We start from the raw sequence: 72,089 nt of genomic DNA, 5'->3' as shown, positions 1-72,089 counted from the left end.
CCTCAAGCATGTCCAGGGTCTGTGGCTTCCTCCTAGTTGGACGTGCCTGGAAGACCTCCCTACAGAGATGACTGGGGGCATCTTCACCAGATGTTCAAACCACCTCTGCTGGTTTCTTCATTGCAAAGAAGCAGTGGCTCTACTCTGAGTCCCTCGTGGATATTCCAACCTTCTCACCCTGGTCCTGATATAAACCCAGTGTTAGAACATCATGTTGATTCTCCTCTGTCCTTTTTGTTACCAGACTTACAGGAAAAGTATAATCAATTTAAGTAAGGTAATTATTTGATACCAAAACATATAACAAAATAGAATTTAAACCCACGGTTATATCTAACAATCATTCAATCAACCAAACAATCAATCATCCAAGCTCTTGTTGTTCAGTCTCTACCCAAAGCTCATGCCCAAAGATGAGGATAGGAGCATAAATGAACTGGTAAATTGAAAGCCTCCCCTTTTGGCTCAGCTGTGTCTTCACCATAACACAGTCCCAATCCATCCTCCAATCTCACACCTCGATCTTACACCCTCTCATGAACATCACCAGAACAAGCAAAGGTTATGGCAATCAGGAACATCGAGGAGCTGGACAAATATGAACAACAGGTATAAGACTCAAACACATCACAGCACCATGATGCAGACTGGAGCAACCCACTCATCCAATCATCTACACCCGGAGACAAGGAGAGACATAATGACTACGGATAATGATCCGTTTATTTCTGCCCAGGAGCTCTGTCTAGATACATTTAATTATAATAACTCTGCTAACCCACCCCTTCGAATCTGAAAATGATCCTGATACCTTTTTCAGTGAGAATATTATGAGACAGTGCAAATATTTTACAGAAAGAACAATTCAAAAATTATAAAATCAATGATGAAGATTTTTCAATTATACATTTCAACAGCAGAAGTCTTTCTCGTAATCTGTCCACTATTAATGATTGTTTGAAAACATCCAAAAAAACGTTTTTCAGTTATTGCAATTTCAGAAACATGGGTTAAATGAGGATAATAAAGATTCTGGTATATCTTGATGGTTATGAATTGTTCCTGGTTAATAGGCAGACGAGAAGGGGCGGAGGCGTTGCATTGTTTGTAAGGTCAGATTATAACTGTAAACTCATTAAAAACATGTCATTTACAGTGGACAACATCATGGAATGTGTTACCATAGAAATTACATCTATAAACTCCAAAACATAGTTGTTAGTTGCATTTACAGAGCTCCTGGGACAAATATTGACACCTTTGAAGACATTATCTTAGGAATGTACAACAAAATCAACAGAAATAAGCATTTATTTGTCTGTGGAGATTTCAATACAGATTTTTTAAACCCTCACAATCATCCACAAATTACCTCATTTATAAACACCTTGTACTGTTTAGGACTGTTTCCACCATCATCATCCTAGCAAAATAACTATGGATACAACACTCTCATTGACAATATTTTAACTACCGTTATATCCAGTAATCTTAGTGGGGGACTACTGTCAGTGATATCAGTGATCACTTGCCAGTTTTCTCAGTCTTTGCATTGGAGGGTTGTTGTATGTATCGAAGGCAATATCAAATTCCTGAGTAGAAAAGTAACACCTGAAACAATTGATAATTTAAGGGAGGATTTATCAAGTCAGAATTGGTCAGATGTTTTTGTGATGATGTTGACAGGTCATATGATGCTTCATTTCCATTTTTCCAGTTTGTATAATAAACACTGTCCATTGTTGACAAAATATATAGAAATCAATATAGCACAAACCATGGATAACTAAGGGGCTTCAGAGGGCATGTAAAAAGAAAAACGTACTATATAAACATTTCATAAAACTACGAACTAAGGAAGCTGAAAGTAAGTATAAAACATATAAGAATACGTTAATCAATATCATGAGACTCAGTAAAAAATATATTATAATGAGTTACTGTCAAAAATAGAAATAACATCAAAAACACATGGAACATATTAAATGAAATAGTAAAAAGAATAGAGTAACTAGAGATTATCCTTCATTTTTTCAGAGTAAAACTACATCATGATTGATAACGACGAGTCTATTGCTGAAACACTTTAATGAATATTCGTTAATGTGGGGTAAAAATCTTGCCAGTAAAATGACTCATCACTAATAACTTCTGGGTAAATAATTCAACGTTTAACAAATCTGTTTCAATGTTCATTGGTGGTACTCATGAAAGGGAAATACTTGATCTGGTTCATGGTTCAAAAAGTACGAAATCGACTGATTTTAATAATTGGATATGGCTTTATTAAAAAAAGTTATTGACTGTATAGTAAAACCGTTCAATTATATTTGCAATATGTCACTAAGTACGGGTAAATTTCCTTCTCAAATGAAAATAGCCAAAGTAATTTCCTCTGTTTAAAACTGGTGACAAACACACATTTCTAATTATAGCCTTATATCACTCCTGCCACAATTTTCCAAATTTTGGAAAAAATATTTGCTAAAAGATTAAATATTATTTACTGAAGCATAACATCATTTGTGAAGAACAATATGGATTCAGAAGGTCTCGAACTACATCACATGCTTTGATGGACTTTGTGGAAAGTATAGCAACTGCAATTGACAATAAACAATACGCAATAGGTGTTTTTTTTATTTACAGAAAGCGTTTGACACAATTAACCATGGAATACTATTAATTATACTGCAGAAATATGGAATCAGAGGTCTGGCATATGAATGGATAGCTAGTTATTTACAAGGCAGATTTCAGTATGTTCAATTCATAATACAAATTCTGAACTCAGGGATGTCACATGTGGGTGCCGCTAGGGCTCAGTGCTGGGTCCTTTGTTGTTTATAATCTATATAAATGATTTAATTTGGGTGTCGAGTTCACTGAGATGTGTCCTTTTTGCGGATGATACAACTGTGTTCTGTAGCGTTGAAAATCTTGAACAGCTTCTGGACATAGTGGAGAAAGAACTGGAAAAATTTAAGGTTTGGTTTGACGCTAATTAGTTGTCACTCCACCTTGGGAAAACTAAATGTATTATATTTGGAAATAAACAGGCACCCAAATGTAAAAATTTAACTATAAACAATAAGGAAATTGAGTTAGTAACAGAGAATAAATTTTTAGGTGTTATAATTGATAATAAACTTAGCTGGAAACCACATATAAATTATGTGAAATCAAAATTGTCAAAAAACTATAGCCATTTGTATAAAAGCCAAAGACCTACTGCCGCAAGAAGGGTTACTTACTTTATATCATTCTCTGATGGTACCATATATGACATATTGTGTGAGTCATGGGAAACACTTACAAATCAAATACCAATCCAATATTCCTTTTGCAAAAACGAGCCATACGAATCATCTGCAATAAACAATATCGTGAACCAACTCATTCTCTATTTGTGTCTTTAAATTTATTAATATTCATAGATTTGGTAGATTACATTACAATTCAAACTTTATTTCGAGCGAAAAACCAAGCCTTACCGAGACATGTCCAGAGTCTGTTCCGATTGAGGGAATCCAGATATAGTTTAAGAGGTTGTGCAATTTTTATGAAACCACCAGTAAGACAAATGTAAAGGGTTTTTGTGTGTCTGTGGTTGGGGTGAGGAAATGGAACAAATGTTCAACAGAGGTTAGAATGAGTAGTACCTTAGTGAGATTTAAGAAACTACTCAAAAAGAACATCATGTCTAAGTATCATAAAGAAGCAAATATAATTTGATTTATATGGAATGTTCATTTATAAGTGGGACTATTGTATATTTGAATGTGTGGGTATGTATATGCGATGTAGATATATAGATATGGGTAGGTGTATTGTATATGTATATAAGTGACTGTGTATATGTATGTATATATTTATGTTTGTAAAGTATATATGTATGTATATAGGTATATGGGCACAGCCCAAGCAGAGGGTCACCCCAAGAGCCTGGTCTGCTTGAGGTTTTCTTCCTATAGGGAGTTTTTTCCTCACCACAGTTGCCTAGTGCTCGCTCTGGGGGTTGGTAGGTTAGTCCTTACTGGCGTAAAGTGCCTTGATTCGACTTTCTTGTGATCTGGTACTATATAATTATAAGTGAATAGTATATTGATGTGTATGTCTGTGTGTCGACATGTAGCAGTGAATTTGTATTTATGTAAATATGACTGATTAGAATTGTTGGACTTGTACTAGCAGGGGTGGGCGCTAATAAGCTTTGCTTCAGCCCACACCCTTTCGGACTCACTAGTTTTTGTCTGTGTTTGTCTGTGGAATTGTTCATTTTTTTCTATTTGAATATTTTGTGTGCCGAATAAAAACTTTGTCACTTGTCACACCCTGAAATATGTGAGCTTCTCCACTTGAGGTAACAACTTCCTTGACCCAAAGAAGACAAACCACCCTTTCTGATGGGTGACAGAGGACCGTGGTATTGGATTTGGAGGTGTTGATTCTGTTTATTACTGTTGATTCACACAATTCATTAGTCAACTGTTAATCCACAAACACTTTAATACGCATTCCTCATACACTTTAATAATCGATTTCCATTACTCAAGTAGATTTCTGAAAAGATTTAGTGCTTTTCTTTGATTATATTTTGGGGTTTGGACTATAGATTCATAGTCTTTAGAAACTGGTGCACCCCCACCCCCGTACAACAACTTAAAATGTGTGTAACTTAAAAATGTGTGTGTTTGTGTAGGATTCAGCTGTTGTCAGACTCACATCTCCAGTTTGTGTGACACGGGTTCTCCTGTTGTATCTGGAAATCATTCTCACACGTCTCCGTTTTATATGTCCAAGCTGTCGCCTGTCATTGTTGCCTCAGCTTCGTAGTTTGTACCACACGGAATCGGGTTCGACATTTCACTCACTCCTGTGCACATCTTTGGCCAGAAGATACTGCCGCAGTCTGTTGTTAGCTGCAAGCTATGTCCAACAGCTAGCTGGATGGACAGATGACACAACAAACAACTTTATAAATAAATCTTCGAAAGACAGTATCTGTTATTTTAACTATGCTACATTAAACTGCCATCTTGTCTCAGGCCCTTGCTGTTTACATCGTGTAGCCGTAGTGTAGCTACCGCTATTTTTTTTTTTCTCTCTAGCCAGTAGCTACATCAGTAACGCGGCTGTCATGGATACGCAGTATTGCTTCATGGGAAATTGATGTGCTTTTCTTGTCTTCTTGTTTTCTGTCTTCTGTTGTCAAAATCACAGGTTTAAAAGGGGGAATGGGCTTGCTGTGTGTAACTTTAAAAATTGTGCTTTCCAGAGAAAAAAAATAAATGATTGCAGCAATTTTAACAGCATTCAAATGTTCGTTTTACAGTAATTCCCTCTGCTGTGGTAGCTGTAGGGTTATATGTGATGGCTATTAACTAATGTGCATCCATAACAAAGTGTGAATTTTTTATTAAATGGCGACAGACCATTCACAAAATTCACAATGTAAGTGAGAAAGCTGCAGATTCGGCATTAGTGTTGCATGTGTTTATTATTTATTTATTACAAAAGCACTCTGAGTCGATTTCGGGAAATCTCGGTATTTGCTTTATAACTCCAATTCCCAGCATCCATTGCGAAAGCGTGTTCCGTTTTGGAATCTGTCCGCTCATCCGTGAAAACTTAATGTCAGCATTCGCTTATTTATTGAAATATTACATTCCACAGAGATGTGTCACATTTTAAAAACGTGTTTTCTGTACCGTTGTGTTCCATTTTTTGTTAATGAATAAACATCAAATTAATATATGAAATGTAGGAACTATTATTTGTTAGGCTGTGCAGAGGTGGGACACTTTTACTATGGGACCCAACAAGTTTGATGGCGTGACTGCGACGTACTTAAGATTTACACGTTCAAATGATTGTCTCAGAAGTAAAAAAGTCATTCTAGATCTGCCAGGTATATCTCCTTTAAAAATCGCTAAAAGGTAAGTTCATTATTTTGATATTTGCTAATTTGTAGATGTTTCCCCCGGAACAGTCATGTAGGAAATCTTGAAAACCCAAAGTTATTCACTTTCCTTTAATATAAAATAGACACATAACAAATCCTCACATTTAAGAAACTAAAAACAAAAACAATGGGAGCCTGAGTAAATATATTTGCGAAATACTTATAACACTATAATAATTTTGTACAGTATTCATCAACATTTTTTTCAGCTCTACATGCGATACTTCAGTACTTTCCAAAAAGTGGCCTTTTTTCGCTAATTGACTAGCCTATTTGTTGAATCTAGTGTAACTTTTAAAATCCATCTTCTATTAAAACTAAGTACACTGGTGCATCATGTTTATTAAAGTTTGTTGTTTTATTTTGTTTGTTTGCAAGGCCCTCTACAAAAAACACAACATGGATGTGCTGCAAAGACGAGCAGTTGAAGAGGACACGGTTCAATACCAACTCTTCGTAATTCAGGGAGGCGATTCAAATTTTAATCAGGCTGAAGAACATCTATCACATCTGTTAGAGGAGGTTTTGGCCAAAGTGGCCCCCCTCCTGACACACTACATCTGGCAGCATCAGTCATTCAACCTCAAGTATCATTCAGAGAAAGGTAGAGTCTGAGCAACACATCAGTGGTTTTTGGGTTATTTCACTGCTGACAGGTTTTTTGTGTTTTACACGCTTGTCAACATTGCAGTTTGATTATACATGTGAAGTTTCACTCATATTGCATGTAAACTTCTTGATAGGAGGTCTTCCTGCCCACATCGGAGGCAGCACTCAGTTTGGCGACAGTGTGGAGGATGAAGTGGTTTATCGTTTACCTCCCTGCAGCAAATAACTGAGGCCTTTCAGAGCTAAGCTGCCAGGTGAGGTGAAGTGTGATTGAGCTGCATTTACTTATTTATTTATTTCAGACTGAATACATTAAGCTTTTTAACTGACTAGCAACTTTTCAAAGTACTGGCCCTGACCCAAAAGTTACTGACACACAACGGAAAAAAAATGGTACATGAACTTTGAACATATGGGTAGAAAACAATTTTGATGATTTTGCACATTGTCTGCACATTTCATTAGCATATTTCAATATTACCAACACTTTTATAATTTTGTTATGTTTCTGATTTCAGGATGCATGTATTTTGGTGTGCGATTTTTACAACAGGTGTGTGTGTGGTGGTGTGTGTGTGTGTGTGTTGTGTGTGTGTGTGTGTGTGTGTGTGTGTGTGTGTGTGTTTGTGCCCTCCATACCTAAATAGTTAAAGTATACAAATAATAAATGAGTCACAATTTGCTAATGTGATACATATACATAACGGGAGGGGTGAATTCTCAAACCTGAGGAAGAACATTGTGTTGAAGTTTTCTAGATGTAAATATAACCAACTTCCATAACAAATGTGGTTCAAGTCACTGACAGTCATTTTTGGGAAGTCAAGCACAGGAGAAATTAACTGAAAAGTTTGGAGGACAGAGTGGGCTGTAATATGACATACGTGAATCAATTGTCGAAACTGACATACGTGAATAAAAAGAATCAAACCAGTGCATGCTGACCCCATTCAGATTTACTATCAATGTTTTCCAGGGATATTGCGCTTATGAAGAAACTCAAAGATGATGAATGCACTTCAATTGGGATTTCAGAATCATGTATTTAATTTTTAACTGTTAGTTACAACGTACATGAAAAAACATCCATCAAAATCTGATGTAGGTGAACAGAATTCCATCAAATTTGATGATCCTTTGTCTTCACTGATTTCACTAATATGTGAAAGCATGCAGACGAATTTTTCTGATCTCCTAACACAAATGTCTGCCAATTGAAAATGTAGAACGGACACATTTAAAATATTTGTTCTACAGAAATCTTAAACAACTTACCTCTTTTCCTGTGTGAAAATTCGCATTGAAAATATCACGTATGTCAATTTTTGGACAGAACCATGTGTGTGTGATGGTGGCAACTGCAGAGGTTCTTCACAAAAACTGACATCATCATGTTGTGCGCACATTGAGCTGCAATCCTGCTGAGTCATAGCTTTTTGCTGCTTATGCGCTTGATAATAAAGGTTGTGTTCACGTATGTTAAATCTTGACAGAATTTGGAGGGAGTAGTATGGATTGGGCATTAAATATTGGATTGGACTTTACAGCTCGCTGTATTTCTAAGCATTTATCACTGCAATATTGATAATCAAACTACTCTGCTAGATTTGGGACCACTTGAAGTTTGAGATTTTTTTAACAGAAATTAAAGATATGTGAACACCAAAATATAAGACCTTGAAAAAAAAAAAACAAAAACAAAAAAAACAAACCAAAGCCAATATATCATTCATTTGGCTATTAATAGATTTGTATGATCCATATCTGTAAATAGAAACTGTATCCAGTTAACCAGACCAACAAAACAACTCAATTTTAAAGCTTGAAAATTGGGTAATCAGGTATGTCACAAAATAAACATGTCTGAGTACCCATTTTTTTCAGCTGTTTTGTTAAAAAAAATTAGCTATGAAAGATTCTGAGGCAAGACTGTTTCTACAGATATGCAATATAAAACCAAAGAGATAGACTAAAATAAACAATATTTTTCTTGCATCTCATTTATTTGAAGACCATTTATACAAGTATAGCACAAAATAACACATTAGCAAATTGTGACTCAAATACTTATCAATGCAGTGGTAAGAATATTTGTATGAATTGAAAAGTGGAACATACCATTCATAGAGGCACCAGCTGAGCTGAATGGTACATTCCATCTTTCAAAGAATGAGAATATTCTTTTGTTTGGATAAATGGAAAGCATTCATTATTGTTTATATGACACCTAAATAGAGCTGCATCATTTATTTTATTTAAAATTAGCATACCAACTTTATTTATAAAGCATTTTAACACAGCCACTGCTGACACAAAGTGCTGTACACTAAAACATCCATTAAAACACATAAGAAGTACAATTTAAAAACTAAGTCTCGCTGGGGCCGAAAGCCAAGAAGAAAAATAGGTTTTTAAACAAATGTTAAAAATGGACAGTGAAGGGGCCTCTCTCACAGACAAGGGCAAGCTGTTCCACAATTTAGGAGCTGCAATAGAGAAGGGCTGTCCTCCCTGAGCTTACTTCTGGATCTCAGTCCTTCCAGGAGCAGCTTGTCAGCTGACCTAAGAGACCTAAGAGAGAGAGAAATTAAACAGGTGTTCCTACTCGGAGCAGGAATCAAGGAGCAGTGGGACCCAACAGTTCACTGTGTGGAAAAGCACATCTGCTTTTGTCAGTCCATCAAAAAAACAAAAACAAATTACAGTAAGAACTTGTTCAATTCTTCACGTGACAGCTCTTCAACAGCAACTAAAGATGTCTTTGTGTACTCTGCAGCTGCTGGATTTCGTTTCCTTGTATCATGGAAGCATTTCTATGAAATGCTAATGGGGGCCTGCAATAGAGAGAGACGTATGGGATAAAAATGCATGGTTAATAATCAAAAAATGTGCGGTAGTGTCATCACCCTTCCACTGGGACAAATTATGAATGTCACATGATATAGAATCCACCAATCAAATGAAAAGGATCTATTTAGGCATCATATAGGTAATAATAATTATCATTAATAACAGTGATTTTTTTTTTTGGTATATAGATTGTAAGGGAGTATAAGTTGCAGGAGCTTCTGAACAACTAAAAAAAAATACTGTGATCTGTACCCTGGAAAACACTGTAATATCAGATCTACCTACACCTTATGTTTGTGTGTGCAGAGTGGAAGACAATGATGGAGAGTTTCTTCTGATTGAAGTCGCAGATTTTCTTCCCAAATGGTTAAATCCAGACACCAGTGAGAACAGGGTGAGCACATAAGACCATGACTTTATTTGCTCCTTTGTTTATTTGTCTTTGTCATTCGTTTTACTTTATGCTACAACATACTGTCTGTGTGTCACGTTTTAGTCCTTAAAAATAATTCATGTGCACTTTAAGCTGACTACTTTCTAAAATATCTATTTAAAGTTTAACATCTTGTTTTGTCTGTAACCATTTGTTCATCCATTCTGGAGACTATTGCACTTACTTTTGAAGTTAGATGATTAGCTTGTGTTAATGCACAACAACACAAAAATCAACCCATTTTATATTGAATCATTCAAGGTTGTTTTATACCATTAAATGTAGCTGCACTAGTGTTTTAGTTAAAATGTCTGATAATACGGATGTTCAGTTTGAAAGTCACATGTTAACTGTCAAGTTTTGCATGTAGACACATTTTTGGGCACAGCGTTTAAAATTTTCAACACTGTTCCTGCTGACATCACTTTAGTGGCATCATGCACCAGTAATTGTCAGGAATTCAGAATATAAATCTAAAAATAATTTTTGTTATTGTTTTTGAAATAGGTGATCAACATTATTGAACACACAAATGTGTTTTTAGTTGAGGGAAAAAAATATCTGACCTTAAACAGCTTCCCTTCATCAGTGTCTGTAGTAAAAATTCAAATCTATAATCCTCTTTGTCAGGTTTTCCTCCACAGGGGCGAGTTGCACATCCTCCCATGCCTGTCCCATTCCAGCTCAGTGGGATTCCCAAAGGACGTGACACCCACTGTGACACAGGCTCTGACACTGCTCTCCACAAGCCACCAGGCCTTTCGAGCCACCCCCAAGCTCTGTTCAGCTTTGAGAAAAAGATTCAAGGGGTGAGAGGTCTCCTATAAATGTGATCAAATTTTAAAAATGATGGACAAGTTTCGGTCCACTGGAGTTCCACAAATGATGTGTGTGAGGAGGAGATGCATGTTTCTGTTGTTGAAACCTCAATGAGAGAAGCCAAAAGAAAACTGCACACCTTTAAAAAAGATCCAACTTTTGAGGTGTGTACATGAAGCCCCGGAATGGCCATAGAGAGGGCAAACTTTAAAAAAACAACAAAAAAAAACCTATAGTGCCCAAAAATCCTATAGCATGTGCACAGCATACAGGTTATTTAATTCCCATGATATGAATAATTTTTAAGCACTTGATGAATAATTTTGGCAGTGCATGCAAAATAATCCTTTCATACATTTGCAGGCACATTTGTCTCTGAGCGATCAAAGCAGTGCTGTACTCAATAAATGTATTTCCTTGTTTGCTGTTATCCAGAAAAATACACAGCAATAACTTCTCTCACCCAGGGAGTTCTTTTTTACCTCAATTCTCTGCATAGGCATTTATCATGTGTGCAATCAAACATGGGAACTAATTATGTCTTGTGCACACTCAGTAGCATTTTGAATGTTAAATAATGCTTGGCCTGGTTATTCTTGTATTCCTGTCGTACTCAAGCCCTGCGTGGACCACAGATTGCGGAGCCTGTGCAGCACTGTGCAGGTCCAGCAGATTAGATAGAAGCACACAGGGTGCACATTACACTGCGTTTGTTCTGCAGTAGGTCCAGCATTACGTTGATGAGGCACCGCTTTGAGTAGCTACAGCACCATCACGTTGTATCATTGTGTAGTGTGTGGCTGGCTTTAGTGCGTAATAGCACTGTAACCAGACAGAAATATTAAAGGCATTTGTGATTGCTTCACCTCTGACAGTCCAGTTTGTAGATATAGGATCCTGAACCTGACGTTATAATGGTTTGAGAATTGTTTCATAAAAACATTGAATTCATTATGATGGTCTGTACTTTAGTATGACCTGAATGCCCACTAGTAGTGATTGCATGATTTAATGTAGATAATCACAATGTCCATCATCTTCTGGATGGTGAAGTCTTTTTTTTTTTCTTTCTTTTTTTGAAGGGTTTTGAAGTGTTGTATTGAGTCCTTCCAGCTAGGACATGATATAAGGACCTACTTGACACACAACAGTACACTTAATGAATGAAACACAAAGATTCTAAAAAAGCACCATAAAACTACATAATATGTAATCACATGTACAGTGAATCTATGGGTAGACTGATGTACATTCTGTATCTTTGAAATGCCCCCTGGTGGCAACTGCATGAACCAATATCCATACATCAGTTCACACAGACCCCATCAACTTCATATGCATTTGAGCTCAGCATTTTCATAAAATTTTTATCAGCTAATTACATAATCAAGGTATTGTGGATGATAAAATAAATATTATGGTTTTTCTGGCCCGCTATGAATGATGTGAAAGTTTTTCCATGGGAATACATACTAAGATATCTAGGTAGATGCATACAGCTGCTGTTTATACCTGAGTGGGGTCATACTGGCAGATACTCAGTGTGTTTGGCTGTTTCTGTTTGTAGGTACCCAGAGAAGATTAAAATAGCCTCCACCGTGCCCACTGCTTCATACCTGCAGGCATTGCTGTGGTTTTGGCACAGCGTCCAGACTTGGTGGCCCCGGCGGTGTCTGCTTTCTATCTGCGTGATCCACTGGATCTCCAGGCGTGTCGAAGCTTCAAGACTTTTCCTCCTGATACACGCGTCCTCACCTCGGTATACAGACAAAGTGGTTGCACACATTACTGTGTTCTACATGTTTGAACTTGATCTCATTGCTGTGTGGCCTTCCAGGTGACTTTCACTCGCTGCCTATACGCTCAACTTCAGCAGCAACATTTCACCCCAGACCGACGGAGCGGCTTCATGCTGCCTCGCTGCTCCCACCCGCACTACAAAGCCCACGAGCTGGGCATGAAACTGGTGAGTCAGCATCTGGATGTCGCTTTAGTCATAATCGGTCATTAAGAAATGACATGCATAAGGCACAGTATCACAGGCTGTCCTCAAAATGACCTTGCAAGAAGGAGATTAGTGAGGGAAACCACCAACCAAAACCCATGAGGATTATGAAAGTGGTACAAGCTGCATAGTAGAAAAGAATAGTGACAAGTCACAGTAAAGAAGAAAATAAATGAAATCTAGACTTGAATTTGGCAGAAGGCATTTGGGAGATGAACCTAGAGTCCATGTTTTCTATTTAACAGTAGCTTTTATCTGTCCCATGAATCTGTGACTGATGAGCCCACAAGAAAAAGTTGTTGTACGTACAGTTTCTCCAGTCACAGCCACCGAAGCTTGTAACTCCTTCAGAATGATTCTGGGTATCTTGGTGGCTTCCCTCACTAGTCTCCATGCAAGATTTACCAAAAGGCATTTTTGTGACCAGCCAAGATTTTGACACTTTGATTTTAATGGAGGCTTTTATAATGCGTTTCATTTGGAGTCTTAAAAATGAGGACCACTTACAAAATTTTGTATTTCCTCATTTGTCTCATTCAAATGACAATTTTGTGTGTGTGCGCATCAGGCTCATGGCTTTGAGATCCTGTGCTCTAAGTCCAAGCTGCCGTCTTCAGAAGTGGATTCTGCAGTGAGTTGTAACCCTCAGTGGAAAGGCTTCATGAACAGTCTGAAAAGGAACGGCTACTTTCAGGTGAGTCGAACGCTTTGACTAATGAGGTGATGTGATGATTAGGCCACAAATAATAATTTTTATATATCAAATGTTTGAGGTGCTTCATTCATTTCTAAAGTGAAATGCGTTTTAATTATTATTTTTTTGTTTATTTATTTGTTTGGTTCAGGGAGAAATGGAAGGTTCTGCTCGCTATAGAGAACTGACAAAATCAGCAGAACATTCTTCAGACAGTCTGTTGCTTCCACATGGAGGTGAGGCTTGTTGCATGTGCAACTATAGACAATCAATACACCGTGTCATTCATACGAGTATGCATGTGTCTGGGCACATGTTGTGTCAGTGCTTCCTCTCCAGGTGAGGAGATTCTCCAGCTGCTGCACAGCTGTGTTCCTTTCAACATGGAGGAACTGAAAAAACAGGAGTCGCAGCTCCCTCAAGAGGACAGTGAGTAAAATGGATACACTGCAAGGACCTAAACCTGTATAAAGAATTCACAATTTTAATGTGATAATGATTCTAATTAAATAGTCTTAATATTACTAACATTTATACAATAAATAATACAAAGGACCTCTTTTATTATTCTAACAGTTTTCAAAATATTTCTAATGAAATTTTTCCATCCTGGTCAGCAACATTTTGAATTAAAGACATATTTTAAAGTATGTTCAGAAATAAATGCAAACGAATGGCTTCACTGTTTTCCATGAATTGTGTTTTATTTGCGCTGATCTGCAGGTGACAGCTGGTTGGACATTACAGAGCATGAATTGGAAGAGATGTTACAGGAGAGAAGTGGAGGGCAAGTTGATGCCTGCAGCCAAAGCCACCGTGCCACCAACAGCGCGGGACGCGTTGGTGGTGTACAGGAGAGGAAGAGGAGTGACAGAACGGACAAAGACAAAAAGGAACAGCGGGAGGCCAGTTACAGCCTTGTAGCTGTCAGTCAGGGAATGAAGAACTTCCTCAGGGCCATGTCATCTCACGAGGGTGTCGAAGTGCCCTGGTGAGAGACGGAACTAGTAGAGCTAGGGATGTAACAAATAACAAAACTCACGGTTTGGATCAGGTTGTGGGCTTTAGTCATGAATTGGGTAATTTTTCAGATGAGCAAAAAAAACAAAACCCAAAAGGAGACAAATATAACCTGAATATAAACAAGGTGTCAAATATTGAAATAATATTTTTAAATAAAATGGAACACCCTCTCGTAGGTACGGTATTGCCAGGCTCCCCCAACACACACACCCATGCAGCTCCAGCTTGGCTGTGCCAAGTCCTCCTCAGCAGGCACACCATTCGGCACACGTTGGGGAAATGTTTCCCCAAATCCGTAGCTCATTGGACATTCAACCACCTTAGCCAACCAGCCTTCTTGGCCTTGCCCATGCTCTGCTCAGGAAGCCACTGCACACACTGTCCTCAACTCTTAACATTTCAGAGTGATTCTTTCTGTGCCTGTATCCTGGAGTGCATTAAACCAGCACCAGCATGGATGGCAGCAGAGGCGTTTTGCTTTTATATACTTTGTTCACTTGAACACACAACCTGCCTTGATTTCACTCCAACTCTGTGTTGAGTTTTACAGAGTTAGAACTTTAAAAATAAGTTACTGTGCCAATATATCTGTATTTCACAGTATTATTTGAACTTTGCAAGTTGCAGCAAATTTGCACTTCATTTACTTTCTGAATTTTGGGGACAGTTTGTACAGATCACGGATCAACTATGATCCACTAAGCAGACCAGATTTCTTTTGTTATTTTATGAAGGAGATGGAGCAAATATTGTAGAGTAACACTTTTAAGTAACAGTAAGTCACACTAATGTGTGGTGTCTTAGTTCAGTGGAGCTTTGCCTGTAGTTTAGAATATATGTGCATGTAGGCAGTGTTCAACTTGTTTTCATTTGTTTTTTGTTTTTTTCTCCATGTTCCAGGACCAACTTCACTCAGCCTTTTAGTTTTGACCCGGACTCCATGGAGAATGCTCTGGACAGACTGCTGAGTATGTAGATGGTGACAAAAATGAAATGGTGATATTCTTACACAGAAAACTAACTCGGACTGTGTTTTAATTGTTTCAGGAAGTCAAGTAGAAGAAGAGCTAGATTCAGATGATCTTGAAGATGACGAGAGGAGAAGAAGAAGAAGGATTCTCTGGTTCTCCAGAGAAAAGTGGGCCGGAGACTTTGGATAGTCTCAGAAGATACATGGACCAAATGGATGAGGAGTTGATGGGCACTAATGTAGGACAAAGCTTTGTACAGTCGGTAAGTTTGTGATTGTGATTAACCTCTCTCGGCAAACAATACATAACTTCAAAAGCACACACAAGTGTCTGCTTGAGCTACATTCATACAAAATCCTTTCTGTGTGGTTGTGTAGAGTTGTGAAGATGTTATTTGAGTTTTAGAACAAAACTGCTGTGAAACAATCACAATGTAACTTTATTTCTGTGTGGAAACAGTCTGTCTCTCTCACTGACAACCACACCTGCTCCTAATCCGTTATCGATTCAGTGTCTATTAATAGAACTATCCAGCAGGTGGCAGACACGTTTGTGGAATATTGATGTTCACCTTGTTCATTTGTTCTGCAGAAGTATAACAAGGACAGCTTTTCTGTGAGCTCCCATCATCCTCCTGCCACAGACAGTCCCCAGAAGGACGGAAGTGAGGAAGAAAAACGGGAAGAGATCCAGCCCCTTGATGTGGACCTCAACCTGGTTACTAATCTGCTGGAGTCCCTCAGCTCCCAGGCAGGTTTAGCAGGACCAGCCTCCAACCTGCTGCAGAGTTTGGGAATACACCTCCCTCCCAACTCTGATCCGTCATAATGAAAAAGACTTTACCTGAAGGCCAGTGAGGAGGAGCTTTCACACTGCGGTGATTTAGATATTTTTGCTGTGGACATATGAAAAGAAGCACAGTGTTAGACATTACGTCCATGATGTTCTATTGCATCATCTTACAGTCGTCTTTTATGTGCCACGCTAATTTGGAGACAAATTTCTATTACCACCTATTGTACTGGGGCCCTCTGCTGTCCAGATAGATGTATAACATCATAACTGCTTTATTCTTTGTACCTACACAGATGAAATCTAAAACAAATAACATATTTGATGCTCATCAAAATGTGTACATATTGGTGTGCAGAAACATAAAAGCAGAGATGTATTTAAACCACAATGGAAACAAATGTTTGACTGCAATCTAAATATGAATTTTTGTTTTTGTTATAATGTTGCTTGTAAAGGAGTAAAGCAGCTAAAGAGAAAGCATCATATTTAAAGGCTGAAGCAGGTTGATTGTCAGTATTTCAGCTTTATATTATACTTATTTGCTGTTTTTAGTCTTAATGCTACAGTGTGTTGCTTTAAGACTTTGTAGTAATGATGTAACCAGTAATGATTTTGTTTCCTTTCACGGTTTCACTTCATTCAGACTCACTTTTATTGTCAGTTGACCCTTACAGGCAGAACGAAATGCAGTTTCTCCAGGTCTTGGTGTAGTTAACTGGGACAATTTTTTTTTTAACCTAACCTATTGTATAAACTTTTCAATATAAAATTTTGCAATGTGCAATATGCACACACACAAAAGGTTGGTGGCCTGCACTACAAACTAGTCGGCAACGTATAGAGGAGCAACCACGGGTTACTGTTTTTCCTTCTCCAGTTTATGCCCGTGCTGCAAAATGTGCAAGGTGGAGTACTGGACTACTTTTGGACTACTGGATCAATGTCATGGTGCAACATGTCAGCCTCCATGAGGTGAGCCACTCCCATGTAGATACGAAGGACTCATTCTAAACTTATCAAAGCACATAAGTTGTTACAGGTCATTTATATAATGGTGAACATGTAACTATTAATGATATATTCCATTTCTGCAAATAAACACCTCCAAATTGTACCCAGTGAGGCATAGCTGTTATTTTTATTTGTAGTTTTTGTGATCTTTGCGCCACTGGGAAAAAAAGAAGTAGGACTTACATTTTAAATCATGTAAATCTAACAGACTTTTCTTCTGGCAAGATTTTTTTTTTCTACCTCTAATCCTGAAACAGATTGACCTTTAAAGGTCATTCTTGAACGAGAGTTAAAGATTCACCAAGTACAAACAGGTTTAAACACTGGAAAGTAAATACTTTCAGAGTTGCAATGTGTTTCTCCACTTACTTGGAAAAAAAAAGCACAGGAGGGGAAACGTCTTCTGAACTCTTAAACATTCATTCAAACTGTTGGAGTGCAAATGTCAGTCAAACAACGTGATCAGAAATTTCACTCATACAAACTAAAGAGCTGTACTTACTGTATGGTGAGATGACTGAGCAGTGAGCGCCTTGTCGTGGCCGGTTTATGCTGAAATGATGTTCTTTCCACTTTCAGATTATGGTCCCAACAGTGCTCACTGGAACATTCAGAAGTTTAGTAAACCACCTGTATCCAGTGCCATCAGTATGTTTTGCAACAAGAAGGTTGCAAAAATTTTGAGAGAGCTCTTTGCTTCTATCCATCATGGTTTCTTGTGTGATACCTTGGTAAAGAGACACCTTTTTATAGGCCATCAGTTGGGGCGACACAAATAATAATTTGCACTTACAAGGGGCAGGACTGCTTTCTAATGACTGATAGAGTTCAGCTGGTGTCTTGGCTTTCCATGTCTTTTTGCACCTCCCTTTCTTCAGGTGTTCAATACTTTTTCACTGTGTGACTTCACATTATTACATATAATTTATGGATAACTGTGTGAATTACTTGGGTTGCTATACTGACATCTGGCAAAAAAAATTCATGTCAGTAACACCTTTAGAAATGTATTTACTGAGAAAAATGGTGATGTGTTCAATACTTATTTTACCCACTGAACATTAAATATGCGGGCAAGGGGTAAGCTAGCTATACCATTTTGCTAATGTTTAAGGCGTAGCAACGGGAGCTGCAAGATGTCAGATGACTTCAATATTCCTTTCAAGGGAGCAGCACAGTGAGTCATCTAGTCAGTATTGTTCAAATAACAAACTTTATTCTAGATGGTTAAGTTGTCAATATTTCCTCATCCTTTGGGGTAACTAGAGAAGTTGGGTAAATGTCTGTGTCAGTGCTCCTGCTGAGTGGATGAGTGCAGCAGCTAGCGGCGACAAACACAGAACTGATAAGCAGACCAGACAGTCCAGGACCATTCCTAGCAGAAGGATGGCCAGCAAGTAACCATGGAACAGTAGACTGTGCCAGCTGCTCTGATGTATCACCTTCCAGGGGCTGTCAGGATGCAGCAAAAACAGGAGGCCCAGCACCCAGCTCTGGTTCACCAGCTGGGTGTAGTAGATGTCACAAACAGAGGTCTGAGGATCGGGGGAGCAACGACCTTCAGCCTCCAACACCTTACTCAACCAAATCAGAGACAGACTTTGGACGATTAAAGCCAGCGGTGCATATACATACTCCAGAGGTTCGATACCCGACAGACCGCGGGAGGCTGCAGGGAGAGAGAAGTAGAGCTTTAGTTATGTCCATAATTATTTTGACTTTGACATGGTTATTAGTAATTTATCTGTTAATCACAGCATGTTACAGCTGGAAGAAAGCAGTACAACCATTTTTGTTTGTGAAATGCTGCAGGATTTCGACCAGATGTCGGCCTGTCGAGCACTTTTACCACGTGTGCCAGTGGTAGTGGAGTGGAACTAGCAACTAGTTAACCATAATAAGTTCCTGCAAGTAGTTTGCTAGGGCTAGCTGCATGATGGCGGAGAAAGTACCAACAGCTATTCGTCGCAAAAAAAAAACGTTTTTGGGAATGCTACCACCTGAAAAACAGTAGATCAAAAACCAGAATGACAACTGCTTTTTAACGGTGGTACATTTCCTCCACTAGCTTGGGCTGCTAACGCTACAGTGTCTCAACTGCGCCGCATGAGATACAGCAGTTAATCCACAATTATTACTTGTTTACCGTAATAATGGCACACATCAGAATAAAAGACAACACATATACATTTGACATTGTTTATGTGCACTAAACTTGAAGCAGTCTGTCATCCGAATTGACGTAAAGTGGGTGAAGGCTGCAGCAGGTGGGACCCGTTGCCACCCATCCCTTAAAACACAGAATTTCCTTTATTTGACAATTAATTGTTGCATCCCGAATTGAATCAAGATGGTATGTAAATTGTTCCTTATTTTCAGAAATGTCCCTCACCCACTCCTCAAAACTGAATAATGAACAAAATAAAACACAGGAAATAATAAGGGCAGCCAATGTCATCTCTGTGCCTCACATCTGGTCCTCAGTATGGGACTCAATGCGAGGTACAGCGGATAGACCTCACACTTTCACATAAATGATAAATGGACTGCATTTATATAGTCCTTTTCCATCTGCATCAGACGCTCAAAGTGCTTTACACATCAATGCCTCACATTTACCCCGATGTCAGGCTGCTGCCATGCAAGGTGCCTCACTACACACCGGGAGCAACTCGGGATTAAGGACCTTGCCCAAGGGCCCTTACTGATTTCCCGGTCAGGCTGGGATTTGAACCAAGGATCCTCTAGTCTCAAGCCCCACGCTTAACCACTACCATCACCTCCCCTGACATCTGCATCTCAGTGTGCCCACCTTTCTGGTCCTGTCACATGTTGCCTGGCATGTCTACACCCAAAACTCCACCACATCCAAAGAAGCAAAAACGTTTTCAAAAGTACAAACGTGAGTGGGAAGAGTGGAACCCCTGGCCTGCCAGCATTAGTGGCAATGGGGACAAGGCAAACATTTTTGTTTTTTATTTGCTTTTAAAATAAAAATGTCCTCATTTTGAAGATTAAAAATATTGGATCTATTTACCTTAATATTGATGTTTATTATTACACACTTCAGTGACTACACAGTTTATCATTAACGGGTTCGTGTTAAGCACTTAAAGCTTAAAGCTTTAAGTATGGTTAACTGCTTTTTTTTTTCAAAATTAAATATACCACTCCTTTGGTGGTGGTAGTGGCCTTGAGGAGCCGTGGTGGGCGTCCTTTATTTTTATGTCTGAAAGGTGGCAATCCTAGCCGCGACCATGGACCAGAAGACTCTGCAAAGTGACATAATGTTGGCCATGTTTCTGCTGGACACGTCAGGTAATCATGTTGGTACAGTGTTGGCATGTTACCATTGAATGGGGCAAGTGTATTGTTTTGTATGTAGTTGTAAGAAGAATGCATCCACTTCTCTATACCCGCATGCAGGTATTGCACATTCTTGTGCACTGAAAGCAGGTCTGTAGGAAGACTCTTCAAAATCTTTTTTTTTTCTGGGATCATCTACTACCAGAGCTCTTGGCAAAATTGTGCGGCAAATTCAATATAGTAAGATGCAATTTAAGAGTAAAATGATCAGGTTAACCTGTAATGATGACAGATGCCACACTGAAGATGGAAATCAGAAGTGAGATGTGGCTCGACGGTGGTGACGGCACCCTGAGCACAAAACTCCAGCCCACAGTCAGCAAAGGCTGCAGGGTCGCGGTTAGGGGAAGAGGCCGCTGCACGAGCTGTTGGCTTTGGCCCACATGGTGAGCACAGCGTGAGCGCTGTTACAGACAGCAGGCACAAGCATCCTCTCACCCAGGACCCGAGAGTAACGCTTCAGAGGCACCAGATCCAGGACATGAAGGAGGTTTATGGCCAACAGAGAGACCAGAACCTGGAAAAGATGGATTATTAAATTTATAGGAGTGTATATGCAAATAAAATGGCAGAAATTCATCGAGGGATGAAACATTTTTTCATACTGGAGACTACAATAGTAATGACTGATAAAGATTGACCTTTGTAGTTAACTACCAGAGTGTAGGTAGTGGATGAGTTTGTATTTTAAATCATTTTGTTTGCATGAATCTCACCTAATTTGCATATTAATGAGCATAAAGTAATTCTTTTATGAACAAAATACCTTATTATTAACACTACATGGCAAGCACTTGATACGTATACTATATGTATCTAGTGGGGAGTAGATGAGATAGCTAGATTAGTGGATTATTTGTGTGTACATCTGTATATTAATCAGGGTGTCACTTAAAAGGATAACTCTAGCAATATATGTTTATTCACTTGGTACTTACACCACTGGTACCTTCTGTGTCGGACTTAAAACAAAAGCACAACAGAATTGTCCGAACATGCAGTGTTGCAGCTATGCAACCACATTTAGTCCAGATATGACTGAAGGAATCTGTTCGTGAGTGAGACCGAGGCTGATATCTTCCATCATGTGCAAAGTAGTCCATGATGCTTCATGTGACACTTACTGTATTTTGTCTTCTTTGCACTGGCTTCCTATAAAGTTGAGACTTCAGTTTAAAATTTTGGTGAACACATTCGGAGCTCTGCATGGCCTAATGCCATCTCTGCACCAGTATTTAACAAGCAGGTCTCTGAGGTCCTCTTGACCAAAGCCCGTTGGAGGTTCCTCGCTCTAGCCTAAGAACCAAAGAAGGCTGTGCTTTATACTGTTTGCTTTTTTAAATAGTTTTAGCATCTGTTGTGATTTAATTTCTGTATTAATCTAGTTTTTAAAATTTCTGAAAACACTTGGTAATTTTGATCTTGAAAGGTGCTTATTAATACATTTTCCTTCTTGTTTTCACAATAAAACCACATCAGTTCTGGTTCCTTTATTCTCTCTCTCTCAATCACATAGTGTGGTTAACACTCAAAGTCAAACTCTTATTTGTGTAACTGCCCTTCACAAGGGTGAACAACAAGTCGAACCCTTTGGAACGCGTCGGTATGTTATTTAGTTAACATCACTTACAAATAAGTATTTAAAGACTTGTGCATAATGACTGCCCTGTCCTGCAAACACTACTGACAGTGGTCCTACAGTGAGGAAAGTAAGTATTTGAACACCCTGCGATTTTACAAGGTCTCCCACTTACAAATCATGGAGGGGTCTGAAATTTTCATCTTAGGTGCATGTCCACTGTGAGACATAATCTAAAAAAAAAAAAAAAAAAAAAAAATCCGGAAATCACAATGTATGATTTTTTTTAAATAATTTATTTGTATGTTATTGCTGCAAAAGAGTATTTCAACACCTGTGAAAACAATGTTAATATTGGTGCAGTAGCCTTTGTTTGCAATTACAGAGGTCAAACGTTTCCTGTAGTTTTTCACCAGGTTTGCACACACTGCAGGAGGGATTTTGGTCCATTCCTCCATACAGATCTCTCTAGATCTTTCAGGTTTGGAGTTTCAGCTCCATCCAAAGATTTTCTATTGAGTTCAGGTCTGGAGACTAGCCAGGCCACTCCAGGACCTTGAAATGCTTCTTACGGAGCCCCTCCTTAGTTGCCCTGGCTGTGTGTTTGGGTCATTGTCATGCTGGAAGACCCAACAATGACCCATTTCAATGCTCTTATGAAGGAAGGAGGTTGTTTGCCAAAATCTCGCAATACATGACCCCATCCATCCTCCCTTAAATACGGTGCAGTCGTCCTGTCCCCTTTGCAGAAGAGCACTCCCAGAGTATGATGTTTCCACCCCCATGCTTCACGGTTGGGATGGTTTTCTTGGGTTGTTCTCATCCTCTAAACATGGTAAGTGGAGTTGATTCCAAAAAGCTCTATTCAGGTTTCATCTGACCACATGACCTTCTCCCATACCTCCTCTGGATCATCCAGATGGTCATTGGTGAACTTCAATCAGGCCTGGACATGTGCTGGCTTGAGCAGGGGGACCTTGCTGCCCTGCAGATTTTACACCATGACAGCATCATGTGTTACTTATTGTAAACTTTATGACTGTGGTTCCAGCTCTCTTCAGGTCATTGACCAGGTCCTCCTGTGTAGTTCTGAGCTTTCTCAGAATCATCCTTACCCCACAAAGTGAGATCTTGCATGGAATCCCGGACTGAGGGAGAGGGTGCAATTAATACACCCTGCGATTTTGCAAGTTCTCCCACTTAGAATCATGGAGGGGTCTGAAATTTTCATCTTAGGTGCATGTCCACTGTGAGAAACATAATAATAATAAAAAAAAATCCAGAAATCACAATGTATGATTTTTTTAATAGTTTATATGTATGTTACTGCTGCAAATAAGTATTTCAACACCTACCAACTAGCAAGAATTCTGGCTCACACAGACCTGTTAATTTTTCTTTAAGAAGCCCTCTTATTCTGCACTCTTTACCTGTATTAATTGCACCTGTTTGAACTTGTTACCTGTATAAAAGACACCTGTTCACACACTCAATCAATCACACTCCAACCTGTCCACCATAGCCAAGACCAAAGAGCTGTCTAAGGACACCAGGGACAAAACTGTAGACCTGCACAAGGCTGGGATGGACTACAGGACAACAGGTAAGCAGCTTAGTAGAAGACAACAACTGTTATGATTATTTATTAGAAAGTGGAAGAAACACAAAATGACTGTCAATCTCCCTCGGTCTGGGATTCCATGCAAGATCTCATTTTGTGGGGTAAGGATGATTGTGAGAAAGCTCAGAACTACACAGGAGGACCTGGTCAATGACCTGAAGAGAGCTGGGACCACAGTCACAAAGATTACATTAGTAACACATGATGCTGTCATTGTTTAAAATCGCAGGGTGTTCAAATACTTACTTTCCTCACTGTGTGTGTGTATATATATATATATATGTATATATATATATATATATGTGTGTGTGTGTGAGCGTATTTTAGCATTGTGTTATATTTGAGTAGCGAACACCAACCTGGCCGAAGCAAAGAGCCACTGCGTATGTGAAGTGGTACTGAGGGATGAAGATCCCGGCCACAAAGTTGCGGAGTTTGTCTGTGAGACTGTATATCACCGCAACCACCAAACACAAGGTGAGACCCAGAGGATTCAGAACGTGAGTAAAGCAAAGACTCCTCACTGTCGAGGGGCACCGTCCTCTCCTCCTCCTTCTTCCTGAACTACATCACACAGACGAGCAGAGAGCTGCACCAACAACATCCATGTAGTTCAACATCTCCTCCTGCTTCATTCCATTTTAAAACGTGTAAAATCTTACCTAAGAGACATGCTGATGTCATTCTGAGCAGGGATTACTGCTGCACTGCTTCTTTCCCTCAGCCTGCTTCAGAGTCCAACACACCCTACACTTAACATCAAACAGCAAGGCTGCAACAAAGGTCAAGGGATTTGATTATCAACCTGATTTGGCCCTAATGTGGCACACAGGTGGATTTCAGAATAGCCTTGGCAAGGTCAAGGTCATTGAGGTCAAATGTCAGATTGCTGTAGGCCTTACTGTCTTCATTCCCACTGGTAATCTTATTTAGTATCTTAAATATGACCATCACTCCACAAAATTTTGCCAATACTTTATCAAAACCATTCTGCACTTTCTGGCTCCTCACTGACACAGACAAATCATTATTTGATCACATAATCATTGCCCTGTCAGCTAAAAACCATCCAGCTGTATAAGAAATTCTTGTTTGTTTCTGAAATATGAAACACAAAGAATAAATGAACTGGCACTCACCAGCTAGTCCTCTTCATGCATTTCATCCTTGTTTTCATGTCCAGTCTCCATAAGATTTTCCACAGCAAACCCCCAACATTAAGACATTCAATAATTGCGCATTCCTGTTATCGTGAGTTTATATTTCTCCGGCTTCACACAGTTTGCCTCCCATATGACCTTGTGTAACACTGCTGTGTGTGCTGCAGGAATTTGTCCCCCCCCCCGGCATCTTCAGATGGACTTTGCTCTGGTTTGTTTTCCCTTCTCTAATTAAAGAAACCATCAAGCATGCACCAATTCACACAGCCTTTTGAATTTGTTTTAAGCTGCAAACTCTAATTTACAGTCACATTTTAAGTATGCATGATGAAGTCAAGCTGTTATTTGATTATTCAAGATTCTTGACACTCATTCCACATAGTTAATTTCCCTGTGCACTTGTTCTCCGAGTTTGTTTTGTTTGGTGCCCTGATAGTCACCGTCATGCAGGCTGAGTTCTGGCTGCAACCAGACTGATCTATCTGAGATGATGGGGTTGTTGCACTCTACAGGCCCGAGAGCCTCTCAGAATGATCCAAGCAGTCAGACCACGATGGTGACAAACCTGAAACCTGCAGTGGCTTTTCTTTATTGTCTCTGCATTTATTGTCAAAATTAAAAATAACTAATATGTTGTGTGGGCCGCTGAAGAGGAGGTACTGCTGGCCCACCACCACCAGAGGGCGCCCTGCCTGGAGTGCGGGCTCCAGGCACCAGAGGGCGCTGCCGCCTCACAGGAGCAGCCGGGGTGACAGCTGTCACCCATCACCTGAGACAGCTGACAGCAATCATCAGAGGGGTATATCAGCAGGACGGCATCTCCACCTCATTGCCGAGATATCGTTTCTACCGAGGAGGTAACGTATCCAGCCGACTATATCAACCTTGAATACTTTTTGCCTTTATACAGAGAGAGAGAAGAGCAGCAGGAGACAGTGTTGGATAAGTACTCACACTCCTGCACTTCAGTGTTTACTTGACGAGAGGAGGAGGTGGTGTTACCACCGTCCGTGTTGCTGGGTGCAGCGCACCCACCTCTGACTGTTTTTGTTCCTCGCCAGCAGTACCAGATCCGACAAGCGGAGGCAGTGGTCACCTGGGAGTTCGGGACTTGGCGGCTCCAGTATTCCCGGGGTTCGGTGGCGGTGGAAATCGAGTGGTTCGGTTCGACTTGGACAGACGTCTCCTACCTTCGAGCCTGCCCACACGACACCATTGGAATTCGGCTTGTTCCCGAAATTGTTATGTTGTGTTTGTTGTGCGAGTTTCACAACAGTAAAGCTTTGTTATTTGACTTACTCCATTGTCCGTTCATTTGCGCCCCCTGTTGTGGGTCCGTGTTCCTACACTTTCACAACATAATAGAGGAATTCTCAGAAAAGTGACAAGTGAGTCACCAGTTTGACCTTCATTTGAAGGTTGTTTATTACATTCACAAAATTTAAATTTTGTTGAATTTTATTCAATGACAATAAGGCATCTTATCTTAAAATAAACGGCCACGCAGTGATTTGAATTCTTCATCTCACCAGAGCGCTTTTTTTTTCTATTTAAATTTTTTGTGCAACTACACCAATCTTTTTTTTTTTTTTTTTTTTTTTTTTTTTTTGCCAGTGCATGTATTTTTGCCTCCCTAAAAGCTCAAAGGTATTCTCACACTTTTCTCTCTGAGTGAAGCAGAGTTGTGATGGTTTGAAACAAATTTCAGAGCGCGGATGCAGATGAGAGATTTGCAGAAGCAGAAAACTCTAAAAGCCTAGAATGGCAATAAATTTTTTTTTTTTTCAAAGATTTCCACAGAGTTTGAGAGGTGTCTGTGAAATGTTCAGAAATTAACTGGTTTGTCAGGCTGTGTGTGTTCTGGACGTGTGGCCTTCAGGGGATAGGACGTGGGTGTTCAGTTTTAACAGTAAATTCTAGCTATTTATATTTATCTTCAAGTACATACATTTGGATTACTTGTAATCTGATTACTTTTGGATTACATTTCAAAGTAATCCTACCCAACCTTGTATGTGTGTGTGTGTATGTGTATATATATATATATATATATATATATACGTGGTGTGTCCATAAAGTAATGGTACTTTTTATTTTTTTTAAAAACTATATGGATTTCATTCATATGTTTTTACGTCAGACATGCTTGAACCCTCGTGCGCATGAGTGTGTTTTTCCACGCCTGTCGGTGACGTCATTCGCCTGTGAGCTCGCCTTGTGGAAGGAGTGGTCCCGCCCCCTCGTCGGATTTTCATTGTCAGGAAATGAAGGAATGAAAAGGACTTTTTTTTTCCATCAGAATTTTTTCAGAAGCTGTTAGAGACTGGCACCTGGAAACCATTCGAAAAATTTATCTGGCTTTCGATGAAAATTTTACGGGCTTCACAGAGAATAAGGACTTTAACTACAGCTTTAAGGACCCCTTTAAGGACGGTCGGTGCGCCGCGCTCCGAGCTACGACGTCGCGGCACAAACCACTGGATCATTTCTAAGATGAGGGCTCTGTGGATACAGAGTTGGTGTGCGGTGACCGGACCTGTGGTGGTGGAGGTTACGGGTGAAAATTGTTTTTTGCAATTAACAGTGGCCATACTAAGCCACGATAGTTAACATGGCACCACCCAAGAAAATGGAGAAACTTGAGGAAAATATAGAGGAGATAAAGACCTCAATAAACCAGATATTAAAAGACATGTCTAATTTAGACAAGCTGACGGTGGAGATTAAAGAACTCCAAAAACTGGTTAAAGAGAAGGACAAGATCATCAAGAAACTTGAACATGTAGATGAACTTGAACAATTCACTAGAAAAGATGATGTTATAATATCTGGACTAGAAACAAGGCGTCGGACATATGCAAGGGTGGTGGATTCTGGTGGAACCAGTGGGGAGAATGCACCACCTGAAGAACAACAATCATTGGAACAGCAAGTTACAAACTTTTTATATCAAAATGGTGTTGACATCCATCAAGACACAATATCAGACTGCTATATTGTTCCAACTAAAGATAGAAAAAATAAACTAACATTGTTATACGATTTACAAGCAGAAAATATAAAAATGAAGTATTAAGACAGGCAAAGAATTTGAAAGGAACAAGTGTCTATAAATGAGCATTTAACAAAAAAACATGCAGATATTGCTAGGGAAGCAAGACTATTAAAAAAACAGAAGCACATTGTTGCTACATGGGTCTGGAATTGTAGAGTGTGGATTAGAGTAAAAGAAGGGACAAACGGTATACAAATCAAAAACATGGAGGACCTTACGAAATACAGACCTGAATAGACAATCAAATATGACGTCTGTTGGTAATTGGACCAACAACAAAAAAAATCTGATAAAACATGGAAATAGATGATAAAATATATGACATAGACACTAATATTGATGAAAGTATATTTGACTTAAAAACGATTGGTTGTGAGTATTATACGGTAGAACAGCTAAATAGTGAAAAAATTGCAGAAGATACCCTGTCACTCTTACATATAAACAGTCGAAGCTTGTATTGTAAAATGTCGCAATAAAAGATTATTTAAATCAGTTTAAAAATAGATTTAGTATTGTTGCAATCACTGAATCTTGGCTTAATGATGATCTCATGGCTGATGTTCAAATAGAGGGAGATGAGCTGTATTTTGTGAACAGAAGAGATAAAAGGGGCGGTGGTGTTGCTCTGTACATAAAGGCAGATCTGATATGTACAATTGTAGAAGAAATGACAATTATGAATGATGTCATAGAAATTGTAACAGTGGAACTTGTACATGAAACATCTAAAAATATTTTAATCAGTTGTGTATACAGAGCACCAGACACTTGTGTTGTGAAATTTACAGATAGAATAATAGAGTTATTCCATCAAATTAAAAACAAAACGCTTTTATATGTGGAGACTTTAACATTAACATAGAGAGCTCCAGTTGCCAAAGAATAAGTGATTTTGTGAATTCAATGTATAGTTTGGGGTTATTCCACTTGATAACAAAACCAACCAGAATCACATCGCAAAGTGCAACGGTAATCGACAATATTTACAAATAGAACAGATGAAATTATCAGGAATGGGATCTTGATGACAGATGTTAGTGATCATTTACCAGTCTTTTCAATATTTAAATATAAAAATAGGTACAAGAAAAAAAAAACTGTTATAAACTTTAAAACAGACAAGTCAGTAAAAGCCTTAGAGGCATTAAAATATGATCTTAAAAATCAAAATTGGGAAGAAGTTTGTCAGTGATGTTAATGTAGCATATAACTCATTTATGAAAATATTGATGAAATCATATAATAAAAACTGTAAATTAATAGAAATTAGTAAGAAAAGAGTAAATAAACCATGGCTGACAAAGGGAATAAAAAATGCTTGTGCAAAGAAAACTATTTATACAGGTGCTTTTTAAAAATGCAAACAAAGGAAACAGAACACAGATACAAAAAATATAAAATAAACTATTGACAATAATTAGGAAACAAAAAAAGATTATTATAGTGAACAATTAAATAAGAGTAAAGATAATATGAGGGCAACATGGGGAATTATAAAAAGTGTGATTGAAAGTGATGGAGCGAAAGCAACTTTTCCAAATTACTTTGTCAAAGAAAATAAAGAGATATATGACATAAAAGAAGTGGCAAATGGGTTTAATGATTATTTTTCAAATTTTTCTAATGGTTTCCAGGTGCCAGTCTCTAACAGCTTCTGAAAAAATTCTGATGGAAAAAAACCCCCAAATCATTCCGCCATTTCCAGACAATGAAAATCCGATGACGGGGCGGGACCACTCCTTCCACAAGGCGTGCTCACAGGTGAATGACGTCACCGACAGGCGTGGAAAAACTCACCCATGCGAACAAGGGTTCAAGCATGTCTGACGTAAAAACATATGAATGAAATCCATATAGTTTTTGAAAAAAATAAAAAGGACCGTTACTTTATGGACACCACGTATATACAGACAAACTCATTCACACACACCACTACTGTTGGTTTAAAGTTTCCAGTTCACCTAGCGTGTGTAGCGGCTGTACTACCTGTGTTGTGTTTCTGTTGTGACTCCTCCCACTCGCTCCTCAGAGAAAAGCCATGTGAACACAGGGAGAACAAGCTGAAACTTCACCATGAGACTGTTTTTACAGGCTGCCTGAAAATGTAGCTGTATTTCTTACATTGGAAGAAGTCAGGAATCTGTTATTTTCAGGAGACATGGACTTTCTACAACCCTGGCAAAAATTATGGAATCACCGACCTTGGAGGATGTTCATTCAGTTGTTTAATTTTGTAGAAAAAAAGCAGATCACAGACATGACACAAAACTGAAGTCATTTCAAATGGCAACTTTCTGGCTTTAAGAAACACTATAAGAAATCAAGAAAAAAATTGTGGCAGTCAGTAACGGTTACTTTTTTAGACCAAACACAGGGAAAAAATATGGACTCACTCAATTCTGAGGAAAAATTATGGAATCACCCTGTAAATTTTCATCCCCAAAACTAACACCTGCATCAAATCAGATCTGCTCGTTAGTCTGCATCTAAAAAGGAGTGATCACACCTTGGAGAGCTGTTGCACCAAGTGGACTGACATGAATCATGGCTCCAACATGAGAGATGTCAATTGAAACAAAGGAGAGGATTATCAAACTCTTAAGAGGGTAAATCATCATGCAATGTTGCAAAAGATGTTGGTTGTTCACAGTCAGCTGTGTCTAAACTCTGGACCAAATACAAACAACACGGGAAGGTTGTTAAAGGCAAACATACTGGTAGACCAAGGAAGACATCAAAGCGTCAAGACAGAAAACTTAAAGCAATATGTCTCAAAAATCAAAAATGCACAACAAAACAAATGAGGAACGAATGGGAGGAAACTGGAGTCAACGTCTGTGACCAAACTGTAAGAAACCGCCTAAAGGAAATGGGATTTACATACAGAAAAGCTAAACGAAAGCCATCATTAACACCTAAACAGAAAAAAACAACGTTACAATGGGCTAAGGAAAAGCAATCGTGGACTGTGGATGACTGGATGAAAGTCATATTCAGTGATGAATCTCGAATCTGCATTGGGCAAGGTGATGATGCTGGAACTTTTGTTTGGTGCCGTTCCAATGAGATTTATAAAGATGACTGCCTGAAGAGAACATGTAAATTTCCACAGTCATTGATGATATGGGGCTGCATGTCAGGTAAAGGCACTGGGGAGATGGCTGTCATTACATCATCAATAAATGCACAAGTTTACGTTGATATTTTGGACACTTTTCTTATCCCATCAATTGAAAGGATGTTAGGGGATGATGAAATCATTTTTCAAGATGATAATGCATCTTGCCATAGAGCAAAAGCTGTGAAAACATTCCTTGCAAAAAGATACATAGGGTCAATGTCATGGCCTGTAAATAGTCCGGATCTTAATCCAATTGAAAATCTTTGGTGGAAGTTGAAGAAAATGGTCCATGACAAGGCTCCAACCTGCAAAGCTGATCTGGCAACAGCAATCAGAGAAAGTTGGAGCCAGATTGATGAAGAGTACTGTTTGTCACTCATTAAGTCCATGCCTCAGAGACTGCAAGCTGTTATAAAAGCCAGAGGTGGTGCAACAAAATACTAGTGATGTGTTGGAGCGTTCTTTTGTTTTTCATGATTCCATAATTTATTCCTCAGAATTGAGTGATTCCATATTTTTTCCCTCTGCTTGGTCTAAAAAAAGTAACCGTTACTGACTGCCACAATTTTTTTTCCTGATTTCTTATAGTGTTTCTTAAAGCCAGAAAGTTGCCATTTGAAATGACTTTAGTTTTGTGTCATGTCTGTGATCTGCTTTTTTTCTACAAAATTAAACAACTGAATGAACATCCTCCGAGGCCGGTGATTCCATAATTTTTGCCAGGGGTTGTATTCTGGGCAACCTGTCCTTTAAATTGATCAGGTTTTGCTTTTTAACTGAAGTAAGAATGAAATCAGGGACCTGTTGGTTCTTTGAAAATGCACCAAAACAAAACAAAGCAAACATTTTATGTTAAAAAAAGACAATTTATTAAAATGACATATTTACAGGTAATAAAAAAATAAAGTTGATTAGATGATCTCTGGAGGCTGCTTGAAGGTCAGGGTCGAGACTGCTTGGCCTTTTTAACCTGCACACAGAAACATAAAGAAACATATTATGACTTTCTACACGACATCAGCTGCATGACGTCAAAAATCCAATATGTTTTCCTTCTGTTTACTCACCTTCCTGTTGGGCTTCCACGTTGGGTGGAGCTGGTAATGCAGCCGACTTTCTTTTCTTGACTCTTCGTAGTATTTCTCCTTCTGTGCTGAAGAAAGAGAATGCCACTGCAAACACAAGAGAGCACACGGTCAGATAACACGCTCACTGACACCACCACGAGATCGTGCACATGCACGTGCACACACACTCACCATCTGCCCCAAGAGTTTGTTAAGGATGGCACAGTCACGCACATTATGTTGTGCCACCACAAGAGGGTGCTGCTCCTTCCTAAAGATCATAAATGCATTGGGGGGTTTTTTAACATAAGGTTTGGGGTCAGAGCTGCTGGGAGAGACGTCGGGTCCCGGAGAGGCTGGAGAACTGGGAGCAGCAACGGAGGTAGAAGAAGCAGGAATGGAGGGAGTCCGGTACAGCGTGGGAGGGGCAGCGGGTCGGCAGCCGGGTATAATGTGGGAGGGGCAGCAGTGTAGGGAGCAGGGTACCGTGTGGGAGGGGCAACAGTGTAGGGAGCAGGGTACCGTGTGGGAGGGGCAACAGTGTAGGGAGCAGGGTACCGTGTGGGAGGGCAGCAGTGTAGGAGCAGGGTACGTGTGGGAGGGGCAACAGTGTAGGGAGCAGGGTACCGTGTGGGAGGGGCAGCAGTGTAGGGAGCAGGGTACCGTGTGGGAGGGGCAACAGGCAACAACGTAGACTGTGGCTTAGGAGCGCTGACAGTCTGAGGTCCTCCGAGGTCCATGATCACGGGATCCTGATCCTGGAGATACAAACACAACCAGTGATTACAAGATGTCATCTGTCCACATTTTCACCAGTCCATCTCTCCATCCATTAAAATTCTTAATCACAACGGCTCCTTTTCTCATTTACAAAATAAAGTATCATTAGGAGTACTGAGAAGTATTAGTACTCATCTGTTTGTGATACTGTGTGAGTGGTGGATCTGTTAAATCTACATCCATGTGTTACTGAAAACACACAGCATTTAATGTTTTTGTTTTTATTTGTTCCGTCAGGTGGAACTGAAGACAAACTTCCTGCTTTTATGACACTTTAAATTGTTTTGTAACTTTTCATTTATGATGTAATGACAAAATAAAATATATATATAACTAAAAAAATAAAACTAAATAAAAATACTCCTGCTGACTGTGTTCTGTCCAACTCTACCTGTTCTTCCACAGGAGGTGCAGGAGGAGGCGCTGTGTGTTCGGGGTCTCTGGGATCGCGGAAACAGCGCATCATCACCTCGGCCATGTGGACCAGCCGGTCAGTCTCATGGTCATGATGAAGCAGATCCATGAACAAAGTCTGGGAATAATCCACGACGTCCACTGGAGACAGAACACAACATCAATAATGATGATTATTTTAGTTATAGAAAATTACAGAAAAACATCAAATACAACAGTTTAAAATTTAAATGACCATAAAACAAGATGAGTTCAAATGGAACTAATGTGAAAAACACTTTAAGTAAAGTTAAATGATCTACAAAGACAATTCAAGCTAAAATTTCAATGTAAAAACTAGAAAAGCACTTGGACAGAACATGACTCAGCTGAATAATAACAACCAACCTTCACCTGGTTTTAATGTCCCTGTAGTCTGTTTTGTGGTGGAGGTGATGGTCTAGTGGGTAAGTGCTGGGCTTGAGACCAGAGGATCTTTGGATAAACCCCTAAGAAAAGTAACAACAAATTTAATATTCTGCACAAAATAGCTCACCTTTAATGACAAGAAAATAACAGGACACTCAGTGTGTGTGTGTGTGTGTGTGTGTGTGTGTGTGTGTGTGTGTGTGTGTGTGTGTGTGTGTGTGTGTGTGTGTGTGTGTGTGTGTGTGTGTGTGTGTGTGTGTGTGTGTCACTCTGCCAGTGGATTAAAAAGAATTTTTTAAACCAATGCCAGTTGCACCTTTCCAACTGAGAACAGATGATCAAAGTCTCGTTTGTTACAACACCAGAGACGGGACCTGTCGTGCACTGAGAGAAATGTGCTGAATGTGTTGCTGATGGGCAAGAGCCTTCACTGCTGCAGAAGCACGTAAAAAAAAAAAGTCAATTCTGTCATTCACTGACTTTTTTTTTTTTCCCTCATTTGTGTAGAGGTCAAACCTTACATGAACTGTAGGTGGTGCAGTCTTGCTTGTGATGTGCATTTGGAAAATTTCACACCTTCACTTTTTCCATATATTTTTTTATGTTACAGCCTTACTTGAAAATGGAGCAAATACATTTTTCCCTCAAAATTCTACTCTACACCCCATAACGACAACTTAGTTTTTTTCTTCTGAAATTTTTTCTAATTTATTAAAAAAAAAAACAAAAGAAATCACATGTACATAAGTAAGCACATGTTTTGCTCAACACTCAATGCCTTTGGCAGTAATTACAGCCTTAAGTCTTCTTAAATATCAATCAACTTCAATCAACTTTTTTCTGTATAGCGCCAAATCACAACAAACAGTTGCCCCAAGGCGCTCATGATGCCACAAGCTTGGTGCACCTGTCTTTGGGTAGTTTTGCCCATTCATCTTTGCGGCACCTCTCAAGCTCCATCAGGGTGGATGGGAAGCGTCGGTGCACAGCCACAGAGTAGTCCTGAAGCCACTCCTTTGGTATCTTGGCTGTGTCTTTAGGGTCATTGTCCTGCTGAAAGATGAACAATCCTGTCTCGGAAGTCTACAGACAATTCCTTTGACTTCATGCTTGGTTTATGCTCTGACATGCACTGTCAACTGTGGGACCTTATATGTAGACAGATGTGTGCTTTTCCAAATCATGTCCAATCAACTGAATTTACCCCAGGTGGACTCCAGTTATGCTGTAGAAACATCTCAAGGATGATTAGTGGAAAAAGGATGCACCTGAGCTCAATTCTGAGCTTCACGGAAAAGGCTGTGAATACTTATGTACGTGTGATTTCTTAGTTATATTGTGTGTGTGTATGTACTATATATTTGAAAAATAAATTTCATCTATTTTGGAATAAAGCCATAACTTAAAATGTGGAAAAAGTGTAGTGCTGTGAATACTTTCCGGACGCACCGTACAACAGAATTCCTGAGGGTATTTGTGTTATAAAAGATACACCAAACTTTTTTAAGAATCTTTTTAAAATGTAATTTATCATTTTCTGCACATTCACGTATAGGTACATAAATATCCAAATTCAGTGTAATACAGCAGCATACAAATTCATAATTTCAGCATTCTGTACATGAGGATGGAGAGTTATTGTCAAATGTTTGGCAGCCACATCAGCTGATTGTGAGATTTAAAAAAAAATACATATCCTGTGACAACAAACAAAACCTGTAAACAAACAAAAATCTGAATAAAAAATTGTCAAGTTATGTTTTCTATGCACTTGCTGCAGTAAGTTGCACTCCATCATGCGTGAAGCAGTTTAGGTGAATTACAAGCCAGGTCTGCTGGATCTGGATGAGATGCCTCCCCGGGTGTAAGACCGCAGTGGGATTGACACAGGCACCAATGGAGCTAAGACAAAGAGGAAGGACAAGTCTAAAACTACTGTATACATCTCTCCTCCCCACCAATAAACAAATCTTAAAAATATCTTACAATCACAGATGAGACTTCTTTGCCACACATCTACAACAATAAGTGGAGCCAAGCACCCATAAAAGGCACGCCTCAACAACAGGTGAAAATGATGGCTTTGGTCAAATGGCAGTTGTCTACATTTAAACACCATAACCATTTAGCTCTACAACTTTAACAAGATCACCACAAGAACCAGCATGAATTATTCAGAAATAAAGCAAAAACTCACAATTACAAATATTTATTGTTCTCCCAGACGTCCCTGCAGCTCCTGTGTCAATTATGTCCATTCATGAGGACTGATGGCTATTTTAAGCTCATGCCGTACTTCTGCAATTCTATATCAACAATGGAGCCATGTTATTTTCACTGCTCAAACTCCATCAGGAGAGATTTATAAAAGGCATTTATAAAGGAATAATGTCACATCATGTCACGCCTTTCTTCCATGTCAGATGGGAAAAGACTTGCTGTATTTGTTTCTGATCACTGAAACAGTTAAAGTTTTAAAGTCTCCACAACTACTTTCCTCCTGCCTTCACAGGGAACCTCTGAGGATCTTTTGGGTATTTACACATCTGAAATGTGCTCAGACTGTCACTGATCTTCCATGTATCTTCAATCATTACACCAGTGGTGAGCATATCTTCACAACTGACTGATGACATTAGGACATGACATGATAATCTGATGAACTGAGATGGGGTAGTTTTCACTATTTATTGCATCACTGCTTTGTGTAACCTTGCCTGTTTTTTATTTTGTTTTTTGGTCACAATGTGCTTCTATTAGCATTATTTTCCAGATTTGGTCTTCAGAAAGTTTTTTTCCCCAAAAAACATGTCTTGAAAAATGGGGTTGTCTTATAATCATCTTATATTCAGGCCAATGCAAAAATTATTGTATTTAAATCCAGCAAATAAATTCCAATTCTAGAAGTGTTTCACCTGCCAAATGGACTGACCTGGAATAAGAGTTTGTGGGTCTGGCTCCTCTTCATCTTCAATGGGTGAGTGACCCAGGGGATGATGGGAAAATGAATCCAAGAAAGAAGAACTGCTGACGCCAAGACTGATGCCTGTCACGCCGATTGCAAGAGAATCTGATAGCATCGAGAGATAAAAGAATATAGCACCAAATGCATCTTATAAAATCAGGTATTGGTCAAGCCATTCCTCTTCCATAAGCATGTTAAAATTAAACTGCACAAATGATTAATGAGATTAAATGAGGCATTTCTGACCTGTGCCCACAGATGCTCTGGCAGGCCGACCCTGTCTGATGCTGTCCAGTACTGTGAAGGAACGGCGGTACGGGGTGTCTGACTGAGGGAAGGATTCACAAAAATCCATTACTGCAATTGATTGTATAAATCAAACAAACAACACTAAAGTGATTCCGACTCACACCTGAAAGTCAGACCTTCAGAATCTGATCTAATTCCACACTTAAAGTGACTTTAGAGTGTCTTTACCCTGTACGTGTGTGTGGTGTTTGGTCGAGAAAAGCTGTCCAGTATGTTGTAACGATCCTTTGGTACCGAGCTACCGTCTTCATCATGTGCAGCGCTGTGGGCATGGCTGGACAGGCCTTTGTGACGCTAACAGGGCCAAAAAGGGCATAAAGTTATTGCTCTCAAAACCCTGACATGACATTTTTAAAAAGTACTGTATGATCTGTTCTTTACCGGTAGGTTTTAAAATCCAATCAATCCCCTTTGAAAATCTGAGCATCTTAAACATCAGTAAGTGTAACACTTGCTGTGGTTATTATTCAGGCTGTACGAAAGAAAAGTGCAGTTGAGCGGTTCTGTACCTGTGTGAGTTTGGACTGGTGTGCTGAATGGGAAGGGTCTGGGTCTCTGTAGCCGATGGGGGGAAGGAGTGTGTTCTTGCTTAAATGTGTTAGCGGTGAGGTCGGGGCCAGACGGTCACTGGCTGTAAGTCTGAAAGAAGAAGAAGTATAGTTTTAAAGCATTTTTATGGGCTACACTGTTAAAAAGAAAAATAATATTTTAAAATAATTCATCTATCTGGAACGACACCTAACATTCTATCACAGTTATTTTGTGATATTGTACTTTTTCTTCACTGTTATTCAGTCAGGCTTCGAGAGTAACGGAATACATTTAACAGCGTTACGTAATTCCCATCATTCTCTTCTAAACAGAACCCTGAGGCACAATTTGAAACAGTCGCCTTTTACTGTTATTTCTGTCTGCTTCAGCTTCAGAAATCGTGGAAAACAAAGAAGTTGCAGCAACAAGATAGGAATATGGATAGTGAGGGGTTTTTTTTTGGGGGGGGGGGGGCACTCACAGTCGTGTCCCACGGATGACCTCATCCATGGATCCTGGAACACTGGCCTGACTTGGGCTGGGAACCAGTGGCAGGAGGGTACGGGGAGGAGGGTTTCTGCGTCGAGCTGACTGTGGTGGGCGCAACAGAGAGGAAGAGCTCTGCTCCAGGGTTCGACGAGGGCGGGGTTTGCTGGAGAGGACCATGCTGGAGCCTGGTCTGGGGGGCATCCTGTCTTCTGAATCCCTGTATGGAAACGAGGGATTGGAACACATTCTATAACTGGTGCATTTCCACCCGCTGCCAATTGGCAAAATCCTCTGCCAAACAAGATGTGTAAGCCAGAGACAAAAGCCTGGAATGAGTGAGGAATGCCTCATTTGTTTTCCAAAATGGAATGTGTTTACTGCAAAATAGAAAAAAAAAAAAAAAAAAAAAAAAACGATGACATCTGTGCTACTTATGCAACATAAAGTGACATTCCCAATATTAGACACATTCATGGATTAGGCAGGTATTTTTATCCAATGTGAAACAGAACTGAGGAACTGAACACTCGACATAAGCAGTGTCATTGTGTGTGTGCGCATGTGAAAAGGGGAGGGGTAGTCATGCTTAAAAAGGCTTTCATGAAACATTTTAGTGAGCAATAAAACTGCTGAGGTTTTTGCCGGGCCGTGGGAGCACAGATCTAAACGAGTCTATTATTTAGTCACCTCTTTGCAAGCAAACGAAGACTTGATGGGAGCCAACAAAGAGAAATAAGCAGCATCACATTCTTTTTGGTTGCTTAATGAGGTACAGTGCTGCGTTGATCATCTGAAAAGGTTTGAAGGTGCATGATATTAAACCAAGTACTCGTGTACATTATCAATGGGTTAGTAAGTCCCCTCAGCTGTTCTCTTGTTTTCACTCAGGGTCGGCACAGCAGAGCCGCATGTTGATTTGGCACAAGTTTTACACCTGATGCCCTTCCTGATGCAACTCCACAATACATGGAGAAATGTGGCAGGGGAGGGGCTTGAACTGGTGTCGCCTACAAAACGGTCCGCCCTGCCTTCACTGTGCATGCATCATTAGCCGCAGTTCACTGATTATCACCTCGTTTCTGCTTCAAACTGCACTAGAGTAGTCATCTATCTCAGCGACAGGTATCTGAAGGTTTTGTACAACAATCATTTCCACATAAATTCAGCATTATTTCATCATAAAAGACAGAGGAAGCGATCAGAGCACCGCAGCTACACAAAGTGCTAGCTGCTGCATTCACTGCGCCTACGTCATTTCAAAGCATCACCGATTAATGCCTCGTTTCTGAAAACGGCCTTTAGTATGATTTAAGAGGTTTTACCTTTTCACCTGATGGTTAATAATCCCATTAATTCATTTGATTGCTTTAGGTGAAGAGAGTCAGTCTCAGACGAGCTACTGAGCTCCGAAATGGAGGAAGCGCGGACCACTTTTTAGGGGTGGACCGCTCAGTGTGCGACAGTGGGAGCCTTCCACAGTGAAACCAGCTCCCACATTATCAACAGGTTGTTGCATCAAAAACATCTTGCAAATTGAATTTACAAACACAAATAAATAGAACTGACTGCACAGTCAATATCCAATCCAATCCAATCCACTTTATTTATATAGCACATTTAACAACAAAGACGTTCCAAAGTGCTGCACATAGAATCACGACAGATAAAACCCCAATAGTCAAGAAATAAATTAAAAATAAGAAAATTAACAATAAAAATAAGTAAAATGTGCAAGATAAATAAATAAATACATACATACAGCATACAAAAGTTAAAACCAATAAAATCTACCAAAATAAAAACAAAACCAATAAAACAGAGGACCACACAACTCACGCAGTGTTAAAGACCAGAGAATAAAAGTGAGGCTTCAGACAAGACTTAAAACACTCCACTGTGGGGGCTGTTTGGACATGGAGGGGCAGAGCGTTCCAAAGTCTGTGGCCAAAGTCTGGGGCAATAATGTAATTTGGTAACATTTAGGGGACTAAACAGTACTTACAGTCCAGCTTCAGTATACCATGGCCTAGAAAACAAATGTACGGCGGCCATCACAGGGAGGCAACTACAGCCAGGTCGGGGTCAATGAAGGATTACAGAGGGTCAACATTTAAAAATATACCACATTATTTGCCTGATGATGAAGCTTCCAAAAAGGTATAGTTCGGACTAGCTCTGACTGAATGTTATCGAATTCTGGGGTAAAATAAATAAATAAACAGCAAAAATGATGAAAAAGATCCATTTCAGTTTGTACATGGGTACAAACTAAGTCAAACTAATTCGCAACAATTTTGGCAAAAGTGATGCAAATGAATGGTTGAGCTAAAACGGGTGGGCATGAAGGGCCAAGACAGTGTAGGGCTTTCTTGCTACCAGTGACCACAGATCAGGGTTTGAAGCTTAAAGGGAGAGCTCATCAATAAAACCACCTGCTGAGGAGATTTGTTGCAACGAAAAACCTGCACCATCTTGGCCCTGCATGGCACACTAATGGACAGCCCTGAGCTAGTAGGATCAATAAACGGAATATTTTTGACTGTGCTGAATGTTTGGCCTTCCACGTAACAGTCAAAGAAGGTCAACATCCACTGGAGTCTATGAAGTGACATCATAACAGATGGCACAAACGTTTCCTTTTTTAAACCCAAAATTGTTCCATATGCTGTTGGTTATATTTATATTTTCAATGTTTATGCATTTTTCAATTTGCAAAAATGTTTTTTGATGCAGCTCCCTGTTGTTGAATTGATTAAGATGTATGAAATGTTTTCTGCATTTGCTAGTGTTGTCTTAATTCAGAGGCCCCTATCGCCCACCATACATGTGACATAAAAAGTGTCTGTACAAGGAAGCTGCACAGAATCTTTAAATGGACACTGTGTGATTTTCCTGATGTACAGAACAAATGTCTGATTTGCTGAGTAAAGGTTCACCGGCTGCCAGTTACGACAAAAGCTAAGCAAGGAGGACTCAGTTTGGATGTTGACTTCATGGCCATAACTACAATCTCAGAGATGATTCTTTCACCCTTTTGAAGACACTGAAGAGTCAGAACAAGATGTGCAACAAAACTGAATAATGATGGGCTGAGCTGAATGTCATTAGAAGAGCAATGGTATGAATAAAGCAGATAAATGCACTAAATGAGATGTGCAGTAAAAAAAGGGATGCAAGTACTGACACTTGCGGTACACCAGTGGTCAAACAGTATGTGTTAGACCCCTGCAACTGTTGTTAGATGGGTCAATGGTTTTGCTTTTGTTTTTGTATTTTGCATTAGATAAGTGTCATCCAACACAAAAAATGCTGATTGGTGGAGAGAGTGGCATGCGTCCATACTGTGTTCTCTCCAGGACTGCTAGGTTCCTCTGTTGTAAAGGGATACTGTGGATCACTATGAGGTCATTCAGGTTGTTTTGGGCCACTGATGCTCCTCCTGGTACCCTTACAGCCTAGAGAATGAAGTGACGAGAGGGAGAGGAAAAACGGGGTTGGGAGAGAAATGAAAGAATGAAAGAAACAATAAGAAAGAAAGAAAGAAAGAAATACATAATATTAGAAGGCAGAACGTTTCATGCAGTTAGATACAAATATATCACTTATACAGACCCATATATAAAACGGGTATTTTTTTTGTGATACAACAGACTAAAAATAACACTGAAATTCTGAAAACACTGAAAAAAGCATTTGACATCACTGTGTGAGAAACATCAACAAAGTCAAAGAAGCTGATGTAGTTAAATCATTTAAAGTTACTTAGAAAAAAAATCATGATGCTTCTGTGTTAACCAACAGACACAAGCACGTTTACTGACAAGAACAATGAGCCGCCACGGATGGTGTGCACACCGCACGTCACCATTTTGGCTCTAAGTAAGGGAGTTACATACAGCAGGAGGCCTTTTCTGCTTTTTGGATTTCCGTCTGGACTTGTGCTTTGACCCTCTTGACTTTGTGTTCTTTCAGAGGGGAAAAAAGTGGTCAAAGGAAGATACAGAAAGAAAGAAGGAAAGAACACACAGGAAAGGGAAAAATAGAAAGTAGGGCCAGTGAAAAAACAAGGGAAATAAGATTGACAAGAGAAAGGGTGGTGAAGAAGGAAGGACAGAAAATGTGATACAAGTTAATAAACTGGAAGTATTGAAAGACTGAAAAGGCAATAGGCAGGAAACATGTGGAAGCTCATCACTGCAAGCACGAGGGCCGATCGAGAGATTTTGAGCCTGATCCAGAAAAAGTAATGTGTAAAACAAAACCTCTCAAGAATATGTGAAGTTTTACACCGCATCATACCCAATGACTGATGGGATAGGCTCTAGCCCACCCCCGTGACCCTTATTTGGAGTAAGCAGGTTTAGAAAATGAATGAACGTGAAGTTTTGACTCACTGGGTGCAATGTTGAAAAATGCTGGTTTATCAGAATGATGGAGATTTGTAAAAGATGGAGAACTGCACCCTACTTTGTCTGGGTTCGGCTCAAAACTATGACCCAATTATGACAGAAGAAAATTTGAACTTTCCAAGTAATAATTGTAGCATTTTTTTATCTAATGAGTTTAAGTCATAATTATGGATTTCCTTTTTTCTTTACTTTCTGTTATAACTGAGTTTTAGATACAAAGTCAGTAATTGGAGCTGGTCATGCACTAATACACGGTGATACGATGCAATATTACTGTATCATAAACATCTCAATGTAAGACAAAAAGATATTAGAGAAGAACAGTAGAATAACACATTAGGATGGAGACTGTAGACCATTCAATTTACTGAGCACGTAACACATTTTGTTTTGTATGTATACATTCTATACTCAACAAAAATATAAACACAACACTTTTGGTTTTGCTCCCATTTTGTATGAGATGGACTCAAAGATCTAAAACTTCCCATCTAAAACTTCCCATCCCACCTCTCAGGCACACCTGTGAGGTGGGATGGATTATCTCAGCAAAGGAGAAGTGCTCACTATCACAGATTTAGACTGGTTTGTGAACAATATTTGAGGGAAATGGTGATATTGTGTATGTGGAAAAAGTTTTAGATCTTTGAGTTCATCTCATACAAAATGGGAGCAAAACCAAAAGTGTTGCGTTTATATTTTTTGTTGAGTGTATGTATGCATTTGTATACATGTGAAACACCACACAGACCAGCCTTTCCCAGGAATGAATGTGTTGGTCATTTGCACTGCCAGAATTAATGAATTACTTATCTTGTATGCATCATTTAATTAAACCATGGGATCAAACTGTATGATGCCATGGTTTAACTGTGTACACACAACTTTTTGAACACTGTACGATTTTTCTCTCTCTTTGGCACAAGGGAACACTGGACAGAGCTTTTTAGTAATGAGACTCTCTGCATGTAATATCATGTATTTACTACTATGTACTGTATATACCATAATATACAAGATGATGTAATGTGGAAAAACAACACTGGTCATACTACAGGATTTTTGAAAGTGCCCAAGATGTTGTGATGTGGTCTCATGCATGATCATGAAAAGTTACTCCATACACACTGCAATGAGGTTGTTAGTCAGATCATTATTCCTTTTTATCTTCATAATTTCAACTGTGTATGTTTTTCCCCTCACAACATTCCACAAATGTCATCATCAAATGTTGTCTTCTTTTTTTAATGACAAGAGCAGGCTTCCATACAAATAGGCCCCAATCATGAGAGGAATACAAACAAGTCTTAATCACCACAGTATTAATGTGAAGTACTTTTCTATTTTTATGGTTAAAAGTATTGACAAAGCTTGAGTAAATATCTTCTTCCAGGAACAGCTTCATAAATCAAACAGGATGGATTAAAACCCAGTGGCTTTTGTGATACATTTTACAGGTTGTGCTGGCACTTGATCAGCTTATGGAACAATATCAGTAATAATCAAATCTTCTTTTTATTAATTTTACTACATGTAATGTATTGCATTTGCTATTATTGAAAATGGGCCTACACATGAAAATATTCATCTTCATTTTCATCTTTTTAAAAAATTACATTTTACTATATTCAAAATACTCATTTTTTTTATTGCTGTTTAGACTGGCATCCTGAATTGCTGACAGTCATGACAAAAAAAAGTGAATCAGGTACCAAGATACATGTAAACACATCTCAGCCCAGCCTCAAGCCACTGACCTGGGACTGTGGACCACCTGTAAGCTGGGGCAACCTGCTCTGACCAAGTCTGGGCAGCACAGCGGGCAGCATTAAAGGATTCTGAAAGTCACGCTGCACAGGGGTCAAGCTCCGAGAATGTTGTTCATCTTCTGAAGTGGGATACACAATGTGGTGTGACATTGATAGAACACAGACTGATGTTTCTGAATAAACTTTTTTTTTCCCAAATGTGAAGTCAAGCAATTCAGCCCTACGAGTGTTGTAGCTTTCCCACTGGCGTTGGACCAGCTCTTTCATGCAGCCAACCAGCTGCCTCCACACATCATCGAACAGTAGATCAAGAATTGCTTGATGACGACATTGAAATGGGGATACTGGGGGCAAGCAGCGATGCCTCTCACGCCAGCCTGAACATTCCTGCTCCCACTCATCATCCCTGTGGAATACCACACAATCTCGGCGAGTAAACACCTTGAAGAAGTTCCAGCTTGTGTGAAAAACAAACTGTCATTTCAAAAAAAAAAGAATCACTCACAAATCCCTGCTGTCAAAAGCCAAGTACTCCTCAAATAAACCTTCCACTTCTATCTCTCTTGGCCTGTCTTGGATGCTGGAATCAGTGAGCACATCCAACTCTGGAGAAGGTGACTTCAGCAGTGATGCTTTCTTGCCCTGCACGTTCAACCTGTTCAAACAGATGAGGAGTGGACACACACGGGATCACTAAAATTGCACATAGACTTAAGGGCACATGTGATTTACGTTTTCTGCAAACCTTCAATTACTCGCTTCATTGTGAAGTGGCTGAGAAATCTCACTGTGGATTTACTTGTTTATGATATAGACACAGTTTTATGCAGAACTGGTCAGACAGTGGCACAGCGGCCAGCGTGCTGTTACACAGTGGAGTCCGAGCAACGACAGCTGACATTTGCTAACTAACAGGTTTGTTAGCAAAAGTCAGCTCCTCAACGCCTGGGAGATGTGGTATGTTGCATGCTTGGTACCACTCTCTGTGGAGGACGTCGAAGGCTTATTTATATTTGGTTTTATTGTGGGGGGGCTGGCTTATTGGTTTATGTGCTGACCTGACCTACCGGAGAATTGACAAGACGGCTGCTACCAGAACCTCGTGATCAATGAGTTTGGCAAGGCAATACAGTCTCAGACTGCGTTAACCCTTGAACTCAGACATAAGTTGGATAACATCTCGGAGCAAATGTACACCTTGCAAAGGAAGATGTTACAGACCAGGGAATACTCATAAATTGGATTTGGTCAGTCACGGGAGCTGCAAATGTATTTCTCTGCTCAACTCTAAATATGGCAGGCTTATCAGCCTCCGAAGGTCAAAACGCCCCGCTGTTTTCCTCCAGAAGAATTTCTATGGCCTTGGTGAACCATTCAGCTGCCCCTTTATCTTTCTGCCCTCTCCCATCCTTTTGATGCTTTGAGTAAGGGGGTCTGTTTTAAACAGGCTCTATTTTAGACAAATTGGCTAACGAAGAACCACAAGATTTTCAAGAGGGATTTTTGACATGTTTCTGTGAGACCCAAAGGTGATGGGGACTTTGAATTATTCTGCAATATTTAATCCATTGAACAATTCAACATAATAATAATCACCAGGTTAATCAATAGACATTAGTTGAAGCACTAATAATAGCACAAATTTCATGAACTAACAAACTATTTTATTTTCAGACATTTTGTGTTTTCTCATATTAACAGTAAACAGAAAATAAGTTTAACACTTCATTTAAAATGAAATGACTTGCTTTTAAAAAAGTGACACTAACACAAATATACTGTATTTTCTACATTGTCTCCTTACATGTCAAATTTTAGCATTACTTATTGTTTTATTAAATGTTAACCACCAAATAATGATTTCTGAGCACTAGTTTAGATCAGGCAGGAAAGCATTTTAAATGATTACAGTCTGAAATTAAATCATGTCTTTCACCTCACCCATATTCTTGTATCTCTTATGGAACCAGTGAGTCTGTGCACTTCAAGCTTACTCTATTTTGGCTTCATCCTGCTCCTTGGAGTTTGAAGGTCTGTCTTTGCCTGCTGATGGGTTATTGGCAGCGCTGTGCTTCTCTGAAGCAGCATCATACCACTGAAAGCCTTCGTCATTGGAGCACATCAGCTGAGTCCCTAGAATCCTGAATATCACACCCAGACAGTGGTGAACAAACAGCAACTAACTAAATCCATAAACAAATCAATTTTGGCTGTAGCTGTACCACACACTGTATATCTGAAACAGTCAAGCAGTGAGTAGGTACAGGCACATTGTCACTTTCACGGATATGCGTCCCAGAAGGTCACAGTTAGAAACATTGTCCATGAATGGGAAAACCTTAGAGGGCCTGGGAGGGTGTCCACATCATTGTACTGTGGTCTTGTTTTAACCACAGCAGGATTTTCAAGATGTTAGAAAGATTGTTTACTTGGAGCCTGTAATATTGTCGTACATGCCGTGACTTCACCAGGAGGATTTCTGGAAGTGCTGAAGTTGTGCTAAAGTGTGGTTGTTTTTGTACATGACACATGGTACATTTCTGGTGCATTTCATCACCAAACCATGCTCTAGATCACATTCGTGGGCAAAGTCATTTTTGCACTCTGGTGTCGCCGACCGAACGGTCCCCCCTAAAAAATCGGTCCGTCCTGCCTTCACTGCGCATGCATCATTAGCCGCGGTTCACTGATTATCGCCTTGTTTCTGCTTAAACTGCACTCAGTCATCATCTATCTCAGCAACAGATATCTGAAGCTTTTGTTCAACAACCATTTCCACATAAATTCAGCATTATTTCATCATAAAAGATGGAGGAAGCAATCAGAGCACCACAGCCAAATGAGCTGCTGCTGGTGTGTTCACTGCGCCTCCGTCATTTCAAAGCATCTGTAGCGATTCACCGATTATTGCCTCGTTCCTGACTAAACAGCCTCGTTTTTTCTTAAAACTGACTTTAGAATGATTTAAGAGGTTTTACTTTGTCATCTGATGTTAATAATCACATTAACCCATTTGATCGCTTTGGGTGTAGAGACTCTGTCTCAGATGAGCTGCTGTAGTCCCAAATGACGCATGTGCAGTGAAGGCAGGGCAAACCAATTTTTAGGGGGGACCACTCACACTGCGACATCGGTTTGTCATGGTTATAAACTGTGACATTCTAGGATGCATATCCGTGAAAGTGAGAACGAGACTTTTTGCAGGGTGGGTGACAAACCGAAGATGTGGGAATCGAGTGGCCCACTGCTGACATTCATCCTGCAGCCCCTGAGGTATTCCTCCTCCACTGACTCTCCCCTCATAAAGCTCTTTGTCAAGCTCGTTGAACATTTGCTGCACCTGTTGTGACGCTGCTTTGTCAAATTCCTGTGGGGAAGAAAAACAGGAAAGGGGGCTAATTATTTCTATATTCTTATACAGAGGCTATACATTTGAAAACTGCACATTTTCAGGCCATCCGTCACTTACTGACAACTTTAAAAAATGGAATCTCATTGGAACTGATGGTAAGCTTTAATTAACAAACAAAGCATCTCCACAAATGTACGGTGTTCTGTCTTATCTGCATATTTGTCAAATGAGAATAGAATGTTTTCAAAGACCGTAAAGAGGTTTAAAACAACAGAATAAGCAAAAGATATGAAAACGATGTAAGCCACATGTTTGTGGTGGGATTTTTTTATGTTTTACTGGTGTTTGTCTGAAGATATTCTGGATCCAGGATTCAGAGGAATGTTGGAGATATAGCAGCACTGAACTCAAAAAGTGGTGAATGTGTCTTGATTAAACTGTATGAGTATATAGATAAATGGACTGGCCAGGCCTAGAAGGATATGACGGAGTCTTTGGGATTGGGACAATGGAGATTGTCTGAAAGATCAGAGCTGCTAACACACTGATGATTCCAACTGTGTTCTACTTCATGCGTCCATGATCTTTACTGCTTGATTAGTTGTACAACTGGCTAATATGACCACTGGACTTTATGAGTAATCGGATGTTCAGCTACTTCTTCTCTGTCTTGCATGTTTGACGATCCTTTGTTGTATGTTGTTTATTTGTTGATGTGTTATTGGTAGCCAATGCAGATGGTCACCCCGCTGAGTCTTTTTGTTGTCCTTGTTTGACAATCCAAACATGTATCATCACACTCTATTTAGTCACGAGTACACTCACATCATAGCGCCAGGAGAAAATCGAGCTCCTCTCCGTGGAGATGCCAGTTCCTGCTGAGCTGTGGATACCTGACCAGGACTGGGTGGAGTCTACTGAGATCACTGTGGGACAGCCCGACTGAACAAAAGCAGCAGACGTCTCACAGCTAAAAACAAATTGTAAGGAAAGCGATTTGAAAAATGCAGTTTGTGAAATACCCCCAACACTGTCATCATCAAACTTCAAATAATAATTTCACTTCAAATTATTCTTAAAATACACCCTTTCTTTAACTGATCAAATCTACTGAATGTTTATTTCATTCTCTGTCAAAATGTAGACCAGGTTTCTCTTTGATACCTGACAAACTCACTGTGGAAAAACAGAGGGCAAATGTCAAAGTGATTGAATATTCTAACAGGTTGATTCATTATTTATTCTTTTCCGTGCATATTTGAAGGAGGCAATGTGAGAACAATGAATCCTTCTGGGTGTCTCATTTCCCTTATGAGAGCCCTGAAAAATCAGCTGTCAACTCAAGAAAGTATAAGCTGACAAAAGGATTTGTGTGGTTGGTTGTAAGCCAATGTCTCCGTGGAGGTTACTGCATATACAAAAACCAAGATCATGTATGACAAAAGTGTGCCAAAACAACACTTACCTGTTCTGAGTAGAAACACGTTCCTGGAGGTCATGGAGGTAGTGCTGAGGGATTTGGGTGTCATGTGCTTTCTCTGGAAGAGGGTGTTGGTCCAGACTGTTTCGAGACAGTCCACGACTGAAGGGATGAAGAACTTTTATTAAAAAGTACAAATATACATGACACAGTCACAAGAACAATACCTTATAACTAGAAGGAGACATATCATATCAGGGTAATATAACCTGACTGTTATTACCGCTGCCATTTGACAGAAGAGGTGGTTCTGATTGGCAACCACCCAAGCAGACGACTGGTCCATCCCCACCTCCTGAAAGTATCCATCTATCCACCCCTGCCAGGTGATACATGGGTGTGTCTTCAGACATTTTTAGTTGCTGGGATCCTCACCAATGAGGAACCTGAGCGCTGGATCATGTGCAGATAAATGTGCCACGTGGCCATAACATTGTAGCTAATGTTCTCTCAGGATGCGTGTCATCTGCCTAAATAACCCTTCATTTGACACAAAATCATTTTGATTCAGCTATACAAGATTATCCACAATGTAGACCACCAAAAAACGACCCTACCTCACTGTCCGTGGTCATTCACTAAAGCTCTTCAAACCTTGAGCAAACAGACATAGTAGAGCAACCTTCTTCAAGCATAGAATAATCGCAATGGTGAATGCCTTCGAGAATCGCTTGGATGCCCACTAGTGAGCCTAGACGTATTTACCTGGCCCGAGTGGATGACCAGTTCAAGATTAACAGATCGGGAACGACAGGCATATATCAGTATACCTTATTCCATGAAGAGCCTATACTACTATACAGTGGTACCCAACCATCCTCTGGACAGACTAAAGGAAAATGTGCATATTTTTCTACCTGGGCTATATTTTTAGATATTGTGGGGTTCATCCTTCAGTCTGGACAAAAACTACTGTAATCAGTGTGGATTTAAATCACAAACACTATCACAGGCTAATAGCTAAATAATGGAATTGTACCAGGCAAGCCAAAAAACACTCACAGTAAATGACTTACTGTCGCCACTGAAAAGGTGAAAATGTTAGAAACCAGCGACAGGAATTGGCACATCGACTGCACTGCTCTGACCTTATGTGAATATACTGACTTTTATTGTGGGCAGCATGGAAGCAAGAAGGTCCCAGTTCGCTTGCGACTTGGTCTTTTTGTATGGTGTTTGTATGCTCTCCTTAGTTTGGAATGGGTTCCCTCCAGGTGCTCCAGCTTCCTTCCACTTCCAAAAATATTATCCAGGTAGGTAAACTATACCCTTAACTAAATAAGCAGGTTCAGAAAATGGATTGGATTTATATATGTTTTCTTAAACGGTGGTGTTTGACATAGATTTGGTATTGCAAAGCACACTAAAATTTAGCCATCCTGAAACTGACAGAAATAAAGTTGTTGTTACTATTACTACTACTACAATGCTGTAACAACCTTCAGACACAAGTATAAAACCCTCCTCTTTCAGTTGGAAGAGTTCATAACATTTTTATGAACCTGGAAGTGGTATGCACTCTCTGAGTACACCTACTACATTATAGTTCAGCTGAAATACTTTCTTAATGAATTCATTATTCATTCATTAATTTTCTAACACTTGTCTGGGCAGTGATGGCAGCAGACCAAGCAGCTCAGGCCTCACTTCCCTATCCAATAACTCTTCCTATGGGGATCCTGAGGCATTCCCAAACCATCTGGGAAATATAATCCTTCAAGCATGTCCAGGGTCTGTGGCTTCCTCCTAGTTGGACGTGCCTGGAAGACCTCCCTACAGAGATGACTGGGGGCATCTTCACCAGATGTTCAAACCACCTCTGCTGTTTCTTCATTGCAAAGAAGCAGTGGCTCTACTCTGAGTCCCTCGTGGATATTCAAACTTCTCACCCTGGTCCTGAATATAAACCCAGTGTTAGAACATCATGTTGATTCTCCTCTGTCCTTTTTGTTACCAGACTTACAGGAAAAGTATAATCATTTAAGTAAGGTAATTATTTGATACCAAAACATAATAACAAAATAGAATTTAAACCCACGGTTATATCTAACAATCATTCAATCAACCAAACAATCAATCATCCAAGCTCTTGTTGTTTCAGTCTCTACCCAAAGCTCATGCCCAAAGATGAGGATAGGAGCATAAATGAACTGGTAAATTGAAAGCCTCCCCTTTTGGCTCAGCTGTGTCTTCACCATAACACAGTCCCAATCCATCCTCCAATCTCACACTCGATCTTACACCCTCTCATGAACATCACCAGAACAAGCAAAGGTTATGGCAATAAGGAACATCGAGGAGCTGGACAAATATGAACAACAGGTATGAAGACTCAAACACATCACAGCACCATGATGCAGACTGGAGCAACCCACTCATCCACATCATCTACACCCGGAGACAGAGAGACATAATGACTAAGGATAATGATCCGTTTATTTCTGCCCAGGAGCTCTGTCTAGATACATTTAATTATAATAACTCTGCTAACCACCCCTTCGAATCTGAAAATGATCCTGATACCTTTTTCAGTGAGATATTATGAGACAGTGCAAATATTTTACAGAAGAACAATTCAAAAATTATAAAATCATGATGAAGATTTTTCAATTATACATTTCAACAGCAGAAGTCTTTCTCGTAATCTGTCCACTATTAATGATTGTTTGAAAACATCCAAAAAAACGTTTTTCAGTTATTGCAATTTCAGAAACATGGTTAAATGAGGATAATAAAGATCTGGTATATCTTGATGGTTATGAATTGTTCCTGGTTAATAGGCAGACGAGAAGGGGCGGAGGCGTTGCATTGTTTGTAAGGTCAGATTATAACTGTAAACTCATTAAAACATGTCATTTACAGTGGACAACATCATGGAATGTGTTACCATAGAAATTACATCTATAAACTCCAAAAACATAGTTGTTAGTTGCATTTACAGAGCTCCTGGGACAAATATTGACACCTTTGAAGACATTATCTTAGGAATGTACAACAAAATCAACAGAAATAAGCATTTATTTGTCTGTGGAGATTTCAATACAGATTTTTTAACCCTCACAATCATCCACAAATTACCTCATTTATAAACACCTTGTACTGTTTAGGACTGTTTCCAACCATCATTCATCCTAGCAAAATAACTATGGATACAACAACTCTCATTGACAATATTTTAACTAACGTTATATCCAGTAATCTTAGTGGGGGACTACTGGTCAGTGATATCAGTGATCACTTGCCAGTTTTCTCAGTCTTTGCATTGGAGGGTTGTTGTATGTATCGAAGCAATATCAAATTCATGAGTAGAAAAGTAACACCTGAAACAATTGATAATTTAAGGGAGGATTATCAAGTCAGAATTGGTCAGATGTTTTGTTGATGATGTTGACAGGTCATATGATGCTTTCATTTCCATTTTTTCCAGTTTGTATAATAAACACTGTCCATTTGTTGACAAAATATATAGAAATCAATATAGCAACAAACCATGGATAACTAAGGGGCTTCAGAGGGCATGTAAAAAGAAAAACGTACTATATAAACATTTCATAAAACTACGAACTAAGGAAGCTGAAAGTAAGTATAAAACATATAAGAATACGTTAATCAATATCATGAGACTCAGTAAAAAAATATATTATAATGAGTTACTTGTCAAAAATAGAAATAACATCAAAAACACATGGAACACTATAAATGAATAGTAAAAAAGAATAGAGTAACTAGAGATTATCCTTCATTTTTTCAGAGTAACAACTACATCATGATTGATAACGACGAGTCTATTGCTGAACACTTTAATGAATAATTCGTTAATGTGGGTAAAAATCTTGCCAGTAAAATTGACTCATCAACTAATAACTTCTGGGTAAATAATTCAACGTTTAACAAATCTGTTTCAATGTTCATTGGTGGTACTCATGAAAGGGAAATACTTGATCTGGTTCATGGTTCAAAAAGTACGAAATCGACGTGATTTTAATAATTTGGATATGGCTTTATTAAAAACAGTTATTGACTGTATAGTAAAACCGTTCAATTATATGTGCAATATGTCACTAAGTACGGGTAAATTTCCTTCTCAATGAAAATAGCCAAAGTAATTCCTCTGTTTAAAACTGGTGACAAACACACATTTTCTAATTATAGACTTATATCACTCCTGCCACAATTTTCCAAAATTTTGGAAAAAATATTTGCTAAAAGATTAAATGATTATTTACTGAAGCATAACATCATTTGTGAAGAACAATATGATTCAGAAGGTCTCGAACTACATCACAGCTTTGAGGGACTTTGTGAAAGTATAGCAACTGCAATTGACAATAAACAATACGCAATAGGTGTTTTTTTATTTACAGAAAGCGTTTGACACAATTAACCATGGAATACTATTACTTATACTGCAGAAATATGGAATCAGAGGTCTGGCATATGAATGGATAGCTAGTTATTTACAAGGCAGATTCAGTATGTTCAATTCAATAATACAAATTCTGAACTCAGGGATGTCACATGTGGGGTGCCGCAGGGCTCAGTGCTGGGTCCTTTGTTGTTTATAATCTATATAAATGATTTAATTTGGGTGTCGAGTTCACTGAGATGTGTCCTTTTTGCGGATGATACAACTGTGTTCTTGTAGCGTTGAAAATCTTGAACAGCTTCTGGACATAGTGGAGAAAGAACTGGAAAAATTTAGGTTTGGTTTGACGCTAATTAGTTGTCACTCAACCTTGGGAAAACTAAATGTATTATATTTGGAAATAAACAGGCACCCAATGTAAAAATTTAACTATAACAATAGGAAATTGAGTTAGTAACAGAGAATAAATTTTTAGGTGTATAATTGATAATAAACTTAGCTGGAAACCACATATAAATTATGTGAAATCAAAATTGTCAAAACTATAGCCATTTTGTATAAAAGCCAAAGACCTACTGCCGCAAGAAGGGTTACTTACTTTGATATCATTCTCTGATGGTACCATATTATGACATATTGTGTTGAGTCAATGGGGAAACACTTACAAATCAAATACCAATCCAATATTCCTTTTGCAAAAAACGAGCCATACGAATCATCTGCAATAAACAATATCGTGAACCAACTCATTCTCTATTTGTGTCTTTAAATTTATTAATATTCATAGATTTGGTAGATTACATTACAATTCAAACTTTATTTCGAGCGAAAAACCAAGCCTTACCGAGACATGTCCAGAGTCTGTTCCGATTGAGGGAATCCAGATATAGTTTAAGAGGTTGTGCAATTTTTATGAAACCACCAGTAAGAACAAATGTAAAGGGTTTTTGTGTGTCTGTGGTTGGGGTGAGGAAATGGAACAAATGTTCAACAGAGGTTAGAATGAGTAGTACCTTAGTAAGATTTAAGAAACTACTCAAAAAGAACATCATGTCTAAGTATCATAAAGAAGCAAATATAATTTGATTTATATGGAATGTTCAATTTATAAGTGGGACTTATTGTATATTTGAATGTGTGGGTATGTATATGCGTATGTAGATATATAGATATGGGTAGGTGTATATGTATATGTATATAAGTGACTGTGTATATGTATGTATATATTTATGTTTGTAAAGTATATATGTATGTATATAGGTATATATGGCACAGCCCAAGCAGAGGGTCACCCCCAAGAGCCTGGTCTGCTTGAGGTTTCTTCCTTATAGGGAGTTTTTCCTCACCACAGTTGCCTAGTGCTCGCTCTGGGGGTTGGTAAGGTTAGTCCTTACTGGCGTAAAGTGCCTTGATTCGACTTTCTTGTGATCTGGTACTATATAATTATAAGTGAATAGTATATTGATGTGTATGTCTGTGTGTCGACATGTAGTAGTGAATTTGTATTTATGTAAATATGACTGATTAGAATTGTTGGACTTGTACTAGCAGGGGTGGGCGCTAATAAGCTTTGCTTCAGCCCACACCCTTTCGGACTCACTAGTTTTGTCTGTGTTTGTCTGTGGAATTGTTCATTTTTTTCTATTTGAATATTTTGTGTGCCGAATAAAAACTTTGTCACTTGTCACACCCTGAAATATGTGAGCTTCTCCACTTGAGGTAACAACTTCCTTGACCCAAAGAAGACAAACCACCCTTTTCTGATGGGTGACAGAGGACCGTGGTATTGGATTTGGAGGTGTTGATTCTGTTTATTACTGTTGATTCACACAATTCATTAGTCAACTGTTAATCCACAAACACTTTAATACGCATTCCTCATACACTTTAATAATCGATTTCTCATTACTCAAGTAGATTCTTGAAAGATTTAGTGCTTTTCTTTGATTAATATTTTGGGGTTTGGACTATAGATTCATAGTCTTTAGAAACTGGTGCACCCCCACCCCCGTACAACAACTTAAAAATGTGTGTAACTTAAAAATGTGTGTGTTTGTGTAGGATTCAGCTGTTGTCAGACTCACATCTCCAGTTTGTGTGACACGGGTCTCCTGTTGTATCTGGAAATCATTCTCACACGTCTCCGTTTTATATGTCCAAGCTGTCGCCTGTCATTGTTGCCTCAGCTTCGTAGTTTGTACCACACGGAATCGGGTTCGACATTTCACTCACTCCTGTGCACATCTTTGGCCAGAGATACTGCCGCAGTCTGTTGTTAGCTGCAAGCTATGTCCAACAGCTAGCTGGATGGACAGATGACACAACAAACAACTTTATAAATAAATCTTCGAAAGACAGTATCTGTTATTTTAACTATGCTACATTAAACTGCCATCTTGTCTCAGCCCTTGCTGTTTACATCGTGTAGCCGTAGTGTAGCTACCGCTATTTTTTTTTTCTCTCTAGCCAGTAGCTACATCAGTAACGCGGCTGTCATGGATACGCAGTATTGCTTCATGGGAAATTGAGTGCTTTTCTTGTCTTCTTGTTTTCTTGTCTTCTGTTGTCAAAATCACAGGTTTAAAAAGGGGGAAATGGGCTTGCTGTGTGTAACTTTAAAAATTGTGCTTTCCAGAGAAAAAAATAAATGATTGCAGCAATTTTAAACAGCATTCAAATGTTTCGTTTTACAGTAATTCCCTCTGCTGTGGTAGCTGTAGGGTTATATGTGATGGCTAATTAACTAATGTGCATCCATAACAAAGTGTGAATTTTTTATTAAATGGCGACAGACCATTCACAAAATTCACAAATGTAAGTGAGAAAGCTGCAGATTCGGCATTAGTGTTGCATGTGTTTATTTATTTATTTATTACAAAAGCACTCTGAGTCGATTTCGGGAAATCTCGGTATTTGCTTTTATAACTCCAATTCCCAGCATCCATTGCGAAAGCGTGTTCCGTTTTTGGAATCTGTCCGCTCATCCGTGAAAACTTAATGTCAGCATTCGCTTTATTTATTGAATATTACATTCCACAGAGATGTGTCACATTTTAAAACGTGTTTTCTGTACCGTTGTGTTCCATTTTTTGTTAATGAATAAACATTCAAATTAATTATATGAAATGTAGGAACTATTATTTGTTAGGCTGTGCAGAGGTGGGACACTTTTACTATGGGACCCAAACAAGTTTGATGGCGTGACTGCGACGTACTTAAGATTTACACGTTCAAATGATTGTCTCAGAAGTAAAAAGTCATTCTAGATCTGCCAGGTATATCTCCTTTAAAATCGCTAAAAGGTAAGTTCATTATTTTGATATTTTGCTAATTTGTAGATGTTTCCCCCGGAACAGTCATGTAGGAAATCTTGAAAACCCAAAGTTATTCACTTTTCCTTTAATATAAAATAGACACATAACAAATCCTCACATTTAAGAAACTAAAAACAAAAACATGGGAGCCTGAGTAAATATATTTGCGAAATACTTATAACACTAATAATAATTTTGTACAGTATTCATCAACATTTTTTTCAGCTCTACATGCGATACTTCAGTACTTCAAAAAGTGGCCTTTTTCGCTAATTGACAGCCTATTTGTTGAATCTAGTGTAACTTTTAAAATCCATCTTCTATTAAAACTAAAGTACACTTGGTGCATCATGTTTATTAAAGTTTGTTGTTTATTTTGTTTGTTTGCAAGGCCTCTACAAAAAACACAACAATGGATGTGCTGCAAAGACGAGCAGTTGAAGAGGACACGGTTCAATACCAACTCTTCGTAATTCAGGGAGGCGATTCAAATTTAAATCAGGCTGAAGAACATCTATCACATCTGTTAGAGGAGGTTTTGGCCAAAGTGGCCCCCCTCCTGACACACTACATCTGGCAGCATCAGTCATTCAACCTCAAGTATCATTCAGAGAAAGGTAGAGTCTGAGCAACACATCAGTGGTTTTGGGTTATTTCACTGCTGACAGGTTTTTTGTGTTTTACACGCTTGTCAACATTGCAGTTTGATTATACATGTGAAGTTTCACTCATATTGCATGTAACTTCTTGATAGGAGGTCTTCCTGCCCACATCGGAGGCAGCACTCAGTTTGGCGACAGTGTGGAGGATGAGTGGTTTATCGTTTACCTCCTGCAGCAAATAACTGAGGCCTTTCCAGAGCTAGCTGCCAGGTGAGGTGAAGTGTGATTTGAGCTGCATTTACTTATTTATTTATTTCAGACTTGAATACATTAAGCTTTTTTAACGACTAGCCAACTTTTCAAAGTTACTGGCCCTGACCCAAAAGTTACTGACACACAAACTGGAAAAAAAAAATGGTACATGAACTTTGAACATATGGTAGAAAACAATTTTGATGATTTTGCACATTGTCTGCACATTTCATTAGCATATTTCAATATTACCACACATTTTATAATTTTGTTATTTTTCTGATTTCAGGATGCATGTATTTTGGTGTGCGATTTTACAACAGGTGTGTGTGTGTGTGTGTGTGTGTGTGTGTGTGTGTGTGTGTGTGTGTGTGTGTGTGTGTGTGTGTGTGTGTGTTTGTGCCCTCCATACCTAAATAGTTAAAGTATACAAATAATAAATGAGTCACAATTTGCTAATGTGATACATATACATAACGGGAGGGGTGAATTCTCAAACCTGAGGAAGAACATTGTGTTGAAGTTTTCTAGATGTAAATATAACCAACTTCCATAACAAATGTGGTTCAAGTCACTGACAGTCATTTTTGGGAAGTCAAGCACAGGAGAAATTAACTGAAAAGTTTGGAGGACAGAGTGGGCTGTAATATGACATACGTGAATCAATTGTCGAAACTGACATACGTGAATAAAAAGAATCAAACCAGTGCATGCTGACCCCATTCAGATTTACTATCAATGTTTTCCAGGGATATTGCGCTTATGAAGAAACTCAAAGATGATGAATGCACTTCAATTGGGATTTCAGAATCATGTATTTAATTTTTAACTGTTAGTTACAACGTACATGAAAAAACATCCATCAAAATCTGATGTAGGTGAACAGAATTCCATCAAATTTGATGATCCTTTGTCTTCACTGATTTCACTAATATGTGAAAGCATGCAGACGAATTTTCTGATCTCCTAACACAAATGTCTGCCAATTGAAAATGTAGAACGGACACATTTAAAATATTTGTTCTACAGAAATCTTAAACAACTTACCTCTTTTCCTGTGTGAAAATTCGCATTGAAAATATCACGTATGTCAATTTTTGGACAGAACCATGTGTGTGTGTGATGGTGGCAACTGCAGAGGTTCTTCACAAAAACTGACATCATCATGTTGTGCGCACATTGAGCTGCAATCCTGCTGAGTCATAGCTTTTTGCTGCTTATGCGCTTGATAATAAAGGTTGTGTTCACGTATGTTAAATCTTGACAGAATTTGGAGGGAGTAGTATGGATTGGGCATTAAATATTGGATTGGACTTTACAGCTCGCTGTATTTCTAAGCATTTATCACTGCAATATTGATAATCAAACTACTCTGCTAGATTTGGGACCACTTGAAGTTTGAGATTTTTTTAACAGAAATTAAAGATATGTGAACACCAAAATATAAGACCTTGTAAAAAAAAAAAACAAAAACAAAAAAAACAAACCAAAGCCAATATATCATTCATTTGGCTATTAATAGATTTGTATGATCCATATCTGTAAATAGAAACTGTATCCAGTTAACCAGACCAACAAAACAACTCAATTTTAAAGCTTGAAAATTGGGTAATCAGGTATGTCACAAAATAAACATGTCTGAGTACCCATTTTTTTTCAGCTGTTTTGTTAAAAAAAATTAGCTATGAAAGATTCTGAGGCAAGACTGTTTCTACAGATATGCAATATAAAACCAAAGAGATAGACTAAAATAAACAATATTTTTCTTGCATCTCATTTATTTGAAGACCATTTATACAAGTATAGCACAAAATAACACATTAGCAAATTGTGACTCAAATACTTATCAATGCAGTGGTAAGAATATTTGTATGAATTGAAAAGTGGAACATACCATTCATAGAGGCACCAGCTGAGCTGAATGGTACATTCCATCTTTCAAAGAATGAGAATATTCTTTTGTTTGGATAAATGGAAAGCATTCATTATTTGTTTTATATGACACCTAAATAGAGCTGCATCATTTATTTTATTTAAAATTAGCATACCAACTTTATTTATAAAGCATTTTAACACAGCCACTGCTGACACAAAGTGCTGTACACTAAAACATCCATTAAAACACATAAGAAGTACAATTTAAAAACTAAGTCTCGCTGGGGCCGAAAGCCAAGAAGAAAAATAGGTTTTTAAACAAATGTTAAAAATGGACAGTGAAGGGGCCTCTCTCACAGACAAGGGCAAGCTGTTCCACAATTTAGGAGCTGCAATAGAGAAGGGCTGTCCTCCCTGAGCTTACTTCTGGATCTCAGTCCTTCCAGGAGCAGCTTGTCAGCTGACCTAAGAGACCTAAGAGAGAGAGAAATTAAACAGGTGTTCCTACTCGGAGCAGGAATCAAGGAGCAGTGGGACCCAACAGTTCACTGTGTGGAAAAGCACATCTGCTTTTGTCAGTCCATCAAAAAAACAAAAACAAATTACAGTAAGAACTTGTTCAATTCTTCACGTGACAGCTCTTCAACAGCAACTAAAGATGTCTTTGTGTACTCTGCAGCTGCTGGATTTCGTTTCCTTGTATCATGGAAGCATTTCTATGAAATGCTAATGGGGGCCTGCAATAGAGAGAGACGTATGGGATAAAAATGCATGGTTAATAATCAAAAAATGTGCGGTAGTGTCATCACCCTTCCACTGGGACAAATTATGAATGTCACATGATATAGAATCCACCAATCAAATGAAAAGGATCTATTTAGGCATCATATATAGGTAATAATAATTATCATTAATAACAGTGATTTTTATTTTTTTGGTATATAGATTGTAAGGGAGTATAAGTTGCAGGAGCTTCTGAACAACTAAAAAAAAAATACTGTGATCTGTACCCTGGAAAACACTGTAATATCAGATCTACCTACACCTTATGTTTGTGTGTGCAGAGTGGAAGACAATGATGGAGAGTTTCTTCTGATTGAAGTCGCAGATTTTCTTCCCAAATGGTTAAATCCAGACACCAGTGAGAACAGGGTGAGCACATAAGACCATGACTTTATTTGCTCCTTTGTTTATTTGTCTTTGTCATTCGTTTTACTTTATGCTACAACATACTGTCTGTGTGTCACGTTTTAGTCCTTAAAAATAATTCATGTGCACTTTAAGCTGACTACTTTCTAAAATATCTATTTAAAGTTTAACATCTTGTTTTGTCTGTAACCATTTGTTCATCCATTCTGGAGACTATTGCACTTACTTTTGAAGTTAGATGATTAGCTTGTGTTAATGCACAACAACACAAAAATCAACCCATTTTATATTGAATCATTCAAGGTTGTTTTATACCATTAAATGTAGCTGCACTAGTGTTTTAGTTAAAATGTCTGATAATACGGATGTTCAGTTTGAAAGTCACATGTTAACTGTCAAGTTTTGCATGTAGACACATTTTTGGGCACAGCGTTTAAAATTTTCAACACTGTTCCTGCTGACATCACTTTAGTGGCATCATGCACCAGTAATTGTCAGGAATTCAGAATATAAATCTAAAAATAATTTTTGTTATTGTTTTTGAAATAGGTGATCAACATTATTGAACACACAATGTGTTTTTAGTTGAGGGAAAAAAATATCTGACCTTAAACAGCTTCCCTTCATCAGTGTCTGTAGTAAAAATTCAAATCTATAATCCTCTTTGTCAGGTTTTCCTCCACAGGGGCGAGTTGCACATCCTCCCATGCCTGTCCCATTCCAGCTCAGTGGGATTCCCAAAGGACGTGACACCCACTGTGACACAGGCTCTGACACTGCTCTCCACAAGCCACCAGGCCTTTCGAGCCACCCCCAAGCTCTGTTCAGCTTTGAGAAAAAGATTCAAGGGGTGAGAGGTCTCCTATAAATGTGATCAAATTTTAAAAATGATGGACAAGTTTCGGTCCACTGGAGTTCCACAAATGATGTGTGTGAGGAGGAGATGCATGTTTCTGTTGTTGAAACCTCAATGAGAGAAGCCAAAAGAAAACTGCACACCTTTAAAAAAGATCCAACTTTTGAGGTGTGTACATGAAGCCCCGGAATGGCCATAGAGAGGGCAAACTTTAAAAAAACAACAAAAAAAAACCTATAGTGCCCAAAAATCCTATAGCATGTGCACAGCATACAGGTTATTTAATTCCCATGATATGAATAATTTTTAAGCACTTGATGAATAATTTTGGCAGTGCATGCAAAATAATCCTTTCATACATTTGCAGGCACATTTGTCTCTGAGCGATCAAAGCAGTGCTGTACTCAATAAATGTATTTCCTTGTTTGCTGTTATCCAGAAAAATACACAGCAATAACTTCTCTCACCCAGGGAGTTCTTTTTTACCTCAATTCTCTGCATAGGCATTTATCATGTGTGCAATCAAACATGGGAACTAATTATGTCTTGTGCACACTCAGTAGCATTTTGAATGTTAAATAATGCTTGGCCTGGTTATTCTTGTATTCCTGTCGTACTCGAGCCCTGCGTGGACCACAGATTGCGGAGCCTGTGCAGCACTGTGCAGGTCCAGCAGATTAGATAGAAGCACACAGGGTGCACATTACACTGCGTTTGTTCTGCAGTAGGTCCAGCATTACGTTGATGAGGCACCGCTTTGAGTAGCTACAGCACCATCACGTTGTATCATTGTGTAGTGTGTGGCTGGCTTTAGTGCGTAATAGCACTGTAACCAGACAGAAATATTAAAGGCATTTGTGATTGCTTCACCTCTGACAGTCCAGTTTGTAGATATAGGATCCTGAACCTGACGTTATAATGGTTTGAGAATTGTTTCATAAAAACATTGAATTCATTATGATGGTCTGTACTTTAGTATGACCTGAATGCCCACTAGTAGTGATTGCATGATTTAATGTAGATAATCACAATGTCCATCATCTTCTGGATGGTGAAGTCTTTTTTTTTTCTTTCTTTCTTTTTTGAAGGGTTTTGAAGTGTTGTATTGAGTCCTTCCAGCTAGGACATGATATAAGGACCTACTTGACACACAACAGTACACTTAATGAATGAAACACAAAGATTCTAAAAAAGCACCATAAAACTACATAATATGTAATCACATGTACAGTGAATCTATGGGTAGACTGATGTACATTCTGTATCTTTGAAATGCCCCCTGGTGGCAACTGCATGAACCAATATCCATACATCAGTTCACACAGACCCCATCAACTTCATATGCATTTGAGCTCAGCATTTTCATAAAATTTTTATCAGCTAATTACATAATCAAGGTATTGTGGATGATAAAATAAATATTATGGTTTTTCTGGCCCGCTATGAATGATGTGAAAGTTTTTCCATGGGAATACATACTAAGATATCTAGGTAGATGCATACAGCTGCTGTTTATACCTGAGTGGGGTCATACTGGCAGATACTCAGTGTGTTTGGCTGTTTCTGTTTGTAGGTACCCAGAGAAGATTAAAAATAGCCTCCACCGTGCCCACTGCTTCATACCTGCAGGCATTGCTGTGGTTTTGGCACAGCGTCCAGACTTGGTGGCCCCGGCGGTGTCTGCTTTCTATCTGCGTGATCCACTGGATCTCCAGGCGTGTCGAAGCATCAAGACTTTTCCTCCTGATACACGCGTCCTCACCTCGGTATACAGACAAAGTGGTTGCACACATTACTGTGTTCTACATGTTTGAACTTGATCTCATTGCTGTGTGGCCTTCCAGGTGACTTTCACTCGCTGCCTATACGCTCAACTTCAGCAGCAACATTTCACCCCAGACCGACGGAGCGGCTTCATGCTGCCTCGCTGCTCCCACCCGCACTACAAAGCCCACGAGCTGGGCATGAAACTGGTGAGTCAGCATCTGGATGTCACGCTTTAGTCATAATCGGTCATTAAGAAATGACATGCATAAGGCACAGTATCACAGGCTGTCCTCAAAATGACCTTGCAAGAAGGAGATTAGTGAGGGAAACCACCAACCAAAACCCATGAGGATTATGAAAGTGGTACAAGCTGCATAGTAGAAAAGAATAGTGACAAGTCACAGTAAAGAAGAAAATAAATGAAATCTAGACTTGAATTTGGCAGAAGGCATTTGGGAGATGAACCTAGAGTCCATGTTTTCTATTTAACAGTAGCTTTTATCTGTCCCATGAATCTGTGACTGATGAGCCCACAAGAAAAAGTTGTTGTACGTACAGTTTCTCCAGTCACAGCCACCGAAGCTTGTAACTCCTTCAGAATGATTCTGGGTATCTTGGTGGCTTCCCTCACTAGTCTCCATGCAAGATTTACCAAAAGGCATTTTTGTGACCAGCCAAGATTTTGACACTTTGATTTTAATGGAGGCTTTTATAATGCGTTTCATTTGGAGTCTTAAAAATGAGGACCACTTACAAAATTTTGTATTTCCTCATTTGTCTCATTCAAATGACAATTTTGTGTGTGTGCGCATCAGGCTCATGGCTTTGAGATCCTGTGCTCTAAGTCCAAGCTGTCGTCTTCAGAAGTGGATTCTGCAGTGAGTTGTAACCCTCAGTGGAAAGGCTTCATGAACAGTCTGAAAAGGAACGGCTACTTTCAGGTGAGTCGAACGCTTTGACTAATGAGGTGATGTGATGATTAGGCCACAAATAATAATTTTTATATATCAAATGTTTGAGGTGCTTCATTCATTTCTAAAGTGAAATGCGTTTTAATTATTATTTTTTTGTTTATTTATTTGTTTGGTTCAGGGAGAAATGGAAGGTTCTGCTCGCTATAGAGAACTGACAAAATCAGCAGAACACTTCTTCAGACAGTCTGTTGCTTCCACATGGAGGTGAGGCTTGTTGCTGCATGTGCAACTATAGACAATCAATACACCGTGTCATTCATACGAGTATGCATGTGTCTGGGCACATGTTGTGTCAGTGCTTCCTCTCCAGGTGAGGAGATTCTCCAGCTGCTGCACAGCTGTGTTCCTTTCAACATGGAGGAACTGAAAAAACAGGAGTCGCAGCTCCCTCAAGAGGACAGTGAGTAAAATGGATACACTGCAAGGACCTAAACCTGTATAAAGAATTCACAATTTTAATGTGATAATGATTCTAATTAAATAGTCTTAATATTACTAACATTTATACAATAAATAATACAAAGGACCTCTTTTATTATTCTAACAGTTTTCTAAATATTTCTAATGAAATTTTTCCATCCTGGTCAGCAACATTTTGAATTAAAGACATATTTTAAAGTATGTTCAGAAATAAATGCAAACGAATGGCTTCACTGTTTTCCATGAATTGTGTTTTATTTGCGCTGATCTGCAGGTGACAGCTGGTTGGACATTACAGAGCATGAATTGGAAGAGATGTTACAGGAGAGAAGTGGAGGGCAAGTTGATGCCTGCAGCCAAAGCCACCGTGCCACCAACAGCGCGGGACGCGTTGGTGGTGTACAGGAGAGGAAGAGGAGTGACAGAACGGACAAAGACAAAAAGGAACAGCGGGAGGCCAGTTACAGCCTTGTAGCTGTCAGTCAGGGAATGAAGAACTTCCTCAGGGCCATGTCATCTCACGAGGGTGTCGAAGTGCCCTGGTGAGAGACGGAACTAGTAGAGCTAGGGATGTAACAAATAACAAAACTCACGGTTTGGATCAGGTTGTGGGCTTTAGTCATGAATTGGGTAATTTTTCAGATGAGCAAAAAAAAACAAAACCCAAAAGGAGACAAATATAACCTGAATATAAACAAGGTGTCAAATATTGAAATAATATTTTTAAATAAAATGGAACACCCTCTCGTAGGTACGGTATTGCCAGGCTCCCCCAACACACACACCCCATGCAGCTCCAGCTTGGCTGTGCCAAGTCCTCCTCAGCAGGCACACCATTCGGCACACGTTGGGGAAATGTTTCCCCAAATCCGTAGCTCATTGGACATTCAGCCACCTTAGCCAACCAGCCATCTTGGCCTTGCCCATGCTCTGCTCAGGAAGCCACTGCACACACTGTCCTCAACTCTTAACATTTCAGAGTGATTCTTTCTGTGCCTGTATCCTGGAGTGCATTAAACCAGCACCAGCATGGATGGCAGCAGAGGCGTTTTGCTTTTATATACTTTGTTCACTTGAACACACAACCTGCCTTGATTTCACTCCAACTCTGTGTTGAGTTTTACAGAGTTAGAACTTTAAAAACAAGTTACTGTGCCAATATATCTGTATTTCACAGTATTATTTGAACTTTGCAAGTTGCAGCAAATTTGCACTTCATTTACTTTCTGAATTTTGGGGACAGTTTGTACAGATCACGGATCAACTATGATCCACTAAGCAGACCAGATTTCTTTTATTTTATGAAGGAGATGGAGCAAATATTGTAGAGTAACACTTTTAAGTAACAGTAAGTCACACTAATGTGTGGTGTCTTAGTTCAGTGGAGCTTTGCCTGTAGTTTAGAATATATGTGCATGTAGGCAGTGTTCAACTTGTTTTCATTTGTTTTTTGTTTTTTTCTCCATGTTCCAGGACCAACTTCACTCAGCCTTTTAGTTTTGACCCGGACTCCATGGAGAATGCTCTGGACAGACTGCTGAGTATGTAGATGGTGACAAAAATGAAATGGTGATATTCTTACACAGAAAACTAACTCGGACTGTGTTTTAATTGTTTCAGGAAGTCAAGTAGAAGAAGAGCTAGATTCAGATGATCTTGAAGATGACGAAGAGGAGGAAGAAGAAGAAGGATTCTCTGGTTCTCCAGAGAAAAGTGGGCCGGAGACTTTGGATAGTCTCAGAAGATACATGGACCAAATGGATGAGGAGTTGATGGGCACTAATGTAGGACAAAGCTTTGTACAGTCGGTAAGTTTGTGATTGTGATTAACCTCTCTCGGCAAACAATACATAACTTCAAAAGCACACACAAGTGTCTGCTTGAGCTACATTCATACAAAATCCTTTCTGTGTGGTTGTGTAGAGTTGTGAAGATGTTATTTGAGTTTTAGAACAAAACTGCTGTGAAACAATCACAATGTAACTTTATTTCTGTGTGGAAACAGTCTGTCTCTCTCACTGACAACCACACCTGCTCCTAATCCGTTATCGATTCAGTGTCTATTAATAGAACTATCCAGCAGGTGGCAGACACGTTTGTGGAATATTGATGTTCACCTTGTTCATTTGTTCTGCAGAAGTATAACAAGGACAGCTTTTCTGTGAGCTCCCATCATCCTCCTGCCACAGACAGTCCCCAGAAGGACGGAAGTGAGGAAGAAAAACGGGAAGAGATCCAGCCCCTTGATGTGGACCTCAACCTGGTTACTAATCTGCTGGAGTCCCTCAGCTCCCAGGCAGGTTTAGCAGGACCAGCCTCCAACCTGCTGCAGAGTTTGGGAATACACCTCCCTCCCAACTCTGATCCGTCATAATGAAAAAGACTTTCACCTGAAGGCCAGTGAGGAGGAGCTTTCACACTGCGGTGATTTAGATCATTTTTGCTGTGGACATATGAAAAGAAGCACAGTGTTAGACATTACGTCCATGATGTTCTATTGCATCATCTTACAGTCGTCTTTTATGTGCCACGCTAATTTGGAGGACAAATTTCTATTACCACCTATTGTACTGGGGCCCTCTGCTGTCCAGATAGATGTATAACATCATAACTGCTTTATTCTTTGTACCTACACAGATGAAATCTAAAACAAATAACATATTTGATGCTCATCAAAATGTGTACATATTGGTGTGCAGAAACATAAAAGCAGAGATGTATTTAAACCACAATGGAAACAAATGTTTGACTGCAATCTAAATATGAATTTTTGTTTTTGTTATAATGTTGCTTGTAAAGGAGTAAAGCAGCTAAAGAGAAAGCATCATATTTAAAGGCTGAAGCAGGTTGATTGTCAGTATTTCAGCTTTATATTATACTTATTTGCTGTTTTTAGTCTTAATGCTACAGTGTGTTGCTTTAAGACTTTGTAGTAATGATGTAACCAGTAATGATTTTGTTTCCTTTCACGGTTTCACTTCATTTCAGACTCAGACTCACTTTTATTGTCAGTTGACCCTTACAGGCAGAACGAAATGCAGTTTCTCCAGGTCTTGGTGTAGTTAACTGGGACAATTTTTTTTTTAACCTAACCTATTGTATAAACTTTTTCAATATAAAATTTTGCAATGTGCAATATGCACACACACAAAAGGTTGGTGGCCTGCACTACAAACTAGTCGGCAACGTATAGAGGAGCAACCACGGGTTACTGTTTTTCCTTCTCCAGTTTATGCCCGTGCTGCAAAATGTGCAAGGTGGAGTACTGGACTACTTTTGGACTACTGGATCAATGTCATGGTGCAACATGTCAGCCTCCATGAGGTGAGCCACTCCCATGTAGATACGAAGGACTCATTCTAAACTTATCAAAGCACATAAGTTGTTACAGGTCATTTATATAATGGTGAACATGTAACTATTAATGATATATTCCATTTCTGCAAATAAACACCTCCAAATTGTACCCAGTGAGGCATAGCTGTTATTTTTATTTGTAGTTTTTGTGATCTTTGCGCCACTGGGAAAAAAAGAAGTAGGACTTACATTTTAAATCATGTAAATCTAACAGACTTTTCTTCTGGCAAGATTTTTTTTTTCTACCTCTAATCCTGAAACAGATTGACCTTTAAAGGTCATTCTTGAACGAGAGTTAAAGATTCACCAAGTACAAACAGGTTTAAACACTGGAAAGTAAATACTTTCAGAGTTGCAATGTGTTTCTCATTTTCTCCACTTACTTGGAAAAAAAAGCACAGGAGGGGAAACGTCTTCTGAACTCTTAAACATTCATTCAAACTGTTGGAGTGCAAATGTCAGTCAAACAACGTGATCAGAAATTTCACTCATACAAACTAAAGAGCTGTACTTACTGTATGGTGAGATGACTGAGCAGTGAGCGCCTTGTCGTGGCCGGTTTATGCTGAAATGATGTTCTTTCCACTTTCAGATTATGGTCCCAACAGTGCTCACTGGAACATTCAGAAGTTTAGTAAACCACCTGTATCCAGTGCCATCAGTATGTTTTGCAACAAGAAGGTTGCAAAAATTTTGAGAGAGCTCTTTGCTTCTATCCATCATGGTTTCTTGTGTGATACCTTGGTAAAGAGACACCTTTTTATAGGCCATCAGTTGGGGCGACACAAATAATAATTTGCACTTACAAGGGGCAGGACTGCTTTCTAATGACTGATAGAGTTCAGCTGGTGTCTTGGCTTTCCATGTCTTTTTGCACCTCCCTTTCTTCAGGTGTTCAATACTTTTTCACTGTGTGACTTCACATTATTACATATAATTTATGGATAACTGTGTGAATTACTTGGGTTGCTATACTGACATCTGGCAAAAAAAATTCATGTCAGTAACACCTTTAGAAATGTATTTACTGAGAAAAATGGTGATGTGTTCAATACTTATTTTACCCACTGAACATTAAATATGCGGGCAAGGGGTAAGCTAGCTATACCATTTTGCTAATGTTTAAGGCGTAGCAACGGGAGCTGCAAGACGTCAGATGACTTCAATATTCCTTTCAAGGGAGCAGCACAGTGAGTCATCTAGTCAGTATTGTTCAAATAAACTTTATTCTAGATGGTTAAGTTGTCAATATTTCCTCATCCTTTGGGGTAACTAGAGAAGTTGGGTAAATGTCTGTGTCAGTGCTCCTGCTGAGTGGATGAGTGCAGCAGCTAGCGGCGACAAACACAGAACTGATAAGCAGACCAGACAGTCCAGGACCATTCCTAGCAGAAGGATGGCCAGCAAGTAACCATGGAACAGTAGACTGTGCCAGCTGCTCTGATGTATCACCTTCCAGGGGCTGTCAGGATGCAGCAAAAACAGGAGGCCCAGCACCCAGCTCTGGTTCACCAGCTGGGTGTAGTAGATGTCACAAACAGAGGTCTGAGGATCGGGGGAGCAACGACCTTCAGCCTCCAACACCTTACTCAACCAAATCAGAGACAGACTTTGGACGATTAAAGCCAGCGGTGCATATACATACTCCAGAGGTTCGATACCCGACAGACCGCGGGAGGCTGCAGGGAGAGAGAAGTAGAGCTTTAGTTATGTCCATAATTATTTTGACTTTGACATGGTTATTAGTAATTTATCTGTTAATCACAGCATGTTACAGCTGGAAGAAAGCAGTACAACCATTTTTGTTTGTGAAATGCTGCAGGATTTCGACCAGATGTCGGCCTGTCGAGCACTTTTACCACGTGTGCCAGTGGTAGTGGAGTGGAACTAGCAACTAGTTAACCATAATAAGTTCCTGCAAGTAGTTTGCTAGGGCTAGCTGCATGATGGCGGAGAAAGTACCAACAGCTATTCGTCGCAAAAGAAAAAAACGTTTTTGGGAATGCTACCACCTGAAAAACAGTAGATCAAAAACCAGAATGACAACTGCTTTTTAACGGTGGTACATTTCCTCCACTAGCTTGGGCTGCTAACGCTACAGTGTCTCAACTGCGCCGCATGAGATACAGCAGTTAATCCACAATTATTACTTGTTTACCGTAATAATGGCACACATCAGAATAAAAGACAACACATATACATTTGACATTGTTTATGTGCACTAAACTTGAAGCAGTCTGTCATCCGAATTGACGTAAAGTGGGTGAAGGCTGCAGCAGGTGGGACCCGTTGCCACCCATCCCTTAAAACACAGAATTTCCTTTATTTGACAATTAATTGTTGCATCCCGAATTGAATCAAGATGGTATGTAAATTGTTCCTTATTTTCAGAAATGTCCCTCACCCACTCCTCAAAACTGAATAATGAACAAAATAAAACACAGGAAATAATAAGGGCAGCCAATGTCATCTCTGTGCCTCACATCTGGTCCTCAGTATGGGACCCAATGCGAGGTACAGCGGATAGACCTCACACTTTCACATAAATGATAAATGGACTGCATTTATATAGTCCTTTTCCATCTGCATCAGACGCTCAAAGTGCTTTACACATCAATGCCTCACATTTACCCCGATGTCAGGCTGCTGCCATGCAAGGTGCCTCACTACACACCGGGAGCAACTCGGGATTAAGGACCTTGCCCAAGGGCCCTTACTGATTTCCCGGTCAGGCTGGGATTTGAACCAAGGATCCTCTAGTCTCAAGCCCCACGCTTAACCACTACCATCACCTCCCCTGACATCTGCATCTCAGTGTGCCCACCTTTCTGGTCCTGTCACATGTTGCCTGGCATGTCTACACCCAAAACTCCACCACATCCAAAGAAGCAAAAACGTTTTCAAAAGTACAAACGTGAGTGGGAAGAGTGGAACCCCTGGCCTGCCAGCATTAGTGGCAATGGGGACAAGGCAAACATTTTTGTTTTTTATTTGCTTTTAAAATAAAAATGTCCTCATTTTGAAGATTAAAAATATTGGATCTATTTACCTTAATATTGATGTTTATTATTACACACTTCAGTGACTACACAGTTTATCATTAACGGGTTCGTGTTAAGCACTTAAAGCTTAAAGCTTTAAGTATGGTTAACTGCTTTTTTTTTTTCAAAATTAAATATACCACTCCTTTGGTGGTGGTAGTGGCCTTGAGGAGCCGTGGTGGGCGTCCTTTATTTTTATGTCTGAAAGGTGGCAATCCTAGCCGCGACCATGGACCAGAAGACTCTGCAAAGTGACATAATGTTGGCCATGTTTCTGCTGGACACGTCAGGTAATCATGTTGGTACAGTGTTGGCATGTTACCATTGAATGGGGCAAGTGTATTGTGTTTTGTATGTAGTTGTAAGAAGAATGCATCCACTTCTCTATACCCGCATGCAGGTATTGCACATTCTTGTGCACTGAAAGCAGGTCTGTAGGAAGACTCTTCAAAATCTTTTTTTTTTTCTGGGATCATCTACTACCAGAGCTCTTGGCAAAATTGTGCGGCAAATTCAATATAGTAAGATGCAATTTAAGAGTAAAATGATCAGGTTAACCTGTAATGATGACAGATGCCACACTGAAGATGGAAATCAGAAGTGAGATGTGGCTCGACGGTGGTGACGGCACCCTGAGCACAAAACTCCAGCCCACAGTCAGCAAAGGCTGCAGGGTCGCGGTTAGGGGGAAGAGGCCGCTGCACGAGCTGTTGGCTTTGGCCCACATGGTGAGCACAGCGTGAGCGCTGTTACAGACAGCAGGCACAAGCATCCTCTCACCCAGGACCCGAGAGTAACGCTTCAGAGGCACCAGATCCAGGACATGAAGGAGGTTTATGGCCAACAGAGAGACCAGAACCTGGAAAAGATGGATTATTAAATTTATAGGAGTGTATATGCAAATAAAATGGCAGAAATTCATCGAGGGATGAAACATTTTTTCATACTGGAGACTACAATAGTAATGACTGATAAAGATTGACCTTTGTAGTTAACTACCAGAGTGTAGGTAGTGGATGAGTTTGTATTTTAAATCATTTTGTTTGCATGAATCTCACCTAAT

The 72,089-nt window shown here is 39.3% G+C and overlaps 3 protein-coding genes and 1 pseudogene across 7 annotated transcripts in view; 2 read left to right on the top strand and 2 right to left on the bottom strand.

Annotated features, from left to right (window-relative positions):
• The first annotated feature begins 6,364 nt into the window (after positions 1–6,364).
• Positions 6,365–16,225, top strand: LOC117523156 (annotated as a pseudogene).
• Positions 16,226–35,506: 19,281 nt separating this feature from the next.
• Positions 35,507–55,854, bottom strand: fam149b1 (family with sequence similarity 149 member B1). 3 transcript variants are annotated; one of them, XM_034184579.1, is made up of 16 exons: positions 55,504–55,854; positions 49,039–49,155; positions 48,399–48,543; positions 47,440–47,588; positions 46,216–46,362; positions 44,727–44,876; positions 44,446–44,627; positions 44,210–44,340; positions 41,940–42,008; positions 41,386–41,498; positions 38,036–38,260; positions 37,533–37,662; positions 37,192–37,317; positions 36,961–37,042; positions 36,682–36,819; positions 35,507–35,651 (listed from the first exon to the last, which is right to left on the bottom strand). In XM_034184579.1, exons 1-16 carry the CDS (start codon positions 55,548–55,550, stop codon positions 35,569–35,571), a joined length of 2,034 nt encoding a protein of 677 aa, XP_034040470.1. In that variant the 5' UTR covers positions 55,551–55,854; the 3' UTR covers positions 35,507–35,568. The 3 variants fall into 3 exon arrangements, with proteins under 3 accessions (XP_034040470.1, XP_034040471.1, XP_034040472.1); XM_034184580.1 differs by lacking the exon at positions 41,940–42,008; XM_034184581.1 differs by lacking the exon at positions 55,504–55,854 and having other exon boundaries at positions 48,399–48,515.
• Positions 53,150–67,357, top strand: LOC117523149 (protein ecdysoneless homolog). 3 transcript variants are annotated; one of them, XM_034184584.1, is made up of 15 exons: positions 56,601–56,721; positions 57,125–57,350; positions 57,488–57,605; positions 60,527–60,614; positions 61,283–61,461; positions 63,041–63,233; positions 63,312–63,440; positions 64,050–64,175; positions 64,327–64,412; positions 64,505–64,608; positions 64,903–65,170; positions 66,102–66,169; positions 66,249–66,436; positions 66,766–67,041; positions 67,095–67,357. In XM_034184584.1, the coding sequence occupies exons 2-14, from the start codon at positions 57,146–57,148 to the stop codon at positions 67,000–67,002; spliced, it is 1,989 nt and encodes a 662-aa protein (XP_034040475.1). In that variant the 5' UTR covers positions 56,601–56,721; positions 57,125–57,145; the 3' UTR covers positions 67,003–67,041; positions 67,095–67,357. The 3 variants fall into 3 exon arrangements, with proteins under 3 accessions (XP_034040474.1, XP_034040475.1, XP_034040473.1); XM_034184583.1 differs by lacking the exon at positions 56,601–56,721 and adding an exon at positions 53,150–53,155 and having other exon boundaries at positions 66,766–67,357; XM_034184582.1 differs by having other exon boundaries at positions 66,766–67,357.
• Positions 67,358–69,210: 1,853 nt separating this feature from the next.
• LOC117523858 overlaps positions 69,211–72,089 on the bottom strand; it is a 6,050-nt gene continuing 3,171 nt past the window's right edge. Inside the window, exons 3-4 of the mRNA XM_034185471.1 lie at positions 71,585–71,885; positions 69,211–69,664 (exon numbers count right to left, since the gene is read on the bottom strand). Of these exons, the coding sequence (XP_034041362.1) occupies positions 69,258–69,664; positions 71,585–71,885 (708 nt within the window). The 3' untranslated portion in view covers positions 69,211–69,257. The remainder of the gene's footprint in view (positions 69,665–71,584; positions 71,886–72,089) is intronic.

Source organism: Thalassophryne amazonica, chromosome 13 (assembly GCF_902500255.1).
Source record: "Thalassophryne amazonica chromosome 13, fThaAma1.1, whole genome shotgun sequence".
Lineage (NCBI taxonomy): Eukaryota > Metazoa > Chordata > Actinopteri > Batrachoidiformes > Batrachoididae > Thalassophryne > Thalassophryne amazonica.
Note: the sequence above shows the minus strand (reverse complement) of the source record. Positions and strands in the feature narration are given on the sequence as shown.

Coding starts and splice junctions, on each gene's coding strand:
- fam149b1 (XM_034184579.1), bottom strand. CDS start 55,550: ATGATTTCCAGATACAACAGGAGACCCGTGTCACACAAACTGGAGAT. Junction 46,363..47,439: donor ACTCGATTCCCACATCTTCG/GTTTGTCACCCA, acceptor TGTGATATTCAG/GATTCTAGGGACTCAGCTGA. Junction 44,877..46,215: donor CAGGATGAAGCCAAAATAGA/GTAAGCTTGAAG, acceptor CTGTTTGAACAG/GTTGAACGTGCAGGGCAAGA.
- LOC117523149 (XM_034184583.1), top strand. CDS start 57,146: ATGGATGTGCTGCAAAGACGAGCAGTTGAAGAGGACACGGTTCAATAC. Junction 57,351..57,487: donor CAAGTATCATTCAGAGAAAG/GTAGAGTCTGAG, acceptor ACTTCTTGATAG/GAGGTCTTCCTGCCCACATC. Junction 66,437..66,765: donor GACAAAGCTTTGTACAGTCG/GTAAGTTTGTGA, acceptor TTTGTTCTGCAG/AAGTATAACAAGGACAGCTT.